This window comes from Aplidium turbinatum, chromosome 4 (assembly GCF_918807975.1).
Source record: "Aplidium turbinatum chromosome 4, kaAplTurb1.1, whole genome shotgun sequence".
Lineage (NCBI taxonomy): Eukaryota > Metazoa > Chordata > Ascidiacea > Aplousobranchia > Polyclinidae > Aplidium > Aplidium turbinatum.
Window position 1 is genome coordinate 43,680,309 of NC_137475.1, and position 60,954 is coordinate 43,741,262.

Below are 60,954 nucleotides of genomic sequence, written 5' to 3' on the forward strand. Positions count from 1 at the left end.
AACTCGCTCTTTTAATGCAGTTTCCTTTAAAATTAGGCAACATTTGTTTTAGAGACATAAAGACTGAAAGCATCATTCTAAATATCATGACGTCACATGCGTGCCAAAGGGGGGGTTGTAACCCCCAAAACCCCCCCTTCTTGGCTACGCCACTGGTAGAGACTATCATCTTTTGATCGTAATCGGTTTATTCAAGCTTCAGTTGACAACATTGGAAGCAGGATGGTGGACACCAACAATGAAAATTCTGTGAAGAGCTTGGAAATTATTGTACCAGAGTTATGGCCCGCTGTAATCGAAGTTCCATGGCAAAAAGCGGAGCAGATATTACGGAAAATAGAGGAGAGATTTCAGGTCACCATTCTTATTTAGTTTGACTACGAACATACTCAGCAGTTGGCAATTAGTTTAATTTACTTCTAATCTTTTTGTTTGAATAAGTCACCTAGACAAAAAAAAAACAAAAATTCTTTTTTTAAATTTTCCCGCGCTTTTTGGAAAACCGTAGGTTGCAAGATTTTTGCTCTCCAGGTCCAAGTCTTAAAAAATTAATTTGTTCAAATTTAGGACCTGGAGATAAAATCAAATGTTAATCTTAATATTGTTATTATCTTTATTAGTTGTTTACTGTACGTGATTGAAAGATGAATAAGCACTCTGCTTTCAAACATCTCATATATTATTATTATTAAATCGCCAAACTTTTTATTTCGTTTTTACTTTTTGTGAAATCCTGATAAATTTCAACTAAAGTTGATTAATCAATCCTTATCTAAAATATAAATAGTGCGTAGCCTATGATCCCTGGTATTTGATTTTACATAATTGTATCTCACGTTGCACTTAATTTTTTTCCCTGAATTCATTTGGTCACACTAAGCCGGTTTCCTGAACTTTTCACTTTGCTGAATCTTTATTTTGTGGCGTCATAATTTCGTTAAACTTTCAAAGTAAAAAGTTTTGGAAACTTGTCACTATTTTTTTTGTGTGTAGTACTGTAAAGTTTGAATTGCCCTTGTTGCAAATGTTCATTGTACAGTAATGAATTCATTTGGTCACAATTGGTCACATTTGTGTCCAAAACCAAATGTATGACAACCGACAAAACTAACAACACACTCAATCTCACTCTCTATGGAAAACAAATAGAACAAGTACCAGAATTCATATATCTTGGCCACCGACTATCCGCAACCAACGATGGAAAGACTGCAGTGCAACACCGAATTGGCTTAGGCTGGGCAGCATTTGAAAAGAACAAAAAGATTCTAACATCCAATAGACTCCCAATCAAACTGAAAGCAAAAATTTTCAACACCTACGTTTTACCAGTCGTGCTGTACGGTCTAGAATGCGTAAATTGGACATCATCAACAATGAAAAAACTCACTACCTTCCAAAATCACATCATGAGAAGCATGACCAACAAAAGGTTACTTGATCACATAAAAATAGAAGATCTTTTAACTATGACAAAACTACATCCAATTGCAGCAATAATAAAATCAAACGTTTTAAAACTGTTCGGCCACACTAAAAGATCACAATTCGGAATCAGCAAACTTTGCACAGAAAGCAAAGTAGAAGGAAAAAGAAAACGTGGCAGACAACCAAAACGATGGCAAGACAACATTCAATCATGGACCGGACTCCACTTGACGACACTGGGCGAGTTGGCTCAAAATCGCCACTCTTGGAAACAAATAAGCCATGTTGATGCGCAATCTGCCGCAGGCGGAGATAACGACTAATGATGATGATGAATATTCAGCTCGTGTTTAAAACCGCCCTTGTTGCACTGGCAAGTGTTGATTGTAATTGTAGGCTAGCCTATTTTTGTACCATTTTCACATAAAAATTTTAATCTTTTCTATCTCATTTCCAGGTTTTGTAGCTGTGCAAATTAAAGATAGTGACATCCCAACACTGTTTTTGCATATTTTAAACCTTTTAGTTTTGCCATCTTTCCCTTTTGTTGGTGCCAAATTCGTGAGTTTACTTTGCCGTTCTCTACATGAAGAGCCCAGTTCCAAAACCGCTTAGGCGCCACTTTTACCAAAATTGAGTTTAGAGTGTCATTAGGTAGGGTATTACCATAGTTACCTGCTATCCATTCCTTTTTTTCCAAAACCTTCTCTTTCTGCTTCAAATTCGACACTAAAAATTGTGTTTTCTTCCAAAACCACTTACGCGCATAAACGTTTTTCGTGGTTTTCTCGAAATCACCGAAAGTGGATGTACCTAAGCGGATTTGGAAACAAGCTCTTCACATGTTGGCGCCAGCAATGAAAAATAAAATTGAATTGAATTATTTTCGATTGTATATACGTTGACAATCCTTGCCATATACCAGATGCGATAAAGTTGCTCAAGAATGTAGTACTAAACATGATCGGAATAGCCCATTTCGGTGAGTCCGATCCCTTAACGGGGGATTTTTTCAAATTTTTTTTAAAATTATTGGGTACCGTAGCCTAATTATCATTGCCGTTTTAGGGTTAGGGGTTAGGAGTTAGGGATTAGAGGTTAGGAACTCACCGAATCGGACTCACCGAATAGTAGCAGACCCAAACATGATTGCTATAAGTTCTGCTGAAGCCGAACGTGGATTTTTGCAAATGAACTTGGTCGTCATATCGCTACGATCCCGGCTGACCAAATCACTTGCTTCAGTAATGTTGTTCATCAGCATTAATGGACCACCTCCTCATATATGGAATGGCACTGCGGCAACTCAGAAGTGGTTGCGAACTCATCGATCGGCTGTGGATACTCAGGTTAAGCATTCTAAGCTGCCCACATTGAATGAACTCAGATGTGTGCAAAAACTGTTTGCTGGCTAAAATCAAAGGCTGTCGTGGTGCTTATAACTTAGCCCATAAAACCAAAGACCTGGCAGACAGGCTATTTGTTTTGTAGCCTATAATCTTGTTTGCACCTTAGAATATGCTTTTGCTGTATTTGGAGTTGTACCGTAGCTTGTAGCCTACTGTTCGTTAATAGCTAAATGAGATTTTAGTGTCCTAACTGTCACATTGGCAGCTTATTGGTTCTTACTCGCAAATCTGCAAACATAAGCGCTCATTTCAGAAGATGCATTTCCTCACTTTCCTACAGTCAATGTTTTTGCAAGTGTGCTTAGAATTGTAGCAAATAAGTAGCCTACAATTGAATTAAGAGATTGGAATTAGCTCATGCAAAGCGAGTTTTAAGTGTAAGCTTACACAGTAAAGAAAAAGCAAAGGAGATTGCAGTGTAGCAACCAAGCCAAATTTCAAACTTATAATTTTATTTCGGATTTGACCACGTTTTCACGTTTTGTTACTTCAAGCTATGTTTTAGCGTGGGTTGTTTTTTGATATGATGTTCAGAAATAAAAACAAACTGAACAGTGTTTCTTTTTAAAAATGGTAAAGATTGTTGGCTCACCTACACCGATTATTTATATATACTTTGTCTATAACAACACAGCTAGGTGTTAATGGAGCCCCCCCAAATAAAATGCTAGGAATGCACTCCTGGTGACCAGTGGTGTCACTCCTAGTGTTTTTCCACTAGATCTAATGTTTTTGGATTGCATCTAGTGTTCTAGTGTTTTTTTTTGCCATCTATTGTTTTTTAGCGATTTACCGCTATGTTGGTGTGCATAGGCATTTAAGCTTTTAATCGTTGACTATCAACACCTAATATTGGAACTTGAAATTTTGACATATCATGGATGCAAGTTTGTTTCTGTCTTGACTCTTTGTTGTAAGTGTAGATATTTTAGTGTAATGTTTATTAAATTTTTATCATCAACTTGGCTGAGGGTGGCTGCTTGACTCGAAGACCGTCATGGTCACTTCGCAGCTTCCCGTTGTGATTTACTTACTTCAAAGATGCAGTGTACTGTGCATTTGTTATTTTTGTTTGTTTCAATTGTGTTCGTTAAGCGTGCTGCATCATTTAATGGTTTTGCTGTTATAATATTGCACAACAAAATAAACCAATCAATCAATAGGCTTGGACAGTGTTCAAAGTAGCCCCACCTATTTTTTGTTTGGCTGCATCAATGTGTTTGTAATGCTTTTCAAAGTGGACAGCGAGTTTTTTGTCTGGTTACACCCAATGATGACCAAATTTGAGATATTTAGCATAAATACTTTAAAAAATGGCAGTGGCTATTTGACCGGCTCCGGTCTTACATTTCGCCGGCTTACATTTGATGAGTGTGGAGTTCTTACTTCTTAGACTACACTACCTCAGAGATGATTGTGAGTGATATTGCGTTTTTGACAATATATTTGCAAAGGCCAAATTTGGGGAAAATTTTGTTCGCCACCCCAAAATGTTTTACTCTCCTACGGCTATGAGATGAGTCTTCAGGGCTCTCACTTTCAAGGAAATTCAGTTCTATTTTGAAACTTTAAGGACTTTTAACACTCACTAACGCCATTGGCTGTCATTTTTGTACATTGTGCATGTAAATGATCATGTATTTATGATACTAGTGTTTTTTTTGTGAATCTAGTGTTTTTTTTCAGTCAAATCTAGTACGTTTCCATGACAAGAGAGTGGCAACATTGCAGGTGACAGCTGACAGGCCCACAGCCAAGTCGCGGCTATAGCCAAGGTGTACGGAATGGCCCGTTTCGGTGAGTTCGATCCCTTAACGAGGGATTTTTTCAATTTTTTTTTTAATTATCGGGTACCGTTGCCTAATTATCATTGCCATTTTAGGGTTAGGGGTTAGAGGTTAGGAACTCACCGAATCGGACTCACCGAATAGTAGCAGACCCCAAGGTGTAGGACCATTGGTCATTATAGTGTTAATCCTCCAGGAAAGCAATAGCAAATTTGGTTAATTGTTGGATTGAAAATATGGAACAAAACCAAATGGTGGATGCTTGTAAAAATCTTCTCAGTGAACTGACTGGCTCTACTGAAGAGAATCAACAAACTTATGTGAAGTATGCCGACTTATATGATGACATCATGGTTCAGACTGGACACAGATTGCCCAAAAATTTATCAGAGTTTTGCTTAAGTCATATGAGCAAAAATGGAGATGCTTTAATTTTAGATGTTGGCACAGGTTAGTAGTGTATTTTAGAAATGCAATTTACTACATCGTACTGGTCTCCTGCAGCTTTTAGTTCTGCATAAGTTTGAAATGTTAAATTTTTCGAAGCTGGTGTACAAGTCTCCGCCCTGGTAAAAATACCCTGCTGTGTCATAAACAGGAATCGCCAAGACACATGAGTTGAAGTACGTGAACAGCAAAGCAAAGGTAAAGTAGTTTCACCATATATGTTTATTGTTTGGTTGAATCCTATCTATGATGTCATCATATTTTTTACAAAGGTGAAGACTTGTACACCAGCTACAATTTTTCTAAATGATCCTAGTGAAATGTCATTATGGCTGTTGACATGGCTATTTTTACATTGGCTAATAAGTATTTATTTTGCTGATACAACTGAATTTTCATGAATTAGATTTAAGATCAGGTGGAGCACTGGAGCAATTGTTTTTGTCTAAATTTGGTTGCTTGTTATGTCAAACATTTTATAAACTGATTTAATAATGAAGTGATGTTAAGAGTTGATTTCTAAGCATTATATTCTTGGTAGGGTATTATTGCTGCAGCCTCTAAGGTCATAGTCACCGTACGACGTACGTCACTTGAGCATGATATCATGTGCTCAAATGTATCTTTTCATAAAATGCTAGGTTGAAAAATGACAATACAGCTTTTTGTTGTCAAAGAGGCAATTAAGAAAAAAAAAACTTAATACTTAAATGAGCAGCTTCAAGGGCTATTGCTAATTGCTATCATATATCATAAAAATAGCCCCCGTTTTATATTATTATTTTTTTATCAGTTCAGTTTATTTGTTTTTTTTTTTGGTAAGAAAAAAAAATCTACAAACACAAATGGCAAATAATTTGTACAGCAAGGATGACTGCAAAAAAACAAAAGGTCACCAAAGTCATCACTTCTCTGTATAAATACTCCATTTTACTGTATAGATCTTTGAATTGCGTTGATTAACATCGCATTGCAATTTCTGGTTTTATTTTAGTTGCTTGCTTTGTAGTAGTATTTTTCAATACCGGTATCACTTAGGTACTGGGCTTGTTGGACAAGCATTGAGAAACGCTGGTTTCAAAGGAATAATCGATGGCATTGATGGATCAGAGAAAATGATTGAAGCTTGTCAAGCCAAACAAGTATTCAGGTAAGCAGATCACGTATTTCTATGCTAATGTTTGGTAGTTAAACTGCAATCTGCATTAACTTACTGTCAGAGGTGGGCAGTAGCACGCTACTTTTGCGGCACTTCTACTTTTTTGTTAGAGTAGTGGTTGCAGTAGCGACACTGCTTTTTTTCAATGTAGCATTAGCAGATAGGCGCTACATTTCTTTCAGTCTCACTTTTGCAATGTAAAGTGAAAAAATGACTTGGTTTTGGGATTTTTTGGAAACAATGCGTGAAGAAAATCAAGCAGAAATCATTTGACTATTGCAAAGAACATGAAGCCATGTTGATACGGAGAACAGTGACACCAACACCAGTCACAACAACTCCGAGGTTGAATTTTTTGGTTTGACGGTACCATCGCTTGAAATGTTGGTACGGAAAAAAGGTCAATTGTAGGAGCCTTTTTTTAATCAGAAGCAAGTCCTTGAGCTTTACCATCAGGGCCGATTTATCTCTTTATTAAATACAACACCCCTATTTCTTCCAGTATTGCGGCGGAGAGAATTTTTTCTGTTGGAAAAGACATGCTGAAGCCAGCGGGCTGAACTCAGCGACTAGCATTTTGAAATGCTCATGTTTTTGAAAGATATGTAACAATAAATTTCACCTAGAACATGTTTTTATATCGCCGTTGAAATGGCAATGTATTAAATGAATGATATCAGTCTTTTTCAAGGTCATTTTGATGTCACAAAGTACTTCAGATGAACGTTGCAACTAGTGGTAGAAATGATAATTGTCCTGATGAGCACCCAAACTTTTCAGTATTCAAAGTACTTCCTGTGTCAGTTTAAGTTGAGACAAAAGTAGTAGGAGAAATAATAGTAGCATGTCCATTGTCCTACTTTAGCTCGGTAGTGAGTAGTGCGCTACTTTTATTGATAGGTAGCATGTGCCAATTTAGCCAGAGTAGCCGGTAGCATGTTACTGTATCTAGTACTGGATGCCCACTTTTGCTTACCATTCAAACTTTGTAAAAGTATCAGTTTTAGTTTTAAATTTTTTTTGTCGTATATGCTAACCGTTTTGATCACTTTATGCCTTGGATTGAGTTTGCTTTTTGCAGCATGATCGTTGCTTTGCAATGTGGATACCAACTATCTGTTTTAGCCTGATGCTGCGAGTTCGAATTCTCTACTACGGTACCACAGCAAACTCGCAGCATCAGGCTAAAACACAGATTGTTAGTATCTAGTTATTTACATTGTGAAGTTGATCGCTTTGGTTTTGTATAAGAATGTAATAGAACCAAACTAGTACCTGCTTTAATTGTAAACCATGTGTTTGTTTTTTTTTTGGTTAAGGAATGTTAAGCTTGAAATGTTGTCCGAAGATCACCCCATACCATATCCTTCCAACACATATGATGCTGCCATTTGTGTTGGTGCTCTTTCCCTGGGACATATACCACATGAGTGTCTGAAGGTAATTTGCTTGCAGAAAATTATTGTACACTATTTTTAGATAGATTTCAAACTCATTTTTGAAATATCCATATTTTGTTATAGTTTAAAAAAATACAAGAAAAAATTATAAGTTAGGTCTGCACTTTTATTGGTATATCACTTTCTTAACAATTTGAACACAAAAGATTGACAATATGCAAGTCGATTGTGGTAATTCAACCACAAAAATGCTTTATAAACATTAAACAGTACAGTAATCAGGTGGCTGCTTTTGACACTTCCTTTGTGGGTTACTCAATATTGAACTTACGTATTTTATATGTTGCAATTTCTGTTGACTGGACAAAATATTTAGGGATAACAAGTTTTTTTGTGTAACATTGTTAGGACATGTTGCGCATCCTTAAGCCCGGTGGGATTTTAGTATTTAACGCAGCTCAGCTTCCCAATGACCCAGATAACAAAGTGTTGTTGTCACTGGATCGTACAACGGATGAACTGGTGGGCGAGGGAAGGTGCTCATTAGTGGAAAAGGTGAGAGGGACTGTTGTGGTTGACTAATTATGGCTTTATATGTTTTTCGTGAGTGTTTGTCGCAAAAAAGCTTTGATGACAAAAATTAGAGTTAAAAAATAACAGAAACGAGTGAGCATGGAGATGCAGCTGTATTGGGTCTAAACCAGTAAGAAAATCGCTAAAGGGCAACCTATATTATAATCGTTCTGGGTAATAATATTCTTTGCTTGTGCGTGTGCAATATTGATAGGTCACGAATATCAATTGCTTAAAATATACCAGCAAGATAGCTTATAATTTTGCTGTTTTATTTTGAATGGATAAAAATTGAAAGAAAATTTTCACAACAAAAGTATTGCAGGGAAGTTGACAAATTGCTGTGGGAGTTTTGGCAATTTGATTATTTTGGTTGGCGTTTGCTGTTATACTGCTTATGAAAATAGTTTTACACGTTTGTTAAGTGTTTGCAGTTTTGTTGTTGTACAGAGAATACTTCTAGTGAAATAGTTCTAAGTAATAAATACAGTAATAATGAAGAACTACTTCAAGACATTACTCAGTCAGTTTGCAGTTTCCCACCCAAGCAAACACCAATTTTGATGTCGGTAGATAATCTAATCATGATTACAATATTTACTTAATGGACAATTGGACATTGACTTAAAGCAAATTCTTGATTGGGTGGAGGGTAATGAAATGTGACGTGACAAAGATTTTTACAGTCCGCAAACGCAAAGTGAGAACCACTGTTTTACATAAACCAATACAACTAAACAATTTTCTCAGGTAAAGGATGCAGACGTTGGCACTTGTCAAGAAGAACTCACAGTCGGAAAATGCACGTACTTCTGCTACAGAAAAATATAAGAAATTTAGAGAAGACGAATAGATATGCAATGTATTGGTTGCCAGGTCTTTGTGCATCTGCAGATCGGCATATAGTTCTACAGTATTGTTCCCTATATAATCAGGAGGGGTATAGTGTAATTTAAACATGCATATTTTTTATATAAACCTCTGGAATTGTATGGCTAATTAACTGGTAGCCTGCATTTTCAATGGTTTGACTGCACTCTATGTTGTTGATTTGTTGAACATGTTTGGCTGCCATCTCTTTTGTTTCACCAAACGAAATGGAATATGGCGACCTTTGTGTTATTGCGAAACTTGTAGCCACTTAAACTATGCACAAACTAAATGCAGTACCAAGCAATGTTTTTAATCATAACTGCATAGGTGAGAGTTGTAAAGCGATGCTGTACTGCTTCACTGCAACGAGTGTTCAACAGTTTGTTATCTGTAACGGTTGCCAACAGTAATAAAATTTCAATAGTGTTCTGAAGCCTAAGATGCGCAATAACACTGGCTCATTGAAATTTTATTCTTGTTCACTTGCAACGCTTTAAATTAAAATTCATTCGCCACTCTGCTAATGCAGCCTTAAAATTATAATGTGCACAAAAAAAGTATGCAGTGTAAAATTATCTTACACTAACTTAGAGTGATAACTGATTGCCAGCAATTATATCTCCCCATCACCCTACAATCGGTCCGCATTTGATTTATGTTAACGATGACTCATTGTGTCAACTGCCTTGGTATCATAGTCAGCAGTTCTGGGCTGCACAGAAATAATTAATTACCCCATTTCATTGTAGACAGACACTTGAGACAAAACTGTGTTAAATGTGATGCAATCTTGTTTATCTGGTACACTTTCGGTGGAAACTGGTCTTGACTGGTCCTAGAGGCCGATTAGCGATTACTGAAGGGTCTGCTACTATTCGGTGAGTCCGATTCGGTGAGTTCCTAACCTCTAACCCCTAACCCTAAAACGGCAATGATAATTAGGCTACGGTACCCGATAATTAAAAAAAAAAAATTGAAAAAATCCCTCGTTAAGGGATCGGACTCACCGAAACGGGCCATTCCGTTACTGAAAGGTGGCTGAGCTAGTTCATCTCGTTTACAAAATATTTGTATTCCATTCTTACAATAATAACTCAAACTAAAAAAAATCTCATAGCTTTTCAACAGCTTCACTGCTGCATCGGTACAGACTTGTCTGATATCCGGCTGATGTTAATCTCCGGAATGAAGACTTTAATATTTTAGAACGGCTGCCGAGGGTTATTGAAATCTTCGCAAATGTCACATTTGTGAAGTAAATAACGGTCATGCTGCTAGCAGCGAAATTCAATCTATTGCAATTATAAAAATGTTGCAACTCCGTGTTTATTTCATTGTCAGTATATTAGCAGTCACAACGTGTGGTGTGCAAATGATTCAGTTGCTGTAATACACTACCTTTGTCTATTTGTACCATATTTTCTAATTGTTCATACGTGTGTATTAATGAGGAACATCCAACGTCTGCAGACGTTGAATCAATGTAAAAATGACGAATTTTGTCGTCTGGGTGGCTGTTAGAGTGCGTTTATTGTGGCAACAGAAATTTTAACTGCTGATGAATAAATTTGATTTTTTTTTAAAGTAAATTTGATGACCTTAAAAGTATTGACGCGGGTTGCCAAGATTCTTTTTTGAAGCATGTAGAGTAGATTGTAAAATCTTAAACTGCTTTGGTTTTGTCGCTACTTCCTTTTTTGGGGGACAAAAAATTTGTGTTCGTTGTTTGTGCCAGAAAGTCAAATCGAATTACTGTATCGCTGTAGTGCCTTAACTTGGGTGAAAGTGCAACAGTTTGTTTTTGCCATACTGCTGTTTTTATTTCCATGAGTAGCCTATTTGCTAATATGTTGGTGCCACTAAAACGCCACCGCTTTGCTCGTATATCGTTAACAAATAGAATTCCATGTATTGATTGATTGAATCTTTATCCTCGGACTGGGAAAGCTTCTTGCAGAGCTTAATCCTGGCAGTTTCGCATACCGGTACTTGTAGACTGTAGAATAGGGTGTCCCACTTTTAGGCGACGTTCGGGTCAAATTCTGACTGGATTTTCGTTACTGATTTCAAAAATTACGTTATTTTTTCATTGTGACGTCATCTTGATGTGCCAGCTGGCGGATTTTTGCTATTTTGGCCTTATCACGAATATGGCAAGAGCTAGAGAGTTGAAACTTACGCCAAAATGACCGGAAGGGACGATTTCCTATTTGTTGTCAATACAATATGAAACGCTAACTGCAACAGAAAAGGAGTTATTTTGTAAAAACACGTATTTGCTCATTTTTGAGCAAAAAAAATTAGAAACACGGCAATTTTGCTTGGGTTTTGCTACAGTGATGCTTTTATTTCGATTGTTAAGTTGCTCCACCTTGTTTAGCAATTAAGTACAGTGGTAGTAGTAGTGATACACACTCTTGAATGTCTCTTCCATGTAAATGAGATTTATTTTACACACGCTAAAAGCTTTTTGGAAGGCAAAGTGAAAGGCCCTAATGCATACGAAGATGGTGGTTTGATGAACATAATTAAAAAAATAACTAAACTTAAGCCCCAACATTTGAAAATCCGACAAGATTGTAAAGTTTCCATCACAGCTATAGCCGCAAATCATTTAAAAGCCAAGATCTTGTGATTTTCTGAGCACAAGAAAGAAGCTAAAGATTCATCTTTTTGGAGCGACCATATGTGTCTTCTTGCTCTGGCAGCGCATTTAGTGATGGATATTCCAGGAAATTTGAAACCCCTACTTTTTTATCGTCAAGAAAGCGTGTCTCATGCGCGTTGGATAGCAACAGCGAGTGGTTACTTAAAAATGCTGATTTTGTGGTATTGTGTTAAGCCTCAGGAGATCCCTAAACTTCAACGTATGGTTTCTTTCATTGTTTGTGTTTATTTGCCAGCATTTTTAGTCATTCATCTTAAGCCTTCCGCTGCTAAAGGTCCTCAATTGTACTGTTTACAAGAGATTTATTACTTGCATATAAATCTGTTGATGAACCAGTATTCAACGCTGTTCTGAAACATTTTGTTAAGCATGCATCCCAATGGTTGAGCCCTAAAAACGTTGCTTCAAGTTCTTACGCTAAAGCTCCACCTTTTGCTGCTGATGCGGTAAGACAGAAAAGTTTTCCAAGAAACGTTAATATCGAGCAGAAGCTTTTGAAGCGTGGCAACTTACGTGATTTTTTCCGAAGAAAGTAAGATGGCTCCATGCATTGCATGCTTTTCATCCCCATCAGGTCACACTGAGAGTCACTCAGCCATTTCTTTTATGACAGAACAATAGGCCTATCTTCTTCTTCAATTGCCTTGCCTGAACCAGGCATCGACGGCCTCAGATGAATAATTAGACCAAATGTTCCTATTATATGTTGCATGGATGATTGTTTCTGTCTTGTCGTTAAATTGTTCCAGATGTCTTTGTCTGCCAGGTGCCCGCTTTCCAAAAATTTTACCAGTTAAAGAGAGATGCTCCAGTTTTTGCTTTCTTACTACATGGCCGAGAAATTTATAAATAGGCCTATACCTTTTTTTAAACTGTGTATATTTTTGTATTGTAATACTGTTACTGAAAATGTTTTTACTCGTAGCCTTGTACTATTTATTGGCTTGAACTTTTCTTGGTTGCACTGAAGTTTAAACGCCCTTGCTACAAGAGTTTATTGATTTCAAAAGTTTTTCCTATTTTTAATTACGCGGAATAAAGTTTATATTTAAATAAAACCTCAAGACTTCACTTGAGGATCGCAGCAGCACATGATTTATTTTCTTTCATTAATATTACTGAACATCAGCCTATCTTGTTTCAATGTAATTTGCCGATGCTTGACATTTGTCACATTAAGAACCGGGAAGCAGCTGACTCGATGACTGATATAGTCTTTCGCTGCTTCCTGTCTGTTGTGGTATTTAGATAGCTATGGTACTGTTTTATTCGTATTGTGTATAATTGTACCGTACTATTGTCGCAACAGACAAAATAAAAGGTTTCTCTCTCTCTCAGTGTTTTGGCGTATGATCAACAACAACAGTAGAGGAACAGAGCGCTTCATTGGCAGACTGAAACGCGTTGTGAACGGCTTGATTCGAGATGACCAAGATGATTTGGCCAAAACAGACTTGCGCATTTGTGCTGCTTTGCACAGTATGGTGTGATAAATAATCCCATTGAACTGTGTTGTGTTGTTGAATGGAGGTTTTGTTTAATAGATCTTTGAACGAAATGATCAAGGGTTTAAAGTCAGCTAGTATTAGTAATTGCAACATGCATGTAAAAATCAATGCTGAGGTACAGTATATAATCAATTGTAAATACAATGCTAGACTACTACCACTGTGCTTAATTGTTAAACAATGTGGCTCAGCACAGCAACTTAACAACTGAAATAAAAGCGTCACTGTAGCAAAATCGCCGAGTTTCTCATTTTTTTTGCTCAAAAATGAGCAAATACGTGTTTTTTCAAAATAACTCCTTTTCTGTTGCTGTTAGCGTTTCATATTGTATTGACAACAAATAGGAAATCGTCCCTTCCGGTCATTTTGGCGTAAGTTCCAACTCTCTAGCTCTTGCCATATTCGTGATAAGGTCAAAATAGCAAACATCCGCTAGCTGGCACATCAAGATGACGTCATAATGAAAAAATAACGTAATTTTTGAAATCAGTGACGAAAATCCAGTCAGAATTTATCCCGAACCTAATTTTCCTGAAAAGTCGCCTAAAAGTGGGACACCACCCTACTGTAGAGGCTTTGAATCATTGGCGCAGGCCGGTCACCGACATTGACAAAGTGAAGTTTCCGATTGTTAAAGGCCTACTAAATGATAATTTCAAACGGGAATTAAGCATTAAAATGCGTAAACTGAACATTCAAGAAAAATTACCGAAAAAAAATTGTTTTCAATGGCGCTGGCAAGGCCCAAAGTCCAATGTTTCATTTATTTTTCAAAAAAACCAAAAGTGCAAACACTGCTCGAGAATACGTCACAAAAGACAGCAATAACAAAAGCCACGTTACCACATCTGATGTTTTGAGCAAACTGTCTGATGTTTTGATGTTGAAATCTGATGTTTTTATATACATACATACATAGCCTACAGTTAAATCGCCGGCAGTAACAATTATTGCGAGATCAGCTGATTGCTAGTCTCTAGTGACGCAGACTGTACAGTCGCACGCTTCGCTGCTCAAGCCCAATCTTGTTTTGAAAGCTCTGACAAAAGCACGCGCGCAATGGTGGTCAGACCGCAATGGGGCAAAATTTTATTAAAAATCGTTTTTTGGTAGCATGTTAAACAGAAAGAACGTGGAAAATCGCCAAGTCAGGTTTTTCCTTTAGTACCTATCCCCTTAAAGTCTTGTTGCCGCTTCCGATTGTTAAGTCTTGTTATGGCAGGCATAGCGTAGGTAATTTGGTTATTACACCCTGCGATTATGTCATGAAGTCAAAGAACTTGAAGTAATAAAAGGTAGATTCCTGCGTACCATCAAGTTCAGCAAGTGTATGGAAGGAATTGTTGCGGTGAGTTGCGCTTACGTGTCTTTGTTGCTAATTCCTTATCCAAGCATACACTGGTTGCCAGGGATGGAGGAACCATTTTAAAAGTAGGTGGGCCCAGAGGCGCAGCAATCAAAGTCAATCCAACTTCTGGGGGGGCTTTGCTCCCCAGACCCCCCATAACATTGTTGCATTCCTAATATTTCAAATCGTTTACACCAGGAGTCGGCAGCCTCCGGTTCGCTAAGAAAATTCATCCGGCCCGCCGCTCCTTTACAAATTATAATAATATGTGGCCAGGCCAGTGGTTTATTACAGTATAATCGAATGGAAGAACAAGTACTTTTCATAAATCATTTTAGTAGGCCCACGTCTTTGATTTGCAGCGTTTCTGTTTGTATAAACAAACAACTTAACATAAAGTGCCATTATGATACAAAACATATCACTTTTTTCAAAGTTAAATGGGTCAAACAAGGAACGGCAAAGTTAATCTACTCAAAAATAGCTTTAAAACAGCAAATTTCTCTGTTACAAAGGACAGGAAAACCAATGAATCGGAAAATTCTTTTGCTAGCTACAAGGTAGCACAATCAATAACAAAAGACAAGAAATCGTAGGCTATAGTGATGGAGAATTTGGGAAAGGTGTAAGATGGATGTTATTGAAAACTTATGTCCAGAGAAAAAAAAAACTACTTTTCAGGTATAGGCCTAAGCCTTTCAACAAGAACCGTCACTCAACGAAAAGAAGAAATATCGGAGAACGTAACATCTAGCAAAAAGTTATTGTATATCTACAGTTCTTCGCAATGGCAATAGATTAGAGCACAGACACGACAGAGAAGCCTACAGCTGAGCTTGGCAGTATTTGTGCGTGCAGTAAACACAGATTTTGATGTTTAAGAATTTGTTCAGCTGATTCCCGTCAAGGATATTACTAGCCGATATTCTGAAGGCATTAGGCTACGTCAACGCCTTGAAATCATGCCTCTGAATCTATCAAAACTGGTATTAATAGGCTACGGCCGGCCAAGACCATGTAAAGTTTGACTTTGGCCCGCTGTTAGAAAAAGGTTGCCGACCCTTGGTTTATAGGCTACATTGCGTTTTCATAATTGCCTTTCGTGCCAACAGGCAAAATTTTCCATTTTTGGGCCGGATTTGGTCAAAAAATGCAACTCAACAGAAAAGTTTGAAGATTGGATTTCATCATTGAGCTATCAAAGATAATCAAACTACTGTGTATCAAAAGAGTGAAGACCTTTTTTTGGAACTCCCTCTCTGATTTGCCGTTTTCGCTACCTTTTCAAAGAAATTTGGCTTTCAAAGTGGGTGGGCCAGGCCCACCCAGAAAATAAAGTAGGTGGGCCCAGGCCCATGAGGCCCACGTGGTTCCTCCATCCCTGCTGGTTGCAGGTTCATAGACGTTTTGTTTCCAAGATCCATCCAATGGCCCCGTTGAAGCTGTTGGGCTCTTCTTCGTGGAGTGGGTGACAATGTGCTGCATCTACAGTTTATTGAAGATCTGCGGAATTACTGCAGAGTTCTATGAACATCTGCAGGCTGGCTTTTGACAAAATGCGCGTAATTGGACGTAATGCTGATTTCTAGTCTGAAGATAGTCCAGTGGTCAAGCCTTCTTCTTCTTCAATTGCCTTGCCTGAACCAGGCATCGACGGCCTCAGATGAATAGTTAGACCAAATGTTCCTATTATATGTTGCATGGATAATTGTTTCTGTCTTGTCGTTAAATTGTTCCAGATGTGTTTGTCTTTGTCTGCCAGGTGCCCGCTTTCCAAAAATTTTACCAGTTAAAGAGAGATGCTCCAGTTTTTGCTTTCTTATTACATGGCCGAGAAATTTATATTGTCTGGTTTTCATACTTTTTAACAGAGTTCTGGTTTGGTTCACTTGGTGTAGAATTTCTTTATTTGTTTTCTTTGCCAGCCATGAAATGCGTTGCATTCTACGGAAACACCACATTTCAAAAGCATTAATCTTTTCTGCCATTTTTGTTGAAATATTCCAGGTTTCAGAGTTGTAATGAAAAACAGGATAAATATAGCATTTTAAAACTCTAGATCTTGTTTTGAAAGAGATATTTTTATTACAAAGAATTGGTTTCATTTGTTGAAAGCTTGCTTTTGCTTGGGCTGTTCTTATGTTGAGCTCTGTTTCGTCTCTTGCATCCCAATTCACCATAGTACCGAGGTATTTGAATTTTTGGACCTGTTTAAGAATTGTTCCATTAACTGATGTTTTTGTATATTCCACTACTGCTGAATGAGTTGTTGCTCTGTGGGACCACCATCTCAACTGGCAGAAGCGAACCCGATGGCATACAGGTGTCGTATCCAGGCTTACACCTGGTGGTTGAAGATTTAGATTTAGTGGACGGGAAGGCAAGGAAGCCAATCTTCGTGTCCACCTTCAGGCATGCCTTTAAGTGTTCTGCCAAAGACACAGCTGCATGCTCTTGAGCAGTTTTGAACCGGCGCCCTTTCGATTGCCGTTCCAGGGCTCTCACCACTCGGCTATGCAGCTGACTTGCATTCATACTGGTGCATGAGCAGTCGTTATATGGAATGGATGCTTCAACAGGTTAGGTTATATACTGGTAGCCTATTGAAAATTAGTAAAATTATAAAAACGAACAAAATGCCCTGTCACTGCCAACAAGGTTGAAAAAAATCATGATTTATTTATTTATTTAATGCTTATTGCTCGTTTAAGGCTTTTTTTTGTAGATTTCAAAAAAGCCTTTGATAAAGTTCGTCACGAACAGCTTTTTGAGATGCTGAACGACATTAACGTTGATGACAAGGACCTGCGCATAATTAAGAATGTGTATTACCAACATAGCCGTACGAGCCAGGGGGCAGGGGGGGCAGCCGCCCCCCCTGTTGTTTCAAAACGTCGCAAATCCGGGCAAAATCTTAAAATTATTAGGGCAAAAATTGCTATATAAAAAGCTACAAAATTGCATGAATTAAGAAAAACTATAAATTAATATCTTTTACCTATCAAACTAAGTACAGCCTCTTATTTGCACAAGAAATGTGCCGTAAAATTTTCATTTGGCACACCCGTACTGATGTACCGTATTGTATTGCATGGTGATCAAACTATAGTATGAAATGCATTTAACCAACTGCATCATGCCAATTTGGGCAGCCACCAAAATATGTCTCTAATACTTTTGTGAAACTCCCCAAATCAAAACACAAAATTTGCTATATCATATAGCTAATTTTATTAATTTTCACAAATGCATCGTGTTGATTTGGGCAGCTAAAAACATGAAATTATTTGATGAAACTGATTAGTCTGTCTGTTTATGCAACTGCCCAAATTAGCGTGAGGCAGTTTACCCAAAATGAACAAATTCATTAATTTTTCCCATTTACATAACTGTATCGTTTAGATTAAGGCAACAAAAAATATGAAATTATCTGATCATAGTCTATTTATAAAATTGCCCAAATTGGCATGATGCAGTTGCCTCGCATCAAAATGTACAAAGTCTTTAATTTTTTTCATAATATCCATAAATGCATCATCTTGATTTGGGCAACTACAAAATATGAATTTATATAAATCTGGTGAATAGCCTACTGGTACTTTTACAAAACAATTCGGGTGAGGAGGTCACAGTACTTTTTCAACCATAAATGGACATAGCTAAGCAACACCACCACAAAATTTAACAAAAACATGTTATACATACCTGTTAAAAGTACTGTAATGTTAAGGTGTTGCTTAGCTTTGTTTGGTTACTTTTATAAAAAGGTTCTGCTACTATTCGGCGAGTTCCCTATTCGGCCAGAGCCTTTTTCGGCGAGTTTCCTATTCGGCGATATTTTGAAAATCCAACGACGCCTTCTGCAAATCCGATGATTGAATATTATTCAATATTCAGACATTGAATCAATGTAAATACGAACTGTTAGGCTAATTGGGTTCTTTGAATCCTACGTCACTGTCTGTATGCAAACTTAGAATATATTAAACTTAGTTATTTTGGTCATCAAATTACCTAGCCTAACTATATTTTTAGAAGTAGTGCTGCCAGACCTTTTTATTTTTGTACTAAAATTCGTATCATCAAAACTACTTTAATTGATTGAACAAAGTTTATTTGAACAGAAGTAGTATGTCTGTGTTTTATTACATTTAATTATAATTTCTCCATTGTTATGTACTTTTTTCTGAATCCTCATGGTCACCCTGAGCCGGTTTCCTGCAATGTTTATTTTTCTGAGTCTTTTATGACATCACAACTGAATATTTAAGTGGCCTTGTTTATTATTTGTGGTGTGTAAAACAATATTTGTTACGTACTCCTACTTACCATGCTCTTCAAAGATGAATTCATTTGTTCTATCTTGAATACTTTGGTAAGAAGTTCTAGCTAGCTGGTGATCAGTGGCGTAGCCAAGGAGGGGGGGGGGGTATTGCAAAGAGCGAGTTTTGCCATTACCAAGCATTCAAATATCTCAGCCAGGAATTAGCAACAAGAAAACACAGAGAATTGTAGCTTTATTTCTGAAAAATACCTAAGAAAACATGATCTTATCCTTTTGCTATGCCACCGGACAGCATCATTTTACAGGAATATTCATAACCACATTTTTGTTGAAAATGCTCTCAGAATGCACCAAATTCAAAGTAATTTTTCAAAATTTTCTGGGGGAGGCCCCCCAGACCCTCCCACTGCTGGGTGTCGTCATAAGCGAAACACGCCCTCAACCCCCGCCCTTTCAAAATTACTGGCTACGCCACTGCTGGTGATCTTGTTATGTTACTTTTTCACTGTTATCATCAGGGATAGTTATCATACACCGCATACATTATATTTGGGCAATTTCTATAAAAGCGTGCACATTTGGGCAAATTTACTTTCTGCCCCCCCCAAAATGCTTTGGTCTCGTACGGCTATGATTACCAACAACAAGCTGCAGTTCGCCTACCTGAAGGTCTGTCTAGATCAGTGATTCTTAAACTGGGGGGCGTGTGAGGCTCACAAGGGGGGCGCAAGAAATTGAAAAATTCTGCATGAATTATGACTAAACATGTCTTCACAACTGCACTGGGTAGTCGATTGTTGAAGATGAAACTTTGTGTTACAACAGTACCAGTGTTTGTAGAGCGTGTTATCACATCTCGCATTCTTTGTAATGTTTTAGACGTTGCTAAATGTTTCCGCTGCACCTTAACTCTCGTAACACAACGGTTTTCTGGCAATAATTGTAATAATAATGGCAACGACTGACTGACAAGTGACAGCGGCTAGAAGTGCAGCAATATCCCGAACTCTACAACAGCAACATTCTTAAACTTTTTTTACGTTGATTTAATTGGGTTTAATTATAAATAATAATCAATTCTAGTGACATAAAATGAGCTGAAAAAAGAGAAAGTATGAAGAAGATTATCTCAATTTTGACTTTATAGATGCCATATTGCCATAGTAAATGACCAAGTTGTACCACAATGCGTCATATGTTTTCAAAATTTGAGCAACGACGCTTTGAGACCAGCTCGTTCGCAGCCGTCATCTTAAAAAAAAAACACCTTGACCACCAAAGTAAACCTTTAGCTTTTTTCCAATGCAAGAAAGACTCTTTTAAGAAAATGAAGCTTGCAAGTGCTTTCGCCAATCGTCGTCGGCGGAAGTTGCAGAAGCGTATTTCGGAATTGCTCCCATGAAAGCTCGGGAGAAGAAACCCCACAGACAATTTACAAGAGGATTTCTTGGAGCTAAAATGAAATTCTACTGAAAAGGACGACTTTCAAGCAATGCCACTAACTGAGTTCTGGGTGAAACATGTACAGACATTTATAGGAGTGTGGGTGCTGTGGCTATAGCCTACGCACACTTCTTTCATTATCATCTACGTATAGGCTACTTGTGCAGAAATGTTTTTTCCACTCTCATGAACATAAAGACAAAATCTAGAGACAAACTTGACTGAAGCAGATCATTCTGAGATGTGCATTTTCTGCTACTAATCCTCGAATTAAACATTTAGTACGGTATCTAAAAAACAGTTACATCCTTGCATTAATGCAACTTACCTGGATACGAATTGCTGTTCTGCTTAATGTTTTTTGATTTTTAAACAAGGTGGGGCGCGAATTTTGTTAGAATTGTAAAAGGGAGGCGTGTCTCAAAAAGTTTAAGAACCACTGGTCTAGATATTTTGAAATTCAACGTGGGGTCAGACAAGGCTGTGTGATGTCACCAAATCTGTTTAACTTGTATAGTGAAATGATTGTCAGCGAAATAGAAGGCATTGATGAGGGAGTTTTAGTAAATGGCATCTCCTTAAACAATATTCGCTATGCTGATGAAACTGTGCTACACCCCAGCGACATCCCTGGACGGTCTACAAACACTAATTAACAAAACTTCAGACATCAGCGCAAAATATGGAATCCAAATTAATGACAAGAAAACAAAATGCATGACTATCTCAAAACAAAGTCCTGAACCCCACTTTGCACTTCACAAGGGAGGCAGCACAATTGAACAAGTGTCTTCTTTTAGTTTTAACTATCTTGGTTCTCTCTTCACAGCGGACGCACGATGTAAAAAAGAGATACGAAGAAGAATAGGCCTAGCCAAAGACGCCTTTAATAGACTACGACCTATTCTATTGGATCGCAAGCTTTCTATTCCTCTGAAGGTGCGACTTCTCAAAGTGTTGGTGTGGTCTGTTCTCCAGTATGGTTGTGAAACATGGACCTTCAACACAGAAACTAGGCGTAACATTGAATCAGCTGAAATGTGGTTTTACAGAAGAATGCTCAGGATTTCATATACTGATCACATCACAAATGCAAAAGTTTTAAACCAGGTACATCAAGATAAGGAATTATTGAACAATATAACTCAAAGGCAACTCAAATTTCTCGGTCACAACATCAGAAAAGAAGAATCCGAAAATCTTTGTCTAAGCGGTCGCCTCGGGAGACGTGCTCGTGGCAGGCTACGAACAACATTTATATCTAATTTCAATACATCAATCAGCCAACCAAGAACACTTTGGGACACTGCACGACAAAGGGAACATTGGAATAATTTACGAACTGAGCATCTAGTTCATCAAAGACCGCATCGGCTATGATACTGTAAAATTTCCGTTTAAGGGAGGAGGGTTATTTTAGTGATAAGTTCATTTTTGACCAATTAATTAATTAGACTATGCTTATTAATTGTGTCGTTTTACATTTCATCATTGGGATTGAGGTCAGAACTCATCTCATCAGACTTATATACAGTAGGCTACAACTAAACTCAGACTTTATCCTTAAGCACACGTCGCTTTGTTTTGTTGCTCATCAGATAAAAACCATCAGACCTTTTGTAACAAATGTTTAATTGTAGGCTACTCAGTGTAATACGGTACCAAAGGGATAAAATTTCAGATGAACAAAATTAGCGGTTTATGTTGCATTGAGAAATTTGTAACTTACATAAATACAAGCTTGCCAGCTTTTACATTGCCCCGTCAATTTCGAACTTCAGATTGAAGCAGGCCACTACCAAAACCGCATGCCATTCCTGATGTGTCAGACTGGGATTTTCGTCTTGTCAAAGTTGTCGCGTGTCTTCTCGAATATGTAGAATATAGGCAGTGCTTCCATTGCTTAAAAATTCTGAATGATTCTTTTGATCTATATTGTTTGATATAAATTGAACCCTGTCTGTCAATAATATAGAACCTGCTTGCTCGTATTACTTCATCGACCACTTTTCAAGCAGTAGCCAGAATTGACAGCGATAGCCACGTGTTTCCCTCATGAGGGGCCCATCAGGACCGGTACTTCCATTCATATATTGCAAAATTTATTTTACAAAACATTCGAACGCTATACAGTTGTTGCGAGAATAAAGTACACCAGTGCAAAATCATCAGGGCAGTCACCATCGTTGCAAAAAGGTTGGGTGGGTCATAATGTTCATTATTTCAAGTACACAATTGACTTCACATCATCCTATGTGCTATGTGCCGTATATCCTCCATGGTCAAACGACACAGTTTTGAAGCATTTAGATTGTGAAATGACTGCAGTAGAAAGTTGATACTTCTAGCACCAGAGACTGAGCAATGATTGTCGACATGATTGAAACAGTCTTCAATTTTTGATTTGTGCCTCACCGTTAGAAGATGCTGACGAGTCAGGAACAGGCTGACCTGCTGGAAAACAGAATACGATAAGTCACATATTTGCTGGTAATTTTGAAGGTACCGTTGAAAATTGTTACCTCTCTGGACATTGGTAGCTAGCTTCCAAGCTTCGTTGTAGATTGTGTTGAATGGCTGAGATAGAGATGCTTGGACGCCAAGTGCGACAGTAGAGGCAGCAATGACGCCAGAAGGGGAAGGCAGAACAAGGGACGGGAGAGCTGACGTTGCAGCTGCTTGTCCTGATGGAAGGTTGGCAACTGAAATAAAAAAAAAAAAACGATGCGTAAAGAGCTAAACTCTTGGCATTTAAAGGTGATTTTCAACCAACCTGCACTGAAAATGAAGGGAGGAACCAGCAAAGTTTTAAAGGTATACAAGCTTCATAATTTGTTCCATGGGTCCCGTGACTACAAAAGGTTTTACTACCGGTACTGCAAACTTATGAACCTACCTGAGGCTGGAACGGCATAGGTGGTGGTTTGTTGCTGGGGTCGAAGTTGGCTCAGTAAGGAACTGACTGGTTGCAGTTCAGTAAGCGTTCCGGCGTTTAACTGCAACTGCGTCCCGGGCCTGGGTGAACAACGAACATGCCGTCTTTTGATACACAGTGGTCGTATAGAAAAATCAATAGTCAAAAGAAACCCATTACGGCGACCATAGAAATGCACGGTCTACTGCTATCATGTGGTTAAGGTTTGTAATCCCTTCATCGAATCAGCATTATGAAAAGTTAACTTTATTTCAGGTTGCAACAACCTACCTGGCCGTCCCACTGTTGGAGCTGGCTAGCATTTGAGCGACTGCCAGCTGCTGCTGCAAATTCTGTGTGTTGTTGTTGCAGTTGCTGTTTACGCTTTGTGGTTGTTTCTGCAATTGAGCCGCGGCTGACAGGATCTGAGCAAATGTTAGAATGAAACTTGGTGCATTTTCGATTTTATTCTATTGACTGCAGGTTACTTACCTCTCGTAACGGCCACACAGAAACTTAACACTACGGTTGGGGTTAAAATTTAAACGCTAATCCTGATCGAACGAATGCAACAAATGAGATATTTCAAGTAAAAAGGGATCGCTCCGGCTTGATACAAAACGATAAACCATGATATTTTGGTTTGTAATCTTTTTTTCAAAACATTTTTTCTTCGTATTGTGTTCTAGAACTTTTCGTCAAAGTCGCCGTTTTAATTTCGATCACAACTTATTTGATAAATTGAAGATCAGTCTCTGTATTTTAGAAGTGGTTCACATTTTAGCGTGCGCGTCATACAAGATACATAGCTTGTTGAACCACGAACCACCCATTATTGCTGTGTATATATGTATCATTTATGGACAACGTAGTTCAACAAAGTAGACGATTGGCCTACCTGAACAATCCCTTGTTGCTGGTTCTGCTGCTGCATATTCTTGGTCAGTCGCTCTATATGAGCAGCTGTCAGAACCGTTGTGTTAGTTGGCAATTGCTTGTTGGAGCTATTGATGCCTGAAAAGAGAAAATGCTTTAGTAACCGCAGTAGCCTATACCTACTGATAAATTACATCACGATCCAGACACTTGACAAATCGCTCAAATACAATTTCGACAATGGTTGGTTGGTTTGAATTTTTATTCTCGGACTGAGCAAGTCTCTAATATTATTCCTGGCAGAGTGACGTATTCCTGCCACCAGCTGCCCGTGACGTATGTTGCTGAAGCGTACAACCCGATCCCGCGCCGCTTCTTGAAGTTTCGAGCGCAAAGTTATCGGGGGAACAATGTTTGGAATAGCGTCCTCCAAATGGGTTGTGCTGTCATAAAATCCGCTGTATCCATTTAAGTATTTTGTCTTCCGTGTAAGAACCCAGTTAATAATCTATGAGACACGGTTGTCAGGGAGTCCCTCTCTGCTCACCTTGAGCTGGTTGAAGTGCGCCCAGGGCGGCGGCGGCTGACAGGAGTTGTGCGGCCCCGGGTTGGTTTGCTTGTTGTTGTTCTGCGACTGTGAAGTAAACAACTGATTGCATTTAACCAGCTCAGTGGTAATAGGCATCGGTATATGTACACTGTACACTCGTACAGGGTGGACCAAAAGCAGGCTTGCAGTTATAAAAAGTAGGGTTTGAGTCTAAAAGTAAATTTATTGTTTTCATGTGGGTATTTTTAAATTTCAAGAATGCTCGTTATATCTTACACAGAAACTGTTTAATCTCATGAAGTGTACCGCCCAGGTCAATTTACAGCATACAAAAAAGTTTAATAACTGCAAGTCTACGTTTGGCCCACCCTGTGTATGTAAATCTGACACAAAATTTAAACACAGTCCTGTCACTGAAAGACCTGAGCAGTCGCAGAGCGACAATAAATCAACCATAACATTATTATTATTTATTCCACTTTGAATGATCCGCTGTGCGTAACGTGGTGAAGACATTGGTTTCACTTCTGGTGTTTGTTATCTACCAATAAAAAGTCTCCACAACTGGCGATTTTTAGCCAACTGTCGCAGTATTCGGGGCTGTGCTTTGTATGTAAGAGATCTATCCCTTCGCAACTTCACGAACCTATTACATCTCCACAAAAAAGAGAGTTTTGTTGCAATGGATTATTCCTTACAATCAATATTACAACAAGCTGTTTCAGCGTACCGCAACTAAATCCCAGGTCACAGTTTGTCACTACGTACCGTTCTGCAGCATTTTTATCAACTGTTGTTTAGTTGTGCTGGTGTCACCAAGTGGCGTTGCTACTGATGCATTTTCCTTCACTTGAGGGATTTGCTGTGTAAAAAAGAGAAGAGCATATACGTTAAGAAAACAAATACAGTGTAAGTTATATCGTGTAGCCCAGACGAGCCGCACTTTGGACATCACTAATTTAAAGAATAAGTAACCGATTAAATTCAACTGAAATGCAATTGGAGTGTGTGCACTACATATTGTAGACGTCCTAAATATAGGCAGACACTTCTGCATCAATAGAGATAGGAGATTGACAACCATTGAAACTGTGGATTAACTGGCAGAAGACAAACCCATGCGGAGACACATGCACCAAGCCATGCTAGCTACCACCTCATTGGCTTGATCATCTTTTTTCGCTGTTTTATCTTCCTTCTTCGAACCAACTTCGTCGCCTTCAGTGGTAACTTTCGCATCAGGGGTCTGTCGTTTACCACCGAAAATTGAAGTGTGGAAGGTGAGAGGTTAAAGTGCAAAGTCATGCAAAAAGCCACCGCTGCTGCTCAGCTCATACAAAGCAGCAAACCTATCAAGCGATGTTACAAATGTGCGAATAATTAAGACGTAAACCGTTAAGCACAAGATTTGTTAAAAGTTATAAACTTTCAGAGCGCATGCAATTGGAAAATTACCACCCGTAACCAACCACACAGTTAATATGAAATATAAAAACTTGCTTTTGGTGAGCGTCACTTTAATATTAGAATTAATTAGCGGAGTGGGCAAAAAGAAATATAAGCGGAGATGAAATTACTCTCTTGTTGACATTTGCAGGTCCAAGAATACATGTTTTACAAAACGCGAGATTCTAAACCTAGTAAGTTAGATAAAGCGCATATTGTTTCGTCATAAAATCAATTTCTATTTCACAGAAGTGGGAAGTCTACTGAGCGGCAGTGCAGCATGCTCGACCTCAGTTTATGGCTTACCTCGGGTTCATGGTAGGGGGTGGGGCTAGCCTGGATCACGACCCCCTGGGCCGCCAGTTGCTGGACTTGCTGCTGGGTCAGGGTCACCAGTCCACCTGGGGCTACAAATTATAAAATTGCTTCACTAGATACTCAACTACGGTAACTATAATCTTTTCCGAATTGTTTAAATTTCCCATTCAATAGCTGCCATACCCTTTGCTTTCAGTTCAGTTGTTTTTTATTTCTGACCATCACAGCGAAAACAATATCCGTCAACATAGCAAAGGTCGAGAAAAATGTAGAAGCGACAAAACGCGAACGTTAAAACAAGCTTGAGACCTGCGATGAAACTTTACTTTATTGAAAGCTTTAATTAACTTAGAAGTGAAGCATTTAAAAACACAAAAATTTAATGCACACAACTGAGAATGGAATTAGGCATCTGACCGGGAACTAAACAATTGTACAACTGATCGGGTTTGTAACGAACTGATTAGTCAACGCAAAAGGAACACAGGCAGAGTACAGAGCGAGTGAAACAACGTGTCAATCAACGAGTACAAATGAACTCAGGAAAGTTTTAGGGCAATTCACAACATTAAGTAACAAAAACAAGTAATTAAGTTAAAATATTGGCACGGTTGCAACACCTTTAAAGTGATGAAGGTTCAAGGAAACAAACTCAATCAAAATAGCGCGTTTAACTGTGTCACATAATCCTCTAAGCTTTCGGGACCCAGGGTCTGTATGAACTAAATGAAGTCCAAGTAAAACCGTCGCTTTTCTCACATGGAGCTGTGGGATGCAGCGTTCACTTCCCAGTTGAGGTCATTAGGATTGAAAACTACTTTAATAAAAAAAATGTTTCGGTATTGATTTAATACAAATGTCTATCAAACTTAGATTTACGAGACTCACCAGTTCCAGCGGTGACTGTGGCTGTTTTTTCCGGCTTATGACCAGCAGAGGCGCTAACGAGCAGGGTCGTTCTCGCAGTTGCATCAGGAAGGCTTGTCGATAGAGTGAGATTGTTTGCGAGCTGCAATGCAACATTTCAAAATATAACGGAGAAGCTCGTGTTTTGCGACAGAAGGATGTTTATTAATATTGTTTAATCTTTCGGCAACAAAACTTGACGAGCGCCGAATGGTACAGTTGGTTAACAGACGACCAACAATCCATCCAGGACCATCCATCTATAAATGTGACCGAACAAAGCCAGTTTCTGGCAGGATCTGAAAAGCTTAACGGCCATCCAGATTGGGTAGTTGAATTAGAAACTTTGCGAAACTCCTTATTTCTGGCCACATTAAAAGGGATAATTCTCAGTTTGACAATATGTTAAGGTCTCACCACACGCCTGCTTTCAATAAAAAAATTAAATTACTTCAAAACCAATTTTATTATTCCTATATGAGCCATAAAAAGTACAACGTTTTGTAAATCCGAAATAAAGTAACCCCTTCATGTGATGCGATGAATAAGTGAGTTTTCTCAATGTTAAATCCCTCAGTTGTATGTTGGCGTGACACTTAATGAAGGCGGACAGTCCCTGGACACAATTTGATTGATATTTATGCAGCCTGTTCATCTTCGTCACTGAACTAAGGGAAAAGTTATCGAGAAATTACCTGTTGCTGTGGATTGGACGACACCACCACGGTTTGCTGCGTCGGACAGGTCAGCAACTGCCCAGTTGAGGTCATTAGGAAGTTATTAGGTTGAGTGGCTCCATGTTGGGCTCCGATTTGCCCCTAAAAATATTTAATTTTCGTCTTTAACTTAACTCAGAATAAATAAATAGAAATAAAATCTACATAATAAAGTAATTTTTATTTCATGGTTGAAATCATGAGAAACTGCTGATGTCTCATACATCTGCACAATTACAAAAATATGGGGCAACAGAACGGAAAAGTTTAGTAGAGGCACTAAAACTACAATATTGTAACTGCGTAGAGTGGCCTAGTCTCTGCTTCAACCACATGACAGTTGAAGATTTAGACGGGAGGCAAAGAAGCTAATCGGTGTGTCCACTTTCAAGCGCATTGCAAACCCAGGTGCGCTCAGTGGGTTTCGAAATGAGGTCCCTTCGAACACTAATCGGTTGTTCCCAACCAGCTGGGCAGAGAGCTGGTGCTACTCCTACAATCAGTGCCGCTTGTCAATGCCCTTTGAAACGAACGATATTGGTTGAAAAATAATTGCAATGAAATAACAGAATGGTCTTGTATTCCTCAAATTAAAGTTGGTACCAAGTAGGCTAAGCATACATGCAGGGCCGTTGAGGGCATAACATGGGCCCGGTACCAATGAGATCTCGGGCCCCAAATCACGCACGTTCCCGGGCCGTTTGGAAAGGTTCCCAGCCCCTAAAATTATTTCGGGCACGCGTCCAAAAGTACCCCCTGGATCCTCCTGTCAACGCTACTGGTCAGCACTGCAGCCAGGATGATGTACTCCAGCCCCGCATTGGAGAAATGCGCACGGCCACGATAATTGAAACAACCAAGCAACCATTTAATTATAAGCTAGTTTCTTAAGTTAAGGAAAGCGCACCACATCCAACAAATACGCGAATAGGAGTGAAGGCAATCGCTGCAAGGAAACAATCGGCCACCCCCACTATTGGGGACAAAACCAAATTGGGATGATGATGACGAAATGTTTTTTCAGGTTCACGGGTCCAAAAGTTCTCTCTGGACCCTCTGTCAAGGCCACCGCATGCATGCAATGGTTGTGCAACTGTAGAGAGAATGGTTCGCTACAATACTCATGACAAATCCACAGCCCACACTACGTAGTCATTTCATCACACAATCCAAGAAACTCTAGGTGCAAGGCTAAGTCGCTTTACTCAGTAACACGTCTTCACTCTTCAGTACACAAACACAGTTCGACAATTTCTTTCGAAAGTCAAAAACATCGCGATCACCTGACTGGTTGCCATGAAGATAGATCCCGGTTGCGACACAATGTGGCCTTGTGACGTGACCACCAGCTGATTGGTTGGGGTCGGTTCCTTCCCGGAACTCAATGAATTGGCGGGAACGGTGCGAGCCTGCGTTGGAAGGTTGTGACAAAACAATGCATGTCACTCACAACTCGTAGGAGGAGGCAATAAGTTTACTTTTAACTCTTTACGATATAGTATTGGTAGTTAGGTAACTTTGTTGAATTATAAGCACATAATACCAAGCAGCGACACGGCATTTGACGTAATTTACAAAAACAAACCAAAAATTGCAAACGTTTTCGGCCATACAGAGTGTCAGCCGTTGTCAAGCCTCTGCACAACTGACATGCAATTGCATGAAATAAAAGCCGATTATGTTTGCAATTTCTGATTTATTTTGTATATTATATTAAATGCCATGTGGTTGCTTGGCGGTTCACCTTTAAAATATTCTGTACATGATACAATATATATTATAAACACTACAAAATAGTGCTCAAAGCCAAGAAGAGTAAATTAAACCAAATATAGTTGCTACTCTGGCACTGTGATAAAGGCTGGTTCAACCTTGATGGGTTCTTCAGAAGTTCTTATTTAAATAGAATCATTGTTCTTGGTAGGATGAGATAAAAGAAATGATTTCTGCACACCTCTTGTGTCTTTTCCTCCGTCGAATTCAGCGCCACCATATCGCCGCCGACTGTCTTTAGCAGCTCGTACTGTTGTCCCAGCGGGAGAGCCGCTAGACACGCGGGCAGCGACGCCACGGGGGAGGCCTGAGTTTTGAGGGTGTCGGACGACTCCGTAGATGACGTCACCGCTGTGCTGGTTAATGCAGCAGCTTGAGCAAACACTGACAACAAATTGAAATTATTACGAAGGATAAAAGACAATTGAATGAAATCATCGTGACGTTTAACTGGAAAGGTTTTGCTGCAGCCTTTTACGCCAGACAACTGCAGTGGCCTAATTGCATAAGCAGTTATGTATCTAAACCAGGCATCTTTACAAGAGGTGTTCACAGAATTAAGGGATGCAGGAACTGCCCCTAGGGACGCCAAGTGCCAACCACGAAATGGCGAAAGAAGCAGTGAAATTATTTATCTGGTTTTAGCCCACATTTCGGATTGTAAGCGATTATTTCTTGTTAGGCATTTTAGTTAGAAGGGAATGAGAGAACTGGTTAGTGATTTTAAAGCAATACCAACGAGGAAAAGGTTAAGGACCACAAACATACACACAGCAGATGCGGCATACCTGCAGGGTTGCCAGCAAGTACGGCCGCCTGGCTTGGTTTGATCCCCAGCAGGTCGCATAGAGTCTGTATTCGGTCGTGGTCTTCTGCTGCTGTTGTGGTCACAATTTCTGACTTGGCAACTTGCTGAGAAACACCTGGCCAAGTAGAGTAACCATAACAAATCTGTGAGTAACGATAATATATATCGCAGTACTTCGGAACGAAGATAGTAGTTTAAAAATCACGTCATGTACAAGCCCTCCTATGGTTAAAAAGTTCAATGCGTGACTGGCAGGCGCGACCGCAAAGATAACATGTAACACCTGCCACCGGTAGTGGACCGAGTGATGGAGAGTTCCGACGGTTTTGTCTATTGCGACGCTTTTCCTCTTGATTGGTGCTACGCGTTACCTTCACGAATCTCTCTATCTTCAGCTACAATAAATCACCATAGAAGCAATGCATAACAAAACGTTAAGTATCGGTATGTTTGATGTTGCATATCGACCTTTGGCTTTAGAAAAATCTTCTGTTGACGGCGACATATTTGCCAGGGAGACCAGTTCCTTCACGTGTCGCTTTGACTTATGGCAAAATGCTTGCACATTACGCATTAATTACTGATTTAATAGGGTGTCAGTGATGGAGACGAGAGTCCAATCTAGGTCTCCGGCATAGGAGGTGAGTGCGCTAACAACTCACACATAATTGATAAAAATGCGATTTTTAGTTCTTTCAATCGCAAATTAATTGTTTTTTAAGGAATTGTCGCCCAACAGCTTTGGCTGCCTGACTCACTTAAACTGCACCGTCGACTTAACACCGTGAAATTAGAGCCAGAAGAAGATAATTACATCAATTATACTACTTCGTACAAACAGATTTCTTTGTTCCATGAAATTTTCATTTGTTGCAATTGCAACAAAGTGGTGAAATGACGAATGTCGCATCGCAAAATTGACTTACTTGGGCCATCTAGGGTAACATATTGTGGTAGTGACGAGTTGGTAGTGGCGCCAACCAACTGCACAGTCGATAGATCCACACCTTGCAAGGAGTGGCCGTTAGTTTTCTGCGGGGGTGCGTTTGCAGGGGAACCAATTCTTTCAGCTGAATGTAACACAAAGAAATGGCATTAATATGCATAACTGTATCTACGCATTGAAACAAACGTTTCAAACTTTAGACAACTTGTTATATAGAACCACAACCTCCCGCATTTCATTCGTCTATCCCAGAAGAGGCTGGGGAATATTTCTTGTTACAGCTCCTCAGAATATTTAGTCAGATCTGTTTATTGGAAAAGGGTTAAAAATACAGTATAAAAAAAAATAAAACAATCACTAAAATCGATAAACGCGCGCATACATTTTTTCGGACATTTTGACCTTTTTTAGGGCATTTTGCTACAAATTTGGTCAATGACCGAAAAAATCTAGCATGTGACTAGAGAAGTTGCTAAATGGTAAAAACAGCCCCCTGAGGGGGCTCAATGTACAAATCTTAACCTGACCCTTTGATCGTATTTGTCCATCGTAAAAACATGACATAAAAACATCATGATTTGTCTTTAACCGAAGCAAGTTTTACCTTTAACAGATGGTAACATGGAAGGCAGGTTGGCTTGCTCTGTTAATCGGTAATTATCTTTCATGAATTCTTGAGTCCGACTGCGTACGATTCTGCACAGCAAAATAATATGGGAATGAAAAATAGTAAATAATACCTACTGTAAAAGATACGTTTTCTTGCATTAAAAGTTGAAACATTTCTAAAGCGATGGTATATGTTTGATTTTGCACCGTAATTTTCATCATGAAATTGGTATATGTGCGAACACCTGTTGATTGATGACACGCTTGGGACTGTTTCCGGTAAGCAAACTCTATCAGCCAGCAGTCGGTCTCGGATCTCCCATGCAAACATGGTAGGGTTTTCTCTTTTATAATCAGTGATTCTCAGCACTACATCGGTGGTGGCGACCTTTGGCTTGCTTCCACCGATCACCCCCGGTCTGATGCTGCCGGTTTCATAGTACCTGCAAAAATATTGTTGATATTCAGCAACGTAGTTCTATCTGTAATGAATACAAAGTTGCAAAAGCTTAGCCATGAGGAAAAGTCTTAGTAATCTGACAACCATGGATATTCTGTAGTTGATTCACTGTCCACCAGAGCCATGGCATGACCATTTTTTAGGTGTTCCCTTTATGAATAAACTTTAAGCATTTAGTCTGCTTGTATTTAAAAATAATAAAAACCAACAGTAGAGCTAACTCAGTTGAACCGCACTCAGGGCTTTTTTAAATACAAGTAGACTAAAGTTTGCGAAAAAGTGAAAACCAAAATAAATGGCCACACTTTGCCATTGCTTTCCACATCCTCAGATGAATAATGAGAAGTGAAGCGGTTTCATTATGCCACTAAATCATTGGACAGACAAAACTTTCCATCTTTGCTAGGTATTGAATTCGTTTTCATGTCATTTTTTCCTTTCATTTAATACCTTGCTAGTATCTTGCTCACACAGCCATGAGAAACTCTCAACTGCCGTGATATTTCACATGGTCGCACTCCTTGCTGGGAAAGATCAACAATGCGTTGTCTGATTGGCTCTGGCAGAGGTCGACCGTTCACATACATACCGCCAAGTTGATTAACTCCACTTCCATGATCTGAAAAACAATCATAAAATTATAAAATATGACCAAGCAAGCAGGCTACGTAATCAATGGCTTAGTTCACAACTTGTTTGAGCATAGCTGTGCATCTGATAACACTGGTCAACACACATTTTAGTGCCAAGAAAGTTTTAACGGTTTTGGGGTATTTTGATGCCGCTGAATTCGAAAATGACCTTGGTTTTTACGAATTGGCTCTAATTTTTGAGATATTCCATGGTTGTACTCCAAAAAAGTGCTAAAAATAATATGCAAATTTTGACATTGGTATTTTCTTTATGCTATAACTTTGATGAGACCTTGTCTGTCTTTTACAAGCATGTCTATACCTTATTTTTACATTTTTGATGCGATTCTGTGAAATATGACCGTTGTTATTGCAGAGAGCCTTCCATAGGCAAACCATGTTTTATGTGAAAATCAAGCAAAAATTTGAAAAATTAAACAATATTAACACTACTTTTAGTATCAATCGAAGTAGCCTACATTTCGTAAATTGTTAAAGCACATTCATCAATCATGATGCGAAAAGATTAGTCAAAGTTTACAAATTTTCTTTTGTAAGACTCTCTGAATGTGATGTGGCCAAATAGTCACGTTGGAGACTCCAACAATAGTCAGCCATCATGTAGTCATCCCACCTGCCCTGTACCGCTCTTCTATGATCTTAATGTCCTGGTGGAACCTTTCTCCGTGCTCTTCACTTAGGTCACCAAAGTTTGCAGGAAAACGATCTAAGTGGCTGAAGAGATAGTGAACCTTGATACTCATCTTCACACCTAACTCTTTGAAGTTGGAAAGCATATCTTCTACCAATTCTTGGTAATTTTAAGCTTTTTTGTTTCCAAGGAATTTCTATGTGACTAAATCAAACGATTGCCATGCAACAGACTCCTTGTCTGTCGTAAACTGCACAAAGCGTGTCTTTTATGAGTTTGCAGATCTGAGTGCCATCAAAAATACCTGCTTTCAACTTTTCAATGGTCAAATTAGGAAATGCTCTGCAAATATAATTATTAAAAAGCAGTCGCCAGTCGTAGGCAAGGCTTTCATAACTGCTTCATCATACGAAGTGTGATGTGTAATGGTGGAATGATGATTTTCTCTCTGTCAACTATAAAGGCCCATAGATGATGTTAGCTTCAACAACTCTCATGGAATCTGCAGGTGGCCACCTTTTTTTCACCCAGTGATTATTACGAGCTTGGCTGTCCCACAAGTAGATGAAACATGGATATTTTGTTTTGCTGGGCAAGCAAAAAAATTACCATTTTTAAGTCTACACAAATTAATCATTAGTGAAAGTTGTAATCCAGTTTCTGTAATATCGTTTTAATGTTATTGTACTCTTCTTTTAGTTTTGTTGAGTGGCCAATTGGGAGAGAAGGATATCTGTTACCGTTATGTAACAATACACACTTTAAACTTCCTTTTGAAATGTCTATGATCAAGCTCCACTCTTGAGCTCTATATTGTGGTACTCTCATTTACAGCAGAAGCCCTGCGATGTCTAAGCAGTAAACAAATTCATCTTGCTGGCTAAAATATGGAAGCAATTCCTTTTCTTTCGCAAGCAAAATATTATGGAAGCTCTGGTCCCAAGACAGTTTTTGTCTGAGTCAGGATGTCAAAATTTCTGCTGCTTATTCGGATAGGTTGAAATCCCTGATGAGATCACTCAGCTCCTCCTGTTTGAATGTCTCTGGAATAGCTGAACTACTTAAAAACACATTTCCACAGATGTCACTTGCAGAGCTTTCTACCTCTTTCTTCCATCATGTCCCATGGCTATGTCAAGTAAATCACTAAATTCAGGCTCTTGCATACAGTGAAGCACAGGTCGTGGTTTTGGTTTTATTGGTGAGTAACGACAAGAGGTCAATTTCTTTTTATCTCAAAAAGTAGTAGCTAAAACTTGTTTTAGAGTTCATAAACAGATAGCCCACCCCAGAATACATGGAGGTAAAGTTAAAAATTATCCAAATATGTTGAGCGGTTCGTGAGATATTGCAGTTCTTCCATTACTTCTTATCTATGAAGCCACCTAGTGGCCAAAGTTATTGCACTTATAACTCGAGAACCGCTTATCTGATTTTCATCAAATTTGCATCATGCTTCTCAGAAAAGTGAGAAGCATGTTTTAAGACAATAAAAAAATTAGGTGGTGCCAACCAATGTTCCTTTTATAATGAAATGACCCCTTGGTCATCTAGGCAAAATTTGAAAATATTGATATCTCAAAAACTGGAGCCAATTCAAAGAAACGGATGTTATTTTCGGATTCATTGGCCCAAAATTGCCCAGAAACCGTTAAAATATCTTCGGCACTCGGAAAAAAGTTTTTTTTTGTTGGCCAGTGTAATCAACTCACAGTGACAGTGTAGGGTTTCAAATATATATCAAAAAAGACACAGACATGTTGTAGCAAAAATAACCAGTTGAACTATAAATAATCAACTAGCAAAACACAAAGCAAGTTACTCACAGGAAAAAAAATTTGCATTTACCAACAAATGAATTAATTGCATACCAGCAGTGTCCTACAATAGCCATTTTTTGGGTGCTTACTTTTCTTCAACAGACTATAAACACACACTAGGTTTGCAGTTTGCTCAATAGCTGTTTAGATCATTTCAAAATAAACTGATGTGATATTATTTAAAGTCACTATGTAAACCAAGCATGCATTTGAAACTTTCTAAAAAATGTAACCACCCAAAAAATGGTCACAGTATGGTATCATATCAGTTAATCTGGTTTTAGCACATACCATACACAAAAGAATTATCAATCTAAAACAATACCTAACTGGTGAAACGGGCCAATATCAAGAATCTGGTACAACACATAAAAACGCTTGCCAAGTTTGGGATTAAGTGGATTTGTTGGTGAACAAATACCAGTACAAAAACAAGAAAAATAACATGGTATGTGTATGCTCACCACCGTTAGGAGATAACAATTCAGTTTTAGTAATAATCGCTTTAGAGTTTTTGTTTGGCCTTTTATTTTTTCCCAAACTATTTCTTCTTATTGACTTCGAAGCAGGTGTGTTTGGTGATCCAGATATTAGTTCACTTCCATCACTAGCATGGGCGGCTATCAGCGTTCCTTGGCTGGTAACCAGATAAGAAAAAATAGGTTGAGCATTTTTAGCTAATTCTTCTGAAGTTTGGTTCACATTTTGTGGAGGCATGCCAGATGCCATTAGTTCCTGTGTCCTGCGCACTTCTGAAGAAGGAACAAGTTGGATTGTCCCTGCTGCTTGACCAGGTACCACCTGTACAGTAGCAGCAGCAACATTTTGTGCGGCAGCCACTGCAGCAGCAGTGTGTAATAAGTTACTCATCATTGCTGGGTTGACCCCTTGCGGGGCTGCAACCGTTGCTGTGTTTGTTTGCTGCATATCGGGTAATGAATCCATGGCTGACTCACAAGATGCATCGTTTGTTGATGAAAACACATCTTGTTCCTTATTGATAGGGCTGTCTTGCTCCACAACAATTTCAACCTGTCTAGATGGATTAGCATTACTGATATTTGCTAAATCACTTAGCAGAGCTCCAGTAGCATTTTGTACAAGTTTGGTCTCTATCTCTTCATTTTGAGAAACAACTTCTTCTGTGAACGATTGAACTGTTGCTGCTGCATCAGCAAGTTCGAGCATCTCTTTTTCAGCATCATGGACTCCTTCATAGATTTGCTGTTTTTCTGCAATGTCAGCTGTATCATTTTGTAGTGTAGCTTTTGATTCTTGGACTATATCTTTCCCATTAACTTTTATTAGCTTGGCATCATGCAAAGGTGATTCTTTATCACCACTTCTTTTAATTCCCCTTTCATTACCTGTAGCAGAACTGGATGATAAATCATTGACTTTTTCTTCAAAAGTTTTTGGTTCAATGTTTAAAACCTTTTTAGCTCTTTTGTTATCCAGTATGTCACTTTCTTTTTCTGATACAATATCTTTTGTTGCCATAATGTTTTTACTTGTCTTGCTTCAGAACAAGGATGCCAACTGTTTGCTTTTTCCAATGACCAAACACTTTTTGTCATAGTTTTTAAGAATATCTGGTAAAAAAATTTAAATAATTTATAATCTAATGAGTATTGTGATAGAGATGCACATCGACTACATGTTTAATGTGTTCACATCACATGAAGGAATACATAAACAATCGAATGCTTTCTTCAATCCATTTTTTGTTTTGATTTATTAACATGACCAGTTTGGAGCAACTGACCATGAATGGTCTTTCGCTGCTCCTGGCTAATTAGATTGAATTATTCAACACTGAGCATACTTATGCGTTCCTCTATGTTTATGAATTGTATGTTGTTGTGATGTAAGCTTATTGTGTACCGTACTATTATAGAATCAGATAGGCAAATAGGTATTTCTCTTTCCCACAGAGGTTGTGATTAGTAGACTACCGGTAGCTTATTCACAGGATCAGTTCAGTTGAAAAACAAACGCAAGTGACAAACATTCACCTTATCATCGTGCGAAAACTACCTGCATAGGCTTTTATGACTTCATTAAACTTTTACAAAAAAAGACTTAAAAAACTGGCTGCAAACAATCTAACTATCACGACAGTCAGGCCTATTGCAAGAAGCTTTGCCAACCTTCTGTAAAAAGTATTGCGCGAATTCATTTAACCATAGCTTTAATTCGCTCTGATGCCTTTGTGCAATCAAGCGAGAACTCATAAGAAAAAGTTAATCATCCGGAGGACATTAATCAATAGAATCAAAGGGTCCAAGACCTCATTGTCTAGTGTCCACATTGTCAATGTGGCGAAACTTCGTTTTAAAAATAAATGTGACAAAAGTTAATTTGGCAACGAAAACATCTTTAGAAAAATAAAAAAACATCTTACTTTTCTGTCTCATGCGCATAAAGTCGCAGACTGCCACAAATAAGCTTGTTTGTAAATGGTTCACTTTTAAACCACGTGACATCATTCAATAACCACAAAATATACCAAATTAAAAAAAAGTACATTGTATAATATAACATTGTAACGTAATAAACCTTTTGTGTTTAACCAGATAAAACGAATAAATAAGTAACTGTTGAGCTGCTGCTTTGTTTTAAGACAAATGTTTTTGCTTATCTAACCAATTTTTCAAGTTCTATAACTTGTTTCAATTTATTATTTATATTAAAAACTTCTTCTACTTGCATATTAAACTGGCACTTTTGGACAAAACCTGAAATTCAATGTTGGTTGAAAATCTTAAATAGAGTAGTCAAGCGTTCCACTTCGGCAAATCGAGATGCGCAGCCGAGCGGAATGCGCTGCCTGACGTCATGTGGTCGCGCAAGAACACACAACAAAAGTGAAACGCTTCAACGCACACACGCAGTGCGCAACCAAGCATTCATACCCGGAAACCAACGAAGCGTAAAGATGAAAAAACAAAGGAGCAATAAAAGAAACAAACTTTTTGTCTTTAAAGAGCGACTAACTGGAGCAGAGTTAAGCCTACCAGGATAATGAGTTTTTGAAAATAAGAATTCATCAGACCAAAAAGCATCCATTACGGTTCAATGCTTTTTCGTCATCGATGGCAGACCAACGCAACGAAAATACTTCTTCGTCATTCGAAGTCACAATTACATCTGTTTAATGTCATTGCACTGACCTTCATTATTTCTTTGCATCTATATAGGAAAACACTAACTTGTTATTTTAAGAAGAACTGAATGATGAAGTTGGCGTCGATGTTTTAACCTCTGTTCCAGCTTCTCGATGTTCTTGAGAATGAAAAATTACACAAGGATCCTTTACTTAGGATGTGACCAAACGATTAAATACAACAAGTAAATGTAATTCAGCCAGGTTGGGAAACCTGCATAATTTATTGATAAAGCTTTCGCCATCGCTTCTTCAGCATCTTGTTCGCATAAAATTTCCGTATCCGGCTAATTTTATTTGCTTATAATTTTATCTGAGTGTGTCTATTTTTGTCCAATGACTAAATTTTGTTTTTTTGTAACTGTTTGTTCTCCTCGTTTTATTTATTACTGCTTTTAAATTTTAATCGCTGCATATTTCTTGATGCTGATAGTCAGTAAGCTAGTTACCTTCAAGAAGTTGAAATTTATTGCATTTTTATAAATATTTTGAGATTCCTGATGAGGGTTTAAGTTAAGCCGAAAACGTTTGGATGCTAAAACTATTTGTAAATACGTAAAATATACTGTTGTAATGCTCAACCTTGTGGTATTGTTGTGTCTTGCCTGTCTTTCGTACAAGAAAGCAAACTCTCTCTTCCGAAAGTGTGTTATTTATTTTGGTTCTTTATTTATTTACTTTTTTTTGTTGAATTATTTTCGTTGTTTATTACTTGTTAGTATTGTTGTTTTTACTTGTCCTTGTAACTTTCCAATTTGGCTGGCAACAACTTTTATGATGGCGCATTTCAATCGCTTTGAACAATCGCGTTATTTTCAGTGTCTAATATCAACATGGCTCACAATGATCAAGAAAATAATTATGTTGTGGGAAGTGTAAGCCATGTGGTAAGCATTAGATAAAAAGTAGTGTTTTCTAACCTAGGCTATGTTTTGACATTTGCCTTTTCGCAATCACGTTAATATATAATAATACAATTCACACATTCAAAACACAATCGAGCGATTAAGAATAAAGTAATAAGTAGAGCCCGCAAAAGTCAATAAAGTCAAAATTTTTTAAGGACCTCGTCTGTTCACGAATCAAAGAATAAAGTTGTTTTCAGCACCTAGGGGAGTGTTTCTAAGAAGTTTATAGGTCAAAATAAAGTCAAAATTGACAATAAAGTCAAAATTTTCAATAAAGTCAAAATTTGTCAAATTATGGCTTTTGAGTTTTGACAAACTTTTTGTGTTTCTTGAGAGTAATTTCTGTCCAAATCCTCGTAGAAGCATTGTAAATCAGGAACACAATTAAACCATATTAACCCATCGGCTACAAGCAGGAAATATGTCAGTGTCACAATGCCCACTTGGATCAGCAGTACCTTTTATCCCAAACTGTCCATTGTTTACTTATTGTTACGTTAGGTATTTAAATAATTCCTATAAAACACTTTCTCTTCATAAACGTGGTCTTTTCGAAGATGAACAGTTTGGATTTTAGGAATAGCTTACTGACATTCTGTAATACAAAAATGCCTAAGCAAGCTAAATCGTCTTCAGCAAAAGTTAAACAGATTTGTCGAGATTTTCCTGGTGAATTTGATGCAACTCCCGGGGGTGATTTAAGGTGCAATTTTTGCGAGTTTATAGTGAAGTGCGACAAAAAGTATTTTGTTGAAAGCCATAAGAAAAGTAAACGCCATCAAGCTGGATTGGAGTGACAACAAGCTTCGCAATCAAGGAAAACTTTTATTGAACAAGCCCCTTTTATTGAACACGTTTGGGTCTGAAATCGACAAAATATTATGTTTAGGTAACTGGTATCAATTCAACAAAGAACTGTGGCCTCTATAAATAAGCAATTTCGTTAGGTCAACATAAAGTCAAAATTTGATAAAAATAAAGTCAAAAAAAAATTTTTTTTTAGGTCAAAATAAAAATGGCCCTAGTAATAAGGTAGCCTACTTGTAAAACAATGAAAGACCAAAGCATGGCATATTCAGCAGAAGTTGTTTAGAAGTTTATGAAATGAAGCATTTTTGTTACTTTAAGCGAAGTCCACATTATTTTATCCAGTTGAAAGTGAGAACATATTTTGAAATCAAAGCAAAACTTTAATTTTACGAGAATATATCTCCTTGGCATTATTTGAATTGTAACGATTAATTTTTTTTTTAATCATAAGTACCTTGAATTTACGAGAATATATCTACTCGGCATTGAATCGCAGCGACTAATTTATTTTTATTTTTAATCTACTAATTTATGACCAATAAACATTATCAGATAAATCGGAGCTTTGCATAAACAAAAAATATTGCATCAACAGCTATTTTTTATATTTCAATTATTATTATTATTTATTTGCATAAGACCAATAAGTCCATATTTATTACCAAACATGCGAAAAAAAACAAAAAAAAACGCAAGTCATAATCACAATAACCCAACAATGTGCATTATGACATTTCCAGTTCTTAATTTACTAAACTATGAAACTTTCAACCTGAACAAGGAAATACTTTTCTTATATTTGTGTTTAATTCCTGTGTGAGAATCGCAATCAGCAGCCGGCCAGCAGAAAGTGGTTTATGGCTTTAATCAATTTAGTTTTTGTGGTCCATGTATGTTAAGTAGATTTAGTACACTACTAAATGCTTACAGTGACATATTTTAAACTAAATTTGGTATTTCGATATCAAACACGTTATAACGTTAGCGTATTGCCACTTCTAACTTTTTCTAGACCTCTGCTATGTTTGGTATATGTTGTTTTTCGTTGTGATGATAACAAATAAAAACAAACTGAACTGAACTTATAATATTTGTCATGTACAATGCAACCACAAAAAATATAGTTATGGCGAACAAGAGGACAATGAACAATCTCACCATTTTTGAAAACTTTTGTTGTAGGTTTTTTATGGATAATATTAGCCACTTACTCAAGGGGTTTTAGGAGCACTATCATTCCTTTCGGCATGAGTGGCATCGAAACTATGGGAAGATCAGAGATCTTCATGGTTGATCGAGCACGATTTCAATGAAGCGTAACATCCCGCCTTCCGCTCAAACGAAACACAAGTCAACATTAAGCAGCATAACATGCTTTACTGAACACTTGAAAGATTTACACCCTAACTGCAGTCAGGGCACAATTTTATTCGTGAGCATAATACAATTCAACTGTACATGATGCTTGTGAACTGTAATCTATGCTTACTACCCCTCTATTCTCATAGCTACCACCAATAGCGTTAACAAGAAGGTCCAGGAAGTGCTTTTGGACCTGAGCCTGAAATCATTTTTACAAAACCGGAATCTTTCTAAGGGAACACGGGAACAAACAAAACACCACGTATTCCTTGGATTTATATTATTTTCTTTAGCGATGTTTTGATTGTTTTGGGAGATCCGGGCATCTCATTTATACCGGGCTCAAATTATTGTCTTAACGGCCCTGGGTACCACGGGTTATAATTTTTGTTGGATGTGATGTGTTTATCTTTAATCTTCCCTGGGAAGTTTTACGATCCAGTCCTGCTTTGGAAATTGAAACAGCTTTCTCAAAACTTAACTTTGTAAAATGCTTTCAAACTTGAGCAATTTGAGTGGGCAGTTTTGCATTGGATAAAACGTATTTAGCAAGAAGAAAACATGCTGAAATCTTCAAAATCATGTAGTCTTCAAGATCAGGATTACGCCACAGCGAGCAAATTGTGTGAAACACGTGTTTATCACGCGTTATGATCCAGGCGCAGCAGCCAATGGATTGTGTGTTCATTGAGCGTTGTTAGGTCTACATGTCTATCCTTGGGTTGGTATACAAGACGTTGGTAGAGAATGTGCTATAGTCTGAATATCTGACTCTGAGCCACATGCACAAGATGGTGAGTCGGCGAGGCCCCATTGGAACATGTTGCTGTTGAAACGGTCCACTCCCACTTCGCCAGCGATTGAGCTTCACCCATTCCTTCGCAGTGAGTTCTGTTCCTGGTGGAGCATTGGTATTGGAAAGGACTGTGAATTGAACTGGTTTCGCGACTTCTTTCCATTCACTATTCCAAATTTCAGAAAAGTGGAAGTTTGATTTACAGATAGCTGCAGCATGTCGAGAAAAGGGGCGACGGGATTTCAACCGCTGGGGCTTTTGGAGGTGCGATTTTAGGACCATCTGATTGAGGAGGTGGTCATCTCTAAACATAGCTTGTAAAGCCAGCCTATGTAGGCTACATGATTTTCCCTACGCAATCTAGCTGGGGAAATGCCTGATAGTACCTGCAGAAAGTCAGTGGGAGTTGGAAGCAGGCAACCGGTGATTATTCTCATGGTGGTGTTGAGGGCAGTGTCAATCTTGCTGGTGTGTACGCTGCGGCACCAAACGAAGGAAGCATATTCGGAAGTGCTGTAAACAAGTGTAAAAGCACTTGTACGGAGTGTGAAGGTACTAGCACCCAAGGATATTCCAGCTGAGCATCTCAGCAAGTTGTTGAGTGCTGATAGCTTAGCATGGAGGGTTTCAGCGTGTTATGTATAGGTCAATTGCTGATCGTCCGTCTGACATGGCAGAACACTGAACCATGTTGAATAAGTTTCAGGTCACAAAGTAAACCAATAGCGCACTCTTGCGATACACAATTAGCTTTAAGTCTAGCACTAGGTGGCGTACAGTGATAGTTGTACTTGACGCTTTTCAGGGTGAAGGCATATCTTTTACCACCTCAGGTAAAAGATAGTACAGTAGTCCCCGCTTATTAAGCCCATGGTTAATTTTTCCATCCGCTTATTAAGCCCAATTTGTTCCGGTTCGGAAATACTAAAGAAGTGGTAGAGAATCGTCCCTCGCTTAATAGGTCCACCCGCTTAATGATTCCACAACCGTCGTGTCCCAAGGTAGACTTAACAAACGGGGACTACTGCACTGCGAATTTCTGTTTGTTGTTTCACGTCAAAATCATAATCGTACACGTAGGATACGATGATAGCAAATAAAAAAAAATGTCCTTTAGTGGATTATTTCTGCTGGCAGAGCAGTTGAGGGGAAGGTTTGAACCCGGTATATGAGATCTTCATTTGATAAGATCTTCACATGATCTTCATTTTATGTTTCTAATGAGATCTATATTTATATCCAATCAAGACAAGTCTAAAGAAGGGCATTATATCCAAACAAATAAGCATTTTTTTTTTAGTTTTCGGGCTTTTTTTAAAGGCTACAGGTTACAATCTTGGAGCTTATAATCCCTACAAGAAAACCAATTCCCTTTTGTAGATATAGCGTAAATGAACCAATCGTTTTAAAAGCAATCATTGGTATTCATCAGAAAAGTAAGCTATTGGAAAAAATAAAATTACAAAACTCATTATAATGTATACGAAGTTGATCTCTTTTTGCTGCGTGTCTGTGGTCACGACAATTAAGTAAATCTGTAGTTATGTTTCCTCAATAAACAGACATAACTAAACAACAGCACTGCATTTTATTACTATAAAAACAATAAAAATAAAAACAACAATAAAAATAAATTTGTTTTTATAATGTTAAATGTAGTGTTGTTGCTAAGTTATGTCTGTTTATGGTTTAAAAAAGTAGCCTCTCTACCTAAATTGCATTTCCTCTTTAAGTTCTTCTTGTTCGTCAATACGTTTCGATATTGTCCTATTTGTTGCTAAGAAGGTAGTGTTTACCTGTTTCAGCCCCCTTGATAAAGTCAGTCGTGCTGACTGACGAAACGTCGGAAATAAAGCTGGCTATCACTTAACCTGGTGGTAACTTTGTTGCAGTGGTTACGCGCCCGACTCAAGGTCACGCGGTGCTGGTTCGACTCTCGGGGTGTGCGCTTGAGCAACGCATTTCAGGACTGCTCTCCATTCAGCGGCACATACTGAATGGAATAATTCCCCGGCAACAACACTTCAACAATCGGAAAACTTCCCTCTGTCAATCTCGGTAACCTGCCCTGCGTCAAAAGCCTCTACAAGTACCTATGCAAAACTATCAGGAATAACTTATCAAGGCTTTGTCAGTCCATCCTGGCTGCAGTGCTGACCAGTAGCGTTGACAGGAGGATCCAGGGGGTACTTTTGGACGAGGGCCCGAAATAATTTTAGGGGATGGGAACCTTTCCAAAGGGCTCGGAAACTTGAAAAAGCTACCGAGTATTCTTTGGGTGTGGTGCGCTTTTTTTAGAAGCGTCTGATTTGAGGCCAGAGACTGTGTACCTGGTACCTGGTACATTGGTACATGGCCCAAATTATTCTATCAACGGTTCTGGTGCTGACAAAAGCAATCCAAACATAAATTGACGTGGTCGAACTGATGTAACTTTCCTATTTCACTAACTTGATCTGTAGGATTTCATCTTGGCCTCTTTGCCGCATAGAAGTTCTATCATGGTTTCCCTCCTTTTCAAGTGAGTTTCGGGCTCAGTAATATCGTTGAAGATACGAAAGTTTGTTTTTTCAGTGGGTAAAACTTCAGTCTGTTGATTAAATAAACAAAGTAATAAATGAGTTTTTGAAGATACACAAGCAAAGCATTGGCACGATGAATTTTATGGCAAGGCAATTTAGATAACAGGCCTTCACTGGTCCTATTCTTATTGCAAATCCTTATTCCTGATACGCAATACTGCACAAGCAACCACTGGAACATTGTGTTTTCGATCATTTTATCTAGATTATCTATTCATAAAATCTGGGAAAACAAAGAAAAATTATTAAGAAAATTTGTCCAGCATTGCATTGTTGACGCAGAAATCACTGGATCGAAGATTGTCGAATTTTGCAAATATGTTATGAGGATGGAAAAAAGTTAAGTTTATCTAGTTCTAGTAGAAAGACGTTTCTTGGAAGTGTTACGGAGTTATATAGGCCTACGCAAATCCAGTACCAAATGAATTGCAAAGTTTATGCATTTAAATCACAAAGAACCTAAACAAATGCATTCGGCTTGCTTGAATATTTTTCATATAAAGTGTGAGTAAAAACTTCAAAACATTTACAGACTAATTGGTTTAATGTTATCTTCAATAGCCTATGCCTATTTACGATGCTCATCGTAATGGAAAGCCATACATTTTTTTACTGGACATCTTGAAGCTATTCATACAAATCTCTGGTTACAAATCATTAAAAGTAATTACCGGTACTGTAGTTTTGAAAAAAAATTTCAGTAATAATTTGGAAAATTTTATGATTCAGAAAATCCAGAAAACTTATTATGAAACGCCAGCAGGAAACGGAAAACCGTATAGTCACTACACCCTGCCGTTCCCGAGGTAAAAACCTTAGAGCAGTGGCGTAGCTAGGGAATGTGCCGCCCGGGGCGGATTCAGAATTTGCCGCCCCTTTCAAGAAAAAGCATGTGAAAATGAAATGCGTTTTTTGTAATTGACTAAAAGTGGAATTATTGTATGTTTTGAACCAGTAGCGTAGTCAGTAATTTTGAAAAGGGGGGTTTTAAAGGCCGACGAGCGAAGCCCGACGGCGTCCTCGCCAAAGACGACACCCAGCGGCGGGGAGTCTGGGGGGCCTCCCCCAGAAAATTTTGAAAAATTACTTTGGATTTGGTGCATTCTGAGAGCATTTTCAACAAAAATGTGGGTATAAATCCCCTAGTATAAATATTCCTGTAAAATGGTGCTGTCCGGTGGCATAGCAAAAGGATAAGATCATGTTTTCTTGGGAATTTTTCGGTAACTTAATAAAGCTAAGTCTCTATGTTTTCTTGTTGCTAATTCCTGGCTGAGATGTTTGAATGTTTGGTATTGGCAAAACTCGCTCTTTTAATGGAGTTTCGTTTAAAATTAGGCAAACTTTGTTTTAGAGACATAGAGACTGAAAGCATCATTCTCAATATCGTGACGTCACATGCGTGCCAAAGGGGTGGGTTGTAACCCCCAAACCCCTCCTCCCCCTTGGCTACGCCACTGTTTTGGACGTTGCCATTCTGTTTGCTTTTATTTTCCGTGTACTTTTGCATTATCAAAAAAAAAAAAAAAACGTCCTGTCTGAAAGTGCCGCCCCCCAGACGTGCCGCCCGGGGCGGTCCGCCCCCCCCGCCCCCCCTAGCTACGCCACTGCCTTAGAGGGCTCAATTCAACAAACCACCCACTTCAACAACCCACGATATAATATAGAAGCGGGGGGGATTGAAAGAAGCAAATGTTCATAATGGACGATAAGTGGAAACGTAAGATTTTTACCATCGACACTACATGGTTGGATTAAAGTTAAAAGAGAAAGAAGAAGATGCGCTGGTGATGACCGCGGCTTGCCATTGTGAATCACTATCGGTGTTGGTGGCACATGGCCACAATTTATAAGTGGGGAAGTGTGATGGAATAGTGGAATGTTGTAGTCCAACCTTTACAATGTTATCAATCACTGGTATACATTTTTTTCTCAGAGTATCACGACAAATATACATTACATAGAAGTGAGAGAGGAAGAAAGCGTTATGTAACTTATGACTAACCTTGAACTTGTGCGCAGAATTACGAGTCGCTTTGTTGTCGTAGCAACCAAGCACACTCTCTGACGTAACAGTTTGAAGAGGTTCGTATGACGCATCTTGATGTTTTGATCTCCCTTCATGAGAATGAACATCATTGTTGTGAGCAACCATATCAAAGTATGGAAGAAAGTGCCTGTTTTGTGTTGCTGCAAGAATAGGTGGTGCAAAGTTTCCCTCCTGCAATACAAACAAGTGGAATAAAACTATCAGCATAGAAAGTCTTCTTCACTTACAGAGTGGAAAATTAGTTAAGAAAAATGGAAAAATTTAAAAAGTAAAACAACTTTTCCCTATTTTAGAAATACGAGTTGTTCATTAGTTACTGCATCTGTATTATAATTATTATATTTCATGTCTTCTTGGATGTGCTTTCAGCTGTTAGATTACTGTAGGGGTGTAGGTTAATATCTACCTGGATTTTGCTTGACTTAAACGAGCCTCTCTTGACGACCGATGACGTTTCCATAGGGGACTGAAAGCTTTCCACTAGGGAGTAAGGATCATGACCTCGGTGGCTCTCAACTGAGATCAATGACGATTCGGAGTTGGAAAAGTCCCCCGAGGACATCGACCCTGTTTCCAGGTGGTATGCCATTGCATTCATTGGAGATGACGATATCGCCTGTGTTGATGACGCCATCATGGCGTGATATTGCAATAAGTAATAATAAGAAGTTTGTTTTAGTTTATTCAACAGCTTCAAACAAATACAAAAACTTGTGGGTATCAAACTAATCTGTTTTTCGATTGGTTTCATTTTTTCTTATCTGAATAACCAAACGCCTCATAAATTTGATCAAAGAAATAATCTTCTTTTGAAAAACTTTGTTACAGCTTAAGTCTGTTGTTCGGTTACATTTATAAAAATATTTCTGGGAGAGGGGCAATCGGCATTTTTGATCCCCTTGACTACGTACTTATTTAAAATCGAATTAACAAGCCAAGAATTGTTAAATTAATCAGTGTAAAAAGGATCAAATTGTTAGCTAAGGAAATCATAAGCCATCATTGCTTTTCCACAAAACAAACTCAATTTGAATCACTAGTCTTGACTTGACCTGGAATCGAACCGAGAAGCAGTTGCACGAGCACCAACTAGTCCACAATAAAGGGGTATTCTTTTTTGATAACTTTGAAAAACAAAGTTTAATTGCTTTGTGATCTCGATACTAGACTATAGCGCTCTTCAAAAAAAAAAAACTGTTTTCAAAATACTGAAGTATTGTATTTAGTTTTAAACTAAAAAAAAAAGAAATTATTCCAATTATATATTGAACTTCAAAGCACTCAACTCAAAATATTTCGACATATTTCTTTTGGCACAAAAATTTGCGCCTATTTTATGTTGTTTGAAATAAAACATTGCTGCATTTTAAAAAGCTTCATGTCAAGTAAAAAAACTTTTGTAACAGCCTTTCTCCAAACGCCTCGGCAGAATCGACTGACTGCAACAAACTCCATGTCCATCTGAAATGGAAGCCCTGCCTAAGTTGAAAGGCAGCGCAGTGTTTTAATTCAAAGTTTCACCGCCTGGAATGAAAACGCGGGATTACGAGATCCATTCACATAATCTTTTGACTATCTCATTGTAAAAACCGATCGTCTTGCTGGCACCTGTAAACACGATACACGGTTTATACGCGCTGACGTAACAATGACAGACGATGGCGCGGGAGAGAACTTTTTGTTTTTGCAATCTGGTTGAGCAAAAGTTTATCTTGTTACGTTTAATTTGCGTTTGGTAACGTCAGTTTGATAAACGATAACTTTCTCAGTTTTGCTGATGCTTGAGTAAACGCTGAGATTCTAGCCTGCAAAAGTTATCGTTTTTATGTCATTTCAACGCCGTTAAACGTTGGAAAGTGTCAAAGTTGGCTTGTCGAGATCAGGCACGAGGGTTGGAAATAAGGTTGTGACATCTGCCCAATCTTAATTGCGAGGGACGTTTTTTTAACCCAGGATGATCGAATACTTTCAATTACCATCTTCAAATGGACGCACACCAAATTTTATTTCTCTCTGAGATTGTGTGACATCACATTGCATAAATGGGCACAAGTTATGATGTCATCAAGAATAGCAAGTTGTAGACCTGGGATATTGAAACGTGCTTACAAACTGACAATACACAGTTTTTTCAGAAAAGCTAACTTTCCATAACACCCTTTCGAGCAAGGGTGTAGAAAGAGTGAAGATAGTAAAATTCAACACACCCTTCTGAGACGCGTGTGCAATAGCCTTGACAGGGAGTACGGATGGTATTTTTGGAGCTAGGATGATTTTAAGGGCCCGTGTCATATCCCACCATAGGGCTCGTGAACTTGAAACCACCTCGTATTCTTTTGATATGGTGGGTATTTCTACAAAGTGACTTGATGTAGGGCCCGAGTATCTCATTGGTTCCGGCCCAAATTATCCTGTCAACGGGCGTGTGTGTGTGCCCTCACCGCAATTGAACATAAAAAATAAAAAAGTAGTCAATAACAATATTATCATTTATTAATCATCCGATCATATTGTGACGTCACATTAGCCTTGTGGTGGGATCGGGATGGAATTCACAACCTTTATTATTTCTACAAGTGAGATTACAAATAGATCTGAATCTTCGATTTTGACGAATTTCACCAAAGTGTAAATAAAAAGCAAAAAGAGTGATCTTGCTTGCTATATGGCACTAGTATGGTTTTGATTCTATTTGTACATGTTGGTAAAATGGCAGTAAACTAGCTTTGTTGAACTGCTCATCTTAAAGCTTGGTTGTTTTCAAATCTTTTACGATGCGCAATCTCAAAGGCATGTTGGTTTTCTCTGTCACTTTTTTGCATCATAAGCCGTTATATTCGTATCATAAAGTTCCAACACTTGATCTAATGGTATCAATGACAAAGGAGCAGAATTTTTCCATTTGCTATGAGTGTGATCCATCTGACATTTTATAGACTTTGAAATATGAAGGGATGTGTTGGTTTTGTGTACAATATATCGAAGTAGATGTTTTTCTTTTTGGGAGTAGATATTAAAATGTGACTTTTAGCTGATAAATTTTTTTCACTATTGCTCATCCGTGGTGTTTTAGTATTTACGTCATTTTTACATCAATGCTTGTTTGGTACACGTAAGTGGTAACGTATCGACCTTGCGATTTTAGCTTGCTGGGAAAGTGTGATAATTTTACTTGAAAAATTGACAGATCAATTATTTTTTGTGGCTCAAAGGCCTGCCCAGACAGCAAAATCTGTCAATTTTACATTGATTCAACGTCTGCAGGAGTTGAATAAGTGTAAAATGACGAATGTTGCTGTCTGGGTTATAGCTGGAAACGACAGGGTAAACATTTCATACTGCAGGGGCAAATATGCGTGTCTGGGTGAGACCGCGGACAAACTTGCATTTCTCATCCACTGATATTTTTCATTTCAGAGTATTTGTGACACTGATAAGGTACTAAAGCCTGTTCTGACCACCCGAGCCGCATTTTCCTCCAACTGTATTAGCCTGTCAAGTATAAGCTCTCATCTATCAACCCCTGCAACTGCAAACATCCAACGCTGGACTTCAATCTTCAAATCCACAGAAAATTCGTCAAAAAGTGAGAAAAATTGAAAACAAAAGTGCGAAAAGTACGGTTGGGTTGCTGGTTGCCATTAACAATTTTTGTTAAAGAGTTTGTCTCAAAATGAATGATGAATTTTCCTTAAAATGGGATGTCTCTAGGTCTAATTTTCGTTGAGTTTAATTTTTACAATTAGACCTGGAGAACAAACAACTTACTCTTACTGCTGATTGTAAAAAGCGCGGAAAAATTTCTTTTGAGTAATTTCTTTTATGTATTGTAAAATTTAAATCGCACTTGTTACACCTTTAAATGTTGATTGTCGGTCTATTTTTACAACCGATGAAATAAAAGTTTTCTTTTTCTCTTTCTTTCTAAGTTTTGTGGCTGTGCAATTTTAAGATATTGTTTTCCAAACGTTGTTTTATCGATGCTTATTAACCTTTTGGTTTGGTCACCTTTTCCTTTCGTTGGTGCCAAATCCGTGCGTTTACTTATCGTTCTCTACATGTTCACACCAGCAACGAAAAAAATTGAATTGAATTACAATTGAACATATGTTGTTGTTTTAAACAATAAATACTATTAATACTACAAAAAGTGCTCAAGGCCAAGCAGTGGCGTAGCCAAGGGGGTGTTTTGGGGGTTTCAACCCCCCTTTGGCACGCGTGTGACGTCACGATATTGAGAATGATGCTTTCAGTCTCTTTATGTCACTAAAACAAAGTTTGCCGAATTTTAAACGAAACTACATTAAAAGAGCGGGTTTTGCCTATACCAAACATTCTAATATCTCAGCCAGGAATTAGCAACAAGAAAACATAGAGACTTAGCTTCATTTCCGAAAAATGCCGAAGAAAACATGATCTTATCCTTTCGCTATGCCACCGGACAGCACTATTTTACAGAAATATTCATACCCACATTTTTGTTAAAAATGGTCTCAGAATGCACCAAATTCAAAAGTAATTTTTCAAGGTTTTCTGGGGGAGGCCCCCAGACCCCCGCCGCTGGGTGTCGTCCTCAAAACCCCCTTTTCAAAATTTCTGGCTACGCCACTGAATTGCCAAGCAAAAGGCCAAGCAGAGCGAATTAAATCAAATTTCGTCATTACTCTATAAACCCTTGACAGCCTGTTTCACCCTAACAAGGAGGATCATCAGAAGGTCCTTATTCAAACAGAATCTTGTTGTTTTCATTTTTGTTTATAACTTTTTTATTTCTCATTTATCTTAAATTTTTCTGAAGTTGTTGCAACTTGCAGCCGGGCCAATTTTTTTTCAACTTAATATAGGCTACCGTAGGCTACATTTCAGTCTCAAGCACGTTTTAACGTTGGCGTTCTGTCGTTTCTACTTTTTTCTAGACTTTTGCTATGTTGACGTGTATTGTTTTCGCTGTGATGGTCAAAAACAAAAAATAACTGAATTGAACCAGGCCCGTAGTTAGCTTGGAGCACTAGGGGGGGGCAATAAGTATTCTAGAGGGGGCCCAACTTTTACCTTCCGTATCATGTACGAAAACGACGTTTGTACACAATGTGGGTATATTTGGTCACAGCGGTAAACCATAATCTCTTCGTGGGAAAATTGTAACATAAAGTTCCCGGATCCGTTCGTCTGTATGTAATGACCGAAAAAGAAACACTCCTTCGAAACGTCTATTCAAATTTGTATTTCTGTAAAATTAGCCACCTGGCTGTCGAAATTGGATGCAACGCCGTACACCACTAAAACTTGTCACTACAGAACAGATTGTTGCTGAACTGTTTTATTCGCATCAGTAACTCACGGTACAAAAGATTGACACGGCGAGAGAGTACAAACAAACATAGCCAGGTCGAAGACTTTAAGAAACCGGCCTGCCACACCCCGCGGCGGCGGGGAGCGGCGTGATTTATGGGGTGACGATGCACCCGGAGGGTTAAGTCCACCAGCTTAGGTCGCGAGGGCCAGGCTGGGGAGTCGAGGTACCTGTGGAGGGAGAGTGTGGATCGAAACACTATATGGCCCGTCCGCAAATTTAGAATGGCGGAGCGGGCCAGGGAGACAGGCTCTTTCTGCATAGCCCAGAAAGGAGCCCTGCGACGGGTCGGGCGACCCGTCGCGTGTGGACGCTTGAACCGGCAGTAATTGACCGCCGGGTGGCGCCCACGTCTCCTTCACGCGTCCTCGCGCAGGTACTTTGACTCTTATACCCGGTCTGCCAGCAGGCAGAGCGGATAAAATTGGGGTCTCCCACGAGGAAGAGAGTAGAACCATTTAGGGATAATTTGGCTCTCGTGGCAGACGAAATATTCAATAAATACTTAGTTAAAAGACGGAAAATTTGTCCAGCTAGTAAGCACCAAGCAAACAGTTAAATATGCGACTGACTTCCAACAAACAATTTTACGAATGACTAGAATAATTTGCGATATCTCAAATGCACGTAGACAGTAACTGTGACGCAATAATGAAAGACATTGTCACGCAATTCAAACCGGTGTTCAAAGGTAGTGATGCAATCAGTAGCGTATTTAGGGGGGAGGATAAGGGGCGATGGCCCCCCCCCCTAATGATCAGGTAAAAAAAATAAAAATATATAAGTTACAAATTTTGCAAAAAAAAGTTGTAAACTTAGCAGAAGACATAATTGCTTGGATGATTCATCCTAGCGCGAGGGGGGGGGGGGGGGGTATAGGCTACTTTTTGCGATACAATTTGCCAATATTATTCTGAGTTTCCAAATCAACTTCTAGTTTAATCTTGATTACAGTAAGTTAAAAATATTTAATTAAGCAAGCAATCACTAGTATACACTGCATACAGTGGCGGCTCGTCTAATGGTGCTGCAGCACCACAAATAAGCTCCTGCAAGGACCTAAGTTACACATAGGCTAGGCTACGTTGAATTCTGCAATGGTGAATGTTAGAAGCTACGTACTAACTGTGTTGCAAGACCTAAGGGGCGATAATAGGCTTTTTCACCAACTTTTTGGCAAGGCTTGCTCAGTTTTTGGCGAAGAAATCCGAATGCCCCGGAGAGCATCTAGACAACAACATCAACCTGACATTCCAGCTGAAACTGCGGAGATCTATTTTAAACAAACAGTTTTTCTTCCTTTTTTTGACAATTGCATGGCACTAATTCACGAGAGATTCAATGAGCACTGCTCGCTAGCTTTTAAAGTCAGCACATTTCTGCCGTCATTGATTCATGAAGATGAGGACTGCCGATCGACGAGATTTTCGACTTCTACCATGAAATGCTGGATGTTGAACCAAGCAATTGCTTTGGTTCAACAACTCAATGCCATTGAGTTGCGAAGATGGAGAGCAAATTGGCTTGCAGTTTCTGTGGATAAACGACCTGCGACTCTTCTGGATGCGTGTCAAGCTGCTGAACAACTCGACACTAATCCGATTACCCATAAATTATTTCGAATCTTTGCTACGCTTCCAATTACAACTGCCTCCAATGAGCCATGTTTCAGTTCACTAAAGTAGCCTACCTGAAAAATTATTACCGCACGACCATGGCCGAGCCACGTTTGGATGGTCTAGCTCAGATGTATTTAAACAAGGATATTCTACTCGAGTATGATGCAGTTATTGATATATTTTCCAAGCGCAGCCATCGCATGGAACTGTAAATTGTCGTTGCAAATCGCCGAGAATTTTCAAAAGGTATTCGAGGTCGGAAGGACTAACTTATTGTTTATGTTCTGAAGTGATGATATCTTTTGTTGGTTCATTGATTGGAACAGTAACTTATTACTTACTTCTACGGATTCGCTCTTGATTCTGGACTCCCCTACCTGACAGTATTCTGACGGTTTCATTTAACCTCCTCTCCCCGTTCTGACGCATCATATGACATTTTGGTATACCTCCCACCCCTATTAAAAGGGTCAAAAAATCTAATTTTAACCGAAATAGAAAAAATTTGAACCGATTAACAGCCATCCATTTTCACCGAATTTGAGCTTTCTGTGTAGGCTACTACCATTGAGACTACCCGTGTGTACTACTCCGAGACCCCCATTGGCATCCAGCCGCCAAGTCAGCCGCTACGCGGCTGACTGACACAATGTCTTGGCCCCCCCCTAAGAAACTTTCTAAATACCCCACTGGATGCAATATTTCATCAGGTCTTACGACCGATGGTGCAATATTTGGACATTTTCTAGCAATTTCCATGACGTAAGATGCCAGCTAGGTTAAGTAGACCATAACTGGTTTTTATATGACGTTTGATTTGGTGAAAATTGTCGGGAACATAGCGGCCCCTAGTTATGACAGTCTGTCATGGCATAACTAAAAAAGAATTGACGACAATTGTGAGCCAATGAATAAAAACACACGATACACAAATTGTTTGAATCACTCACGTTTAAGTTAATACGTAAATACAAAGGGCATGCAAAGAATGAACAACAATACGGAATAATACACGACGATACATGAAATTGGTACCATAGGTACATGCTAAAATGACGCTATATACAATGGTTGCGATAATAACCGACTGTTCTGGGCTCAGACAAGTGTCGGCCACCGCAGACAAAACCAGGCTCAAACCCTAACACTTAGGTGTTCTTTACGGGGGCGAGGCACGAAATATCCCTCAACACGTAGTCTACTTTCACTTCCCCCGTACTCTCATCATAGTTGCAGACGGCAACTTTAGCTCTACGAACCACAGGCTTCTCTTTCCTAATTTGTGGAACTACCTCATGCACCCTCCCAAGTTGATACTTCCCACGTTTACCAATGTCTTGGAGAGAACCTACCACTACAAGTTGACCAGGCTCCAAATTCTCGGCCATTTTTAGCCATTTTTTCCGGCCCTGAAGCCCTGGCAAGTATAAATCTATCCATTTGCTCCAAAACTGCTGAGAAAGTGACAAATTGAACCGATAATCCCTTCTTAGTTGGTCACGATCATGTGGTTTCCCAACAGCACAGTATGGGTCTAAGTATGGGGTCAAAAGTGAGGCAGGGGTGATGACAGTAAAGTCCCTAGGGTCCAGGCGCGGATTTATGGGGGGGGGGCCCGGGGGGCCGGGCCCTCCCCGAAATTTTGTGAAAAATTGTATGTTTCCGCATCAAATGGTTTGATATGCTTCTAAAGAGCTGATATTAGTCCCTCGGCATCACAATTGATGAAAATGGTTGTTTTAATGTCTATTTTCTAGCATATCGTATATGTCGTAGTATCATTGTTCATATCTGTTTAGCTTTTTCTTTCTTTTTAATTGATTTTCAAATTTTCTGGCCCCCCCCGAAAAAAACTCCTAGATTCGCGCCTGCTAGGGTCGTCACTCAAAGGTACCAAAGGGCGTTCGTTCACGATCCGAACGGCACTGCCTGTGTACGTAAGCAGTTCAATAAAATTGGGCTTACGTATTGAAGAGTCCAAAATGTGAAAAAAGTACTTGATCCACCAAGCCGAAATCTAGCCAAGAGATCTGCCAGGGGGTTTAACAAATCAGGACACGAAAACACTACATCATTAACACAAGTTCCTCGAAATTCAGACTTGCCATCGTAAACAATACGCTTTTTTAATTGTGACGTTACAAAGTATGGTAAATACCACTGAAATCCTTTTACATTTTCTGCTTCACCAGCACGCTCAATATAACCATTAGATTTAAGATCTTTCATGGTGTCGGTAAGAAAATCACGAAGTTCAGGTTGTTTTAAAGCCTTCTTCCTTAAAGCAGCCGCTCTATCTGACGCCAACACAAAATTGTTAGGTAGATCAATATCTTCCTTCAACGGAACAGGTATCTCAAATCGACCATCTTTCAACTCAATATTCGGTTCGACAAGTTCTCTAGCCAAACTATCATTGCGAGACAATTCACAGGTTTCATTTTGCAAAGTCAAATCCTGAATGACTTTATTCAGGTCTGCTATTTCCATATCACGAGACTCAATTTTACGCTGAAAGCCAGAGATGACATCCGACTCTGAAGACTTCTGCACTCTGCACACATTTGCAACGCTTTCATCCAAGGGTGACTTACCACCACAAGCCAACCAACCGAGAGGAGTGAGCAAAGCATGTGGTTCACTACGATTTTCACCAACACGCTCTTCTTTAGCACACATCAAATAAGCGTTGTCGTTGCCAATCAGCACATCTACAGTACTACAATCATTCAAATGAAACATATTCACGTCATGAAAATGACGGAAACCTCTTAAATCCTGCTTATGGGGTAAAGTTTTAACATCGTCAGCCCAAGCTGGGTTAACCACCGAAGTTATATCACAAAACAGTTCATTCGTCTCTAACGACTGGATGTTGAGTTTAACAAGGTTAGCACAAGTAGGTTTCTGACCAGCCAGGGTATCCATTTTAAACGACACTTTGTCATACGGTTTAAGACCAAGTTCGCACACCAAATCACTCGAAACAAACGTCAACTGCGAACCAGGATCATGCTGACAATACACCAACTTCGATTTGCCAGTCATTGGATTCAAAACACGAGCAGCAGTAACGCGGTTAAAAGCTGCTTTAACATTTCCAATCTTAACATTACGCACAGGAACTCTGGCACCAGCATCATCTTTGCCAACCGAATCCAGAGAATCACGTGACGTCACATAAAAATCATGCAGAAGAAAATAGTGTTTCCTATCGTTGTTAGGGCCACACTTACGACAGTTGTTTGCATGAACGCAATCCCTAACCATATGCTGGCGCAAACAATTCAAGCATTTGTCAGCTTTTACAATGACATCTCTCCGATCTTTGGGTGTCAAGCGCAAAAATTCTTTACAATTAGACAAAAAATGATATTCAACTTGACCACGTGACGAACAATAAATACATGCCGGTAGGTCTTTACGTCTAGCCTCACCACCGCGCGGTGCGCCAACAGCAGTCGAGTACTGCGAACTACCTGAAATCACATTATCATGGGGTTCTTTTACCGACGTCTGCCTAACCGGACATGAAGGCAATTTTCCTTTGCCAAACTTTTTAAAATGCTGCGACTCACCAGAATCGCCCATTAGCATAATGCTAAAATCAGTCGACTTGCGCGTTTCCTCCCGTACTACAAATTCAAACAAACTCTGAAAAGTAGGCTCATCAGTACCACCATACTGATCACCTAAAAAGTCAAGATAACGCTGCTTAGCGTCAAACGGGAGTCGCTTAGCCAAATCCAAAACAAAACGTCCTTCCAATTTATCACGCTGACCATAAGCTTGCGCGTAAAGCAAACACTGCGACAATTCATCTTTAAACTCTTTCAAATCACTGGAAAAAATCGAAGTCAATTTGCTACCATAGCGATACTTTCTAATTTCTGGTTCGGCGAAAAGACCTCCACGAACCCCAAAACGCTGGGACAAGCGAGCAAACGACATTTCTATCCTGTCTTCCTCTGACAAGCCAGGAGTGTCGGAAACCAAATTAGCAATCGTTTGCGCAGCTGTTCTAACACAAGCTGCTTGTAACAAAGTCAAACGAGTTCCCTTAAAGGGCGAAGCTGCCATTAAGGCCGTAATACGATTTTTAAAGAAGATAAATGGCATATTATTACCATCGTAACCAATCAAGGCCGCCTTATCAAAAAACGTCCTACTATTTTGGTATTCAAAAAAGCAATCCTGTTGTTGAGAACTCGATTTAGCGGGAGAAGACAAGCTATATCCCTTAAGGGGCTGGTGGGGCTCAGTCACATGCACAGCCCGATCACGATCCTCACAAACGTTAAAATCAGGAGACGCGTTACGCCTCTCACAATCACCCAAATTACGTGTAGCTGGGCGATCAAAAACTAGCGGCGCAGAAAACTGTGAAGGGGGCAAAGCATTACTTCTGATAGCGGCCCCGTGACCTGTACGCCCTGGGGGAGGAGTTAGGTTATAATTCACAGGCCTTGGCTCTACAGCCTTCGGAAGAACCTTAGCCGCGGCCCCGAGACCTCCTGAAACAGCTTGAAAACGTGTGGATTGCCCTGGTCCACTCACGGACTGAACATGCGCCTGGAAAAGGTTATGTAAATTAAATTGCGATTGATGTTCACTTCTGGAATGGCTAGAAGAGCCTTTCTTAGAACTACGCCGGGAGTCCAACTCCGATCTATATTCAGCTAAAACTACCTCTTTACGTTGTTCAGCCCTCAACTGTGCGTCTTTGAGTGCGAACTCAGCAGCTCTCGCTTCGGCTTTCGCGGCGGCCTCAGCAGCTCTCGCTTCGGCCTCAGCTCTCGCGGCGGTCTCTGCTCGTACGGCCTCAGCAGCTCTCGCGTCGGCCTCAGCTCTCGCGGCAGCCTCAGCTCGTATGGCCTCAGCTCTCGCGATGGCCTCAGCAGCTCTTGCTTCGGCCTCAGCTTGGATCTGGAGCTCCTCTCGTCTTAGCTGTAGGTTAATTTGTGCCACTATCCGAGACGAACTCGTAGACATCCTAGTGCTTATATTTGAGGCGCTATCCTCAGGATGTATGTCAGCATCCAACATTTCGGAGTACTCACTTTCTTTTTGTTCGAAGTTATTTTTTAACAAGTTAAATTCGGGATCTACCCTATCACGAAGTTCTGCCAAAATTGCAGAGTTAAAAATTTTACTCAAAAGAGCATGGAAATGCCGTAATTCCTCTTCTAAAATAGATAACTTAGATCTAAAAATTAACAGTTCCTGCTTATCACTCAAAAAACCTAGGGCTACAGAAAGTTCCCCAATTTGAGTCAAAATATCCCGTCTAAGATGCCGGGCCTCTCGAACTGACTTAGCCTCATCGTTACTGGGTCCCTCCCCAGAATGGCCTGCCCGACCGCAAAGAACATCATCAGGCTTAAACTCAGTCGAGTCGACGGCGGTCGAGTCCTTGTCGCCACCGAGTGTAGACATATTAAATGTTGGGGCTAAATTTAACAATTAAAAAATTAAGCTACACAAACACACAAAGTTATGTTATAAAAAACTTAAATGCAAAGACCGTAAAATACAAAAAGAATTTAAATGCACGATACCGTAGCTGTACGGGTAGCCTATATGAAGTCCTAAAGTCCACAAAACTTGCTTGGATTCGTTTACTTAAATCTTCAAGCACAGATCGATTGTCTTTAATCTTTTTTTCTTCAAATGAATGTCAATGTTGTTTTTTTCTTCAGAACCAACAAAGAAACGCCTTTAATTTTTAACTTGAAGTTCTTCAGTACCAACTGAAAAGAAATGTCTTTAATTTTCTTTGCTTCTGTAGACTACCAACCAACAAGATCTTCTTTTATTATTTCTTTGCTTCAGTACCAAACACTAGACAGAGCAACGTCTTTTATTATTTATGTGCTTCTAGTGCTTCTTGGCCTACCAGCTAACAAGTCACGTCTTTTATTTTTTATGGTCACAGCGGTAAACCATAATCTCTTTGTGGGAAAATTGTAACATAAAGTTCCCGGATCCGTTCGTCTGTATGTAATGACCGAAAAAGAAACACTCCTTCGAAACGTCTATTCAAATTTGTATTTCTGTAAAATTAGCCACCTGGCTGTCGAAATTGGACGCAACGCCGTACACCACTAAAACTTGTCACTACAGAACAGATTACTTAGTTAAAAGACGGAAAATTTGTCCAGCTAGTAAGCACCAAGCAAACAGTTAAATATGCGACTGACTTCCAACAAACAATTTTACGAATGACTAGAATAATTTGCGATATCTCAAATGCACGTAGACAGTAACTGTGACGCAATAATGAAAGACATTGTCACGCAATTCAAACCGGTGTTCAAAGGTAGTGATGCAATATTTCATCAGGTCTTACGACCGATGGTGCAATATTTGGACATTTTCTAGCAATTTCCATGACGTATGATGCCAGCTAGGTTAAGTAGACCATAACTGGTTTTTATATGACGTTTGATTTGGTGAAAATTGTCGGGAACAATATTTACACAAAAGCACATATAGTTTAGTATTATCGTATCGTATTACAGCGTTTACATTATCATAGAAACAGCAGCATAAAC

General features: G+C 38.9%; 2 protein-coding genes across 8 annotated transcripts; one reads left to right on the forward strand and one right to left on the reverse strand.

The window, feature by feature from the left end:
* Positions 1 to 758: 758 nt before the first annotated feature.
* Positions 759 to 11,037, forward strand: LOC145768833 (methyltransferase-like protein 27). Of its 2 annotated transcripts, XM_082580436.1 has the most exons (6): positions 759 to 3,750; positions 4,524 to 4,634; positions 6,110 to 6,221; positions 7,550 to 7,670; positions 8,039 to 8,185; positions 8,954 to 11,033. In XM_082580436.1, the coding sequence occupies exons 2-6, from the start codon at positions 4,622 to 4,624 to the stop codon at positions 9,032 to 9,034; spliced, it is 474 nt and encodes a 157-aa protein (XP_082436562.1). In that variant the 5' UTR covers positions 759 to 3,750; positions 4,524 to 4,621; the 3' UTR covers positions 9,035 to 11,033. The 2 variants fall into 2 exon arrangements, with proteins under 2 accessions (XP_082436562.1, XP_082436561.1); XM_082580435.1 differs by lacking the exons at positions 759 to 3,750; positions 4,524 to 4,634 and adding an exon at positions 4,824 to 5,074 and having other exon boundaries at positions 8,954 to 11,037.
* An 11,390-nt stretch (positions 11,038 to 22,427) lies between these two features.
* LOC145768594 (uncharacterized) lies at positions 22,428 to 37,335 on the reverse strand. 6 transcript variants are annotated; one of them, XM_082580124.1, is made up of 19 exons: positions 36,219 to 37,335; positions 33,101 to 33,269; positions 32,436 to 32,633; positions 32,186 to 32,277; positions 31,562 to 31,705; positions 30,616 to 30,750; positions 30,009 to 30,211; positions 29,338 to 29,463; positions 28,034 to 28,156; positions 27,321 to 27,441; positions 26,421 to 26,521; positions 25,825 to 25,914; positions 25,437 to 25,530; positions 24,666 to 24,752; positions 24,141 to 24,256; positions 23,534 to 23,667; positions 23,225 to 23,343; positions 22,851 to 23,030; positions 22,428 to 22,779 (listed from the first exon to the last, which is right to left on the reverse strand). In XM_082580124.1, the coding sequence occupies exons 1-19, from the start codon at positions 37,252 to 37,254 to the stop codon at positions 22,721 to 22,723; spliced, it is 3,327 nt and encodes a 1,108-aa protein (XP_082436250.1). In that variant the 5' UTR covers positions 37,255 to 37,335; the 3' UTR covers positions 22,428 to 22,720. The 6 variants fall into 6 exon arrangements, with proteins under 6 accessions (XP_082436250.1, XP_082436249.1, XP_082436251.1 ...); XM_082580123.1 differs by having other exon boundaries at positions 22,428 to 22,782; XM_082580125.1 differs by having other exon boundaries at positions 22,428 to 22,782; positions 32,177 to 32,277.
* Positions 37,336 to 60,954: the final 23,619 nt, after the last annotated feature.

Excerpts from the sequence above, each read along its gene's own strand:
- LOC145768594 (XM_082580125.1), bottom strand. The coding sequence starts at position 37,254 with ATGGCAACAAAAGATATTGTATCAGAAAAAGAAAGTGACATACTGGAT. Across the intron at positions 30,751-31,561 it reads TGTTACCCTAGATGGCCCAA|GTGTTTCTCAGCAAGTTGCC; the intron begins GTAAGTCAATTT and ends CTACTTGGCCAG. Across the intron at positions 25,915-26,420 it reads CCCCCTACCATGAACCCGAG|ACCCCTGATGCGAAAGTTAC; the intron begins GTAAGCCATAAA and ends GGTAAACGACAG.
- LOC145768833 (XM_082580435.1), top strand. The coding sequence starts at position 4,861 with ATGGAACAAAACCAAATGGTGGATGCTTGTAAAAATCTTCTCAGTGAA. Across the intron at positions 5,075-6,109 it reads AATTTTAGATGTTGGCACAG|GTACTGGGCTTGTTGGACAA; the intron begins GTTAGTAGTGTA and ends GGTATCACTTAG. Across the intron at positions 6,222-7,549 it reads CAAGCCAAACAAGTATTCAG|GAATGTTAAGCTTGAAATGT; the intron begins GTAAGCAGATCA and ends TTTTTGGTTAAG.